The sequence below is a fragment of the Gobio gobio genome, assembly GCF_949357685.1.
Source record: "Gobio gobio genome assembly, chromosome: 1".
Taxonomy (NCBI): Eukaryota; Metazoa; Chordata; class Actinopteri; order Cypriniformes; family Gobionidae; genus Gobio; species Gobio gobio.
The window spans coordinates 61,131,976-61,204,064 of record NC_137097.1 but is presented as its reverse complement, the minus strand read 5'-3'; the positions used below and the strand labels follow the sequence as shown (position 1 = coordinate 61,204,064).

Sequence of the window (72,089 nt, the reverse complement as noted above, 5' to 3'; positions counted from 1 at the left end):
GGTTTTTTGTGTGTCCTAATGTCTAATAAAAAAAGATGATAACCTGGATTATTCCATGTAATCATTCTCATTAATATTAACGAGAAGTATTAGGGGTACTTGCTGTTTAGGAATATTTGTAATAATATTTTTATTCCAGTATTTAAATTTGTCTATTGTATTGCAGCTTGTTGAATAACGCAACATGCATAAGACCTATAAATAACATAAAAGTAAAAAAATAATAAATACATAAAAGAAAACGATATTGGAACCTGTGATACTTTTTTCAGGATTCATTGATGAATAAAAAGTTAAAAAGAACAGCATTTATTTAAAATAGAAATCTTAAGAAACAATATAATTCTATACTATCACTTTTTATCAATTTAACTTCCAAACACACCCCAAACTTTTGAACAGTAGTGTATATTGTTATTGTTACATCATTATTATAACATATATATCGTTAGATTTCAATTTAAAATAGAATAGAAAACCATTTTTTATTGTTGTAGTATATGTGTGTGTACTGTGTATAATTTTATATATATATTAGTGGTGGCCAAAATTATTACAGCACTTAATTTAAGAGGTTCCAGTTGTTGTTTTTTTATTTGGAATATCCATAAAAGGGATGAAATATTAACAAAGTCATGATTATGCTCTATAAACCATAGAATAGAGCCATAATGAGATATATATTAAATATTAAAGTTAAAAGTGGATAAAAACAGTACGAGTCACTTCATCTGATATTTGTTGTGCTCAGAGCAACCATCTGCATGTTTCATGAACATTATGAAATTAAATTATGGCAAAAAAAGGTCAATATTTTCAGATATGTCTGGTATTCTAATAATTTTGGCCATATATATATATATATATATATATATATATATATATATATATATATATATATATATATATATATATATATATATATATATATATATATATATATATTAGTGGTGGCCAAAATTATTACAGCACTTCATTTAAGAGGTTCCAGTTGTTGTTTATATATATATATATATATATATATATATATATATATATATATATATATATATATATATATATATATATATATATATATATATATATATATATATATATATATATATATATATATATATATATATATATATGAAATTTTGAGTAATGGCTGCTGAAAATTATGCTTTGCCATCACATAAATTACATGTAAAAAAAGATAACAGTTCCACAGTATTACAATTATTATTATTTTTTTTACTGTATTTTTGATCCATGAAAGCAGCATTGGTGAGCAAAAGAGACTTCTTTCAAAAACATCTTAATAATTCAAAACTTTTTGACCTGTAGTGTAACATTATATAAAACACCAATATTTTTTATTTTTTCCAATCTCATTAATTTCTTACTTTCATTAATAACATTTAACTTTATTAATGAATTCTCATATAATTTACATATTTATAACTATCGCCTGGTTTCACAGACAGGGCTTAGATTAAACCAGGATTAGGCCTTAGTTCAATTAGGATATTTAAGTGTCTTTTATAACCTTGCCTTAGAAAAAAAACATTACTGGTGTGCATCTTGAGACAAAACATATTTTAAGATATGTCAGTGCAAGTTGCTTTCAGTTAAAACAGCTCAAACATGCATTTTAGGCTTCAGCCTGATCTCAGCAGTGAATTCGGTATATTATTTTCTATAAAGCCGAAAAGGGCATTTGCATTTGCTCATACATGTGTATTAGAAATATAATTTCTCCCTCACTAAATACATCTGCATAAATGTATGTGTTATTCATCCAGTCCAGTGGGTTGTATCAGTGTTTAGAATCCGAGAGAAGAGCTACAATGGTTTTTGTTGTATTTGTCAAAAGGTTCTATGCTGGTAAATTGTATTTTTTCCCTGCTGAACTCACTGTATACTTTGCTACCTCTATGTCGGAATCCATAAATAAACCCTCATAGTTTGTATTTATGTTGCTGCTTCCTATGTGGTTGTCTGCACTGTGGTTCTTACACCTCTGCATGGAATTGTAGGGTAAAAAAAATGGTTTGAGTAGCACAGATGGTTTGGTCAGATGCACTCCTTATATCTCTCTGTCCTTTAATCTTCTCTTGTTTTGTGTGCGCTCTTTCATGGCAGGCCCGGGCTCCAATCTTACAGCCTGAGGGGAGGAATAAACAAGAGTCTCTGGGAGAGACAGCCAGAGGTGGGAGGGGGGAGAGCAGTACAAAGATGGGGGTGGGAATGCAAGAAGAGCTCATTTTTGTTGCTGAAACCTGAGCATGCTGAGCTCTTGACTGAGATTTCAGAGCGAATAGGAAAGGCACTGTACAGGCAAGGAGCATATTTTGAATAATGCTCTGTAAGTGATATATTTTCAAAGCGCTGTGTGATATCTGCCCATATGGATAATGTTTGTGCTGCTTTTGATGTATGCTAGTGTAGACAAAGATGAAAAAGGTATATAATGATATTCATAGTTCTTACATTTCACACAGTTCATAATTTAATATGCACGATGTCATGACACATGCATGACAGGACAATGGTGATGTTCTCATATATATATATATATATATATATATATATATATATATATATATATATATATATATATATATATATATATATATATATGTATATGTGTGTATAATTATGTATAAATACACATCCATGTATATATTTAAGAAAAATATGTTATATTTTTATTTAAAAATTATATTTATATATAAGATAAATTATACATACAGTATATACATGCAAATATTCCTTAAATGTATACATGCATGTGTGTGTGTTTATATAAACATAATAATTATACACAGTACACAGACATATACTATGAAAACACAAACTTTTAATTTGGATGTGATTAATCTCGATAAATTTTTCCCCTGCACTTATATACATTATATATGTGTGTGTGTGTGTGTGTGTGTGTATGAACATCACTATTGTCATGGTTAATTTTTGTATATATTTACATACACACACACATACAGTAGCGGCCAAAAGTTATGTCTAGCCTTGAAAAAAAAACCCTTTATTTAAATGTATTTTTTTAAATGTATTTTTTATTTAATTTATTTACATATTTTTTATTCCAGTTTATTTAGTTTATTATTTAAAATTTGTTTTAAAAAAATGTAAGTATACTGTGTTGTGCTTGGAGTCAATTGTTTTATTTATGATAACGCATTGAAACATGCCTTGTGTGTGTACAGTGTGTATATATATATATATATATATATATATATATATATATATATATATATATATATATATATATATATATAGTACATTTAGTCTAATTTTTCTTTGTAAAATGGTGAATGTAAAATGAATAAGTAACTGTGATAATAACGATTCATTATTGTCAATTGTAGCCTAATAGTTCTTAGTCATGGGGGCATCAAACTTCTAATACCATCGTTTAGAGATAATCACAAAAAAATAAATAATGATAAACTAAAGATTGCTAGTAGAAGGCTATCTACTTTGCACATTTTAATTGACTTTGGTTATTTGGTTTCTCAAATTCTGAATTGTTTTGTCAAAGTCATATTTATTTTGCGTGCTTATACTTCTAAAGCATGCAGATTTGCAAATCAGAAACTATTTCTTTGTCATTTATGAGGTGGGATTTGATTTGTCAAGCACATGTCTTATAGCTTAGCTTATGCCAGAAGTGAGTTTGAGTCATTAGGGGATGGCGCGATCTTTGAGGTGTTGGATTTGATTGTTATGCAGAATTGATTCAGTCTTCTGAACACCTTTGCTCTCCATTGATCTTCAAATCAATGCAGCACCGCAATCGTATATCCATCCCTGAGTCTCAGTATCCCTTAATGAGGCATTTTTATTCATGCAATAGTCGACTAAAAAGTCTGTTCACCGTCTTTGTGAGAACAGGGAATTCTGAGAATGTCTTCCAGCTGTGAATTATGTTAGGTGAAGCAGTTCACTGTTTGAGGTGAGAAAAGCCTTTCTCGGTAGCTCTTGTTTTCTGATAGATGATCCTGAGGATAAAATGACAGACTGTCTGCTGCACAAAGGAAAATAGATTTCAGCATGTGACTTGCAGTCCTCATGGAGGATAACAAAGAATCTATGATTCTATTGATTTATCATTAGCTGTTGTCAATTATATTGGAATTCAGTGTCCTTTTGTTGTTGTTGGAGTAGTTCAGTCGTGATTTGATTTGAAAATGTAGTGCCAGTGGGCATGCTAATGTTAGCTCTGTTTAAGAGGTGTAACATTAAAGTGATATGAAGTGTTAGCTGCCCTTATTTTGCCAGCAAGAAACTGGATACGCTTTTGACACACCTTCAAAGCCTCAGGATATTTCGCTCTGTTTTTGCTGACACTTTTAAGCCCCTCCCCCTGACATTTCCAGTCTGTTTTCAGCCCTTGAAATGGATACCTGCACTATTATTTGACACTTTTCTGTTCTTATCCGTTTCATCAGTCATCTTGGGCTAAAAATGTGCACTGGCAACAATGATGTGAATCTAAATCTTTACTTTCAAAGATTTTGTTAATCACATGTTTAATTCACAATCATTCTGCGTCCACAGTGGCTGTAAAAATGGTTGAATCTCTTGTATTATTCAGAAGAGAAACTGAATAATACATCAGTCGGCTCTATAATGACATATACATCTGACCTTAGCAACAGTATGGCTAGGTATTGTTTGTTTATGTAGTATTTTGACTCCCCCTTTGGTGCTTAGGTTTTTCATGCCGTATGCTCTGTATGTGGTGTGCAGTATTTTAATGTGTTGCACTAGTGTATTTCGGCGCCGAAGGGGAAAAGAGCGCTGTCTATATTTCATCTAGCAAAAGATATTTCCCACTGCACTTTGATGAGAACATTTCCTCTTTTTACTTAATAATCCCACTCATAATATTCATTTGAAGTTTGTTTGGTTTGTTTTTTACCCTCCACTACTTTATCTATAATAATAGAAATATATATATATATATATATATTTTTTTTTTGTTTTGTTTTTTTTTGCGAATGAAATGAAAAACCAATGTAGCTATTCTAGCAACACTGTTGCTTATGGGCTAAAATAGCTCTTAATTGACTAAAATATCATACTATCATAGTCCAGAAAGCAGGTTATGTGACATACCTGGGTATGTTTAAGCGGATAACCTCAAGTCTCGGTTCCAAAAAACTGAGGTAATTTTCTGGGTATGTAAGTAGCCATAGTAACTCACTCTCTGAACATAACCGGCTCTATTTTACTGTCATCTCACACATGGATCTGCATTCAATTAATTAGCATCAAACAAACAATATAATCCTTATTCTCAGTGAATAAAGATTACTTATTAAACGAAAAGATTGAAGAAATGATTGCACAACCACCAAATAGGTGGCTATGTGCGCTAAGTAGGTTATGTAAATCGCCATTAAACCAAAGAAGAAGGAAGTAGAATGGCGCGCTTTTTCTTTAGCGTCTGTTTCCATTGGTGAATCATCGATTCATTGCTCTTTTGAGAATGTCTTGTGTGTTAACCGGGAACACACTCTGAGTTGTCTGAACTTATGCTGCGTTCCAGTCAGGTTACGACTTCAAACCACGACTCACGACTTTGTAGCGTTCCAGGCAAAGTCATGCCAAACAGCCTGAGCGTGGTTGCTATTGTGGTAGCTAGATGTAAACAAAGCATGGCGGACCGTACAGGGCTTATGCTTATTTACAATCATTTCTATCACCAAAGGTGCTTACTCCTTGCTTATTTGAGGGAAACGGAGGAGAAAAAATTCCGCATACGGCAAGAGAAGCTGTTATACCTTTTATTTTACGTTATTTGTATATTTTGTTTCATAAACACCGCATCCGTAGGGGCTGCGCGGTTCACGGGCTATGTGACGTCAGAGCTCGTAACTGGGAGTACATCGATAGTCACGGGTTTGACTGCTGTTCCAGTGCACTTTCACGGGTAGAAGGTTGGAAAAACACGGGTTACGGGTTGCCTGGAACGTGGCATTACTCACAGATGCGTTTTTGGAACCAGCATACCTGGAGTAAGCAAGGTTTGGGTTAATCAACCGAGAGTACAAGGTATATGTGATGGTATGTTAACCTTGCTTTCTGGAATACCCCCCTGGATAATCCTGACAAAAACAAATGTTATCCTCTGAGCTTTGAGATTTATTCAGTGTGTAGCATACCAGATATGATCAAATTAATTGCAATTCTTAAAGTAGCATGATGAAAACATTATAGCATGCAGACACCTGAGGAGGAATCAATTTAAAGGTACAGTACCATTCAAAAGTTTGTGTCGGACAGAAATCCAAGGCAAAAATACTGTAAAAACATAACCTATTATGAACTGTTTTCTATTTGAATATATTTTAGAATGAGAGATTTCAGCATAGGCCTACTCCAGTCTTCAGTGTCACATGATCCTTCAGAAATCATAATCATGTGCTGATTTCATGCTCAAGAAACATTTCTTATTATTATCAATTCTGAAAAGAGTTGATCAATTTAATGCATCCTATAAATAAAAGCATTAACTTCAAACCTTTGAATTGTAAAAGAACCACAGGACTGGATTAAATGCACATGTTATTTTGATACCTCTTCTAAATACCTTTATTTTTGTTCCGTCTGTAAAAGAAATGCCTCTTTAAATATGCCAGACGTATAACTTACAGTGCTTCAGTGTTAGTACCCTCAGTGGTTTTTGTATTGATAAACAACGAACATGACTTATTAAATATAATGTATCTGCGATCTCCCTCCCTTAGTCAAGAACCCCCCCACCTGAGTCCCCCCCTCCAACACATGATCCTGTGCTGAGGGGCCACTGAGACTAATGGCCAGCTGCTATTTCGCAGTGACTTTCTTTTCTCACTGGTCACATCGTTGTTCTTGAGTGTGCGGAATCAAAAGTGTCTTTTCAATAAGAGTCCACGGCTAGCCGACGCAAGCCCAAAGACAGCATGATGTGAAGTCCTGAAAACAAGACAAAAGTGTGTGTGGTAAATTTGTTTGAGAGTGGTGGCGCCAATGCAAATGCAAGTGGCAGGCAATACCAAGGATCCTCGCCAGGATGGAAAATCGGTCATTGTGGGAAGGGTTTGCTGGGTCTGACCCTGGCTGCTACTAGACAAGCAAGTGTGAAATCCGTATGAAAGGTAAGCAGCTGATAACATTGCCCAACAAAGGCAATATCATCTTTCGCCTTCTCTACGTTTTCCTTTCCAGCACTCTCATCTGCCTACACCGATTTTGTTCATCTCGTCTCGCTACGTATATTTGTGGATGTTTCTCATTGTCGGTCTGTTGTTGTTTCCTTGCGATGAATGAAATGCTCCCAAACATCAAACAGCATTGGCGTTAAGCGCTGAAAACTGTGCATAGCTGTTTGAAAAGGACCGCTACTCTGTGGTCTTTGTGCTTCCCTTTTCATCCTGCTTAGAATGGGCAGCATATCGGACAGCACACGGCTTTGTTTTTTTCTTTCAAAGCTTATTTCATTTTTGTAATCGTCACCCAGAGCTTCGTCACACCTTGTGATAATATCCAGTTCTATTTCTGATGTTTACTTTGCAATTAGGAGCAAATCACTCATGCCTGTGGGGTCTGTTGCCATAGTTACAATAGGGTTCCGAGGTCTATCATCTGGTCCTTGCGTCCACCAATCAGGTGGCAGAGCTGAAGCTGCAACATAAAGTAAAGATGCACATCTTTCAGCAACACAGTAGTAAGAAACAGAAAGAGATTCATGAGTATAAGAAAGTACTCTGGGGTTGGCAAGTAGGCGACTGCGCCCAGTCATGGCGGACCGCAGAAATCACAGCGGAGGAGACACCCAGCAGGAGAGGCAGGTGAGAGCATCAACCATTTTGAGACTTAACTCACATTATTGTTCTTGGAGTCGACTCCGTGAAATGTGTCAGAGATGGTGGTCAACGAGATTAGCATTAGCAGTCCAAATAAACGCTGGTCGTCCTGGAGCTCGGAAGAAGAAGAATAACGGTCTGGACGGTGAACGCTGGGCAAATGAAAGCGAGAAAAAGCGTAGTTTTCAATATGATTGTTGAAGCCTCTTCAGATCAATTTTTTCCCAAAGCGCGATCAAAGAACTCCAGCTGGGCTGTTGTTCGCTTTTCTTATATGTTTTTCCGTTAATTTGCAGATGGGAGGAATCGTCGCGCAAACTTAATTCGATCGGTCCAAGTATGCATATGTCCATGTCTTTTGTGTTTTCATCTGTGTGTGTGTGTGTGTATGAAATTGGCCTAGATTAATCATAGCACTCTAAATCTCATTACTTGGAACATCTGAGGGAACGCTGTCTTTAAAGGGCTCTTTGGAGGGGGCTTTCAAATCTGGCCTTCATCAGATCAAAGGCCTCAGATCTGGGATGAATATTTGTCCTCAGCGGATATGTTTCGAGATAATCAAGCATGGTCAGAGGATCCATCACTGGGTGAAGCACAGCAGCAAGAGCTCCATGTTCTCGCTGATTCCCGACCGAGCCGTCCGTGAACCTGTCGATACCACGATATGATGTCAAAAGAAGACCCCTCATAACAAACCGAGAGGGGGGCTGGGTGGAAAACAAGAAGATAAAGAAAGATGGAGGGGAGGACCATCGCCAACTAAAGCCAGTTGTGCTTAAAGATGGCGGCCGGGGATGCCGCAGACTGCGTAGCACGAGACCCGATCTGTTGAGACAATCAGGATAGTCTACACTGAAGAACAGCTCAAAAGTTGTTCTCGCTCACACACTGAGGTAACCGTGAAGATGGCATGTGCATAAATTGTGTACCGTTGATAATGGCGGCAGTTTCTTCTTCCTCCACGTAGCGTTGTTTGTCGCTCTTTTTCCACTGTCTTTATTATTTACGTCTCGTAGGCTCTCGTCTCTCTCTCTCGGCCCTCTCGCTTTCAAAGACGACCGCTTCAATTGTTGCGACCGCTTGCTGTGCATTTCTTGCTCGTAGTGTTGGTGCTAGTAACAAGCTTTTAAGCTTCTCTGACTGCGCATTTGTTAGCATTCACGATCTGGATCTTTCGCCCGTTTGTAGCTGTCATTAGCGGCACATTGTTTGCCAACGAAGTAAGCTAAAGCGCCCGAATGTAGCATTTCGTGCATGTTTTCTTATGGACACATTTTAATCAGTAGTTCGGCATTAGACAAACCTCAAGCAACAACCTGTTTAATCCTCTGTGGCTAATCCACTCTTGGCCTTGTTAGTCACGATTTATTCAGCTATGACAAAAGATATCAGCAGGACTCCAGAGAGCATTCTGACAGTCTTTAGATACCACCTTTCTCCCAAGACTTGCGAGCGCTAAAAAGAGCAGCTTATCAATACACCAAAGACATTTTCCCTTTCTGATGTCCCAATCATTCAAATATAAATCAGCTTTTCTCGACCAGACCCTCGTCGTCTTTGTTTCGTAGTGCTCCAAGCCCTACCATTTCAGGCATGTGCTTCTTTGTCTATTGTCGGTTGTATCTCGAAAATCTCAGTTTTTCCCCCTCATAACTCAAAGCCTTATTATTCCACGTTTTACAGAAGTGCTAAAAGGAGCCTTGAAGTAACTTATTTGAAGGAATAATTATCTTTTGTAGAAATGAGAAGAGCAGCACTCAGCTTTAACATCTAAATGGGCTATTGTCAACTGATCAGGCCCCTCAAAAGATAAGCCTATTTCAAGCACAGCCTACGAGGAGGGGTAAATTTGCACTGGCAGCTGTAACAAAAACCAACACAGAGGAATGCTGGCCAGAAATGGGGTTTCTTTCTCCTGTCAAGAGGACTTATATCATGACATCAGAATAATCATTCATTTTTTTGGCTCACGATGTTTCATGTTTGTTTCACTATGTTTCCAATGCAGAATGATGAGGTTAAAAGTGATCATTTACACAAATCAAACATCTGTCTGATTTCAAAAAAGGGCAAATTATAGCATTATATGGCATTAAGTTTGAGTTTCTTAATATTAACAGTGAAATTTAACATTGCTTCAAAGTCATTAAAAGTTCAGACTTGCTGATTTTTCATCACACAACTAAAGACTTAGATTTAAAAAAGTGGATTTACAATTTGAACTGAGAAATTGCTAGTAAATTTGTCAAATAATTACAATGAAACGGCAAGTAACACATTTAATTACATTTTAACATTTTAAGTAGAAAAACAAAAATTGTATTTTCCGAATAGGCACGGTAAATGTTTTGTGCTTTTGTATTTGATGATCAATGAATATACAGTAGCTGGAATCAAAAAATGGTTCATAGCTAAAGGAACACCTGCTGAACTCACTCCTTTTCTTCAAATCTTCATTCACCTAGCATGGCTGTCATCACCTTTTTATTGAAGGCTTGAGTCGCACATTAGTCTGTGACAGCCACTGAAATGGTTACGCCGAGGCGGCGCACACAAGACCTGGTGACATGCAGCTGAGAGACTGGAATGTCTATTGTGCAGTTTATAGGCTAGTTGTTGCATTACAGTCATCAGTGTCACTGTTCATTAATCAGGAGCAATGAAATCAATGCTAATGAATACTGTATTTATTTATTTGCATGTTTGTGAGTATAATGGGATAATGTTTTAAAGATCTAAAAATGTTTTAGTAAGTTATAAACAATTAGTTATGCAGATATGGAGATATCCTCCATGCAACAAGCAACTGACTGTGAAGATTACTTTAAACGGTTAGTTCCCCCAAAAATTAAAAAATCCTGTCAATTTTGTCAAAATTCTGTCATGAATTACTTAAAGGGATAGTTCACCCAAAAATGAAAATTAGCCCATGATTTACTCACCCTCAAGTCATCCTAGGTGTATATGATATTCTTCTTTCAGACGAATAAAATATTATATAATAAATATAATAAAAGAGTTATATTATAAAAGTCCAGGCTAATCCAAGCATTAGAATTTGATTCATAGTTGCTCTGTTTTTGAAGTCCATAAAAAGTGCATCTGTCCGTCAAATAACGTGCTTCACGTGGCTCCGGGGTTTTAATAAAGGCCTTCTGAAGCGAATCGATGTGTTTGTGTACGAAAAATATTCATATTTAAAACTTTATCAAGTAAACTATCGGCCGACCGCCTTCCGTGGAAAACCTAACCTGGTCGCGTTAGTCTTTCGATCGGCAGGGGAACTTTCAACAATTTTTCCATAAATTGAACAGGGAAGGTGGTCGGCCGAAAGATTACTTGATAAAGTTTTAAATATGGATATTTTTCTTACACAAGCGCATCGATTCACTCGAGAAGGCCTTTATTAACCCCCCAGAGCCGCGTGGAGCATGTCATTTGATGGGCAAATGCACTTTTTATGGACTTCAAAAACAGAGCAACTATGAATCAAATTCTAATGCTTGGATTAGCCTGGACTTTTGTAATATAACTCAGATTTCATTCGTCTGAAAGAAGAATGTCATATACACCTAGGATGACTTGAGGGTGAGTAAATTATGGGCTAATTTTCATTTTTGGGTGAACTATCCCTTTAAGTAATCTTTGGAACACAAATGGAGATGTGAAGTTTTGAGCTTTCTGTCCCTCCATTGACAGCTACGCAACTACCACTCTCAAGCCCCAGAAAGCCTACTAAAGACATCATTAAAGTCGCCATGAAATCAAAATGGAAGTTTTTTGGCTTTTAGTATGAATATGTTAGCCGTACTGTTATCTATAAGATGTGCTCCAAAACATTGACAAAATTCATATTTAGTAGAATAAGCATTCAAAATGTACAGTCTTTCACTTCCGCCAATATGGATCGATGGTTTTTATGACATCACTCTTCGCTTCAGATTTTCTGTCCAATCAAATGCTCTCTAGGATCTGAAGCATCCCGCCCCCCAAATAGACTCTGAAGCTGCGGCTGAAATCAGTCACTTTTTCACACATTTACTGTTTTTACTTGGTGAATGGTACATATTGCACTTTATGGGCTAGGGAACAATTCAGACAGTGTAAATACGCTTTCCATTGGGACGGATGAAGTCTGGTTTCACGTTAGTGTCAGGTGAACCGCCGCAGCGCACACAGTCTACTTCGGTCCAGAGACACGATAGCACAGAGCGGATCATGTGCACAGAGTCGGCGCAGACCAGAAAACGTATCAAACCCATTTGTATTCTGCACAGAATGCTATATTTTAAAGCGATAATGGAGGAGATTAGGAGGAGAAATGGTTAAAGATTGGGAGGAAACTGCAGTTTACTAAACTCAATGGCTCTGGGCGAGCTATGATATAAACTAAACGCTATTGGCTATTTAAAAAAAGGGGAGGAGCTGTTCGATATGTCTCACCCTGTCTTCCTGTTTCAGTGGAAATTACATCAACACAATCTGCGCGTTTCAAGACACTTCAGTGGGCCTTTAAAGTAATTCATGTGACTCCAGGGGTTTAATCTCAATTTTATGAAGCGACGTGAGTGCTTTGTTTGCGCAAAAAACACTAAGTAGTAAAAAAAACACATTTACTACTTTACGCACTTTCACGCAACAACGTCTGCTCTTGCATCATAACAACACGCATGCGTCGTGATGCTCTCCTGAACGTGCGGTTGAGATTAATATATTGTAAATAAAGAGGTAAATTATGTTTTTTTTACGCAAACAAAGCATGTCATAAAATTGAGGTTAAAGCCATGGAGTCAATGAATTACTTTAAATATGTCTTTACTACCTTTCTGGGGCTTGAAAGTGGTAGTTGTGTAGCTGTCAATGGAGGGATAGAAATCTCTCAGATTTCATCAAAAAGATCTTCATTTGTTTTTTGAAGATGAACGAAAGTCTTAAGGGTTTGGACATGAGGGTGAGTAATTAATGACAGAATTTTCATTTTTTGGTGAACTCTCCCTTTAAATATGTGTTATTCAAAAGATGAATGAGAGAAAAGGTCATTTGATAAGTGAAACGCCTGTGAAACTTCTGTGATGCTACAGCGGGGGTCCCTGCAGATGCCCACTCATCTGACCCTGCGCCTCATATGCCGAATCCGAGCAGATGGGGTGGTCACAAACAATAGGTTCATGGAAGAGCGCCGTGGGCTTGACTTAGCTTATCCTGCTTAGCCTGCCAGATGTGAGATGCCGCAAAGGGATGGGAGCCACCCCGTGTTTTAGTCAGAGGTGATTTGAAAATGAAAATGAATGACCTCGGGCCAAGAACATATCTTTTTTCCTGCCACATTTACTGTCATGCTTTATTTTCATGTTTGGTATACCTACCCCGCCACCCTCCTCCTTTATGAGGGGTTTAACACTGCTGTAAATGTATGTCATGAAATAGACTGTGCTTTCTCTGCAAGAGTTGTGCTTTTGCAATCTAATCTGTGTTTATTGACAGTCAAAGGTGAGGTCTTAACTTGTGTCTTTGCCCATTTGGAAAAAAAAATCCAAACGTTTTGCAGTGTTAATGGAAAAGTTTCCTCAGTCATATGTTTGCTGTTAACATTTGCACAAAAAAAGGCTTTAACATTGTGCAACACTTTGAATAGAATACAGATTTTTATATATATATATATATATATATATATATATATATATATATATATATATATATATATATATATATATATATAATAACTGCTGTGAAATTTTATATAATATTTAATAATATTTACTCTCTTATCTGTAACATATTTAGCCCTCAGTGTGCACATGATTTTTTTTTTATGGTATAACGGTTCCTAAATATTTTAGTGATATTGTTTATTGCAATATCTTTGGTCAAAGTCACAAATCAATGTGGTTTATCTCAGAAATGCTGTAAAACAAAAAAGGATGTAAACATAAAGCTGTTTTATGTATTTTAGAGCCCAGAGAGAGAAGTGTGATTCATCAGATTATAATAAGTCACATATTGATGTAACAAACACATGAACGTTTGTGATGTCATTGGTAATGCTAAACAAATCATAGGTAATCACTTTTATGGGCCTGCTATCATGCCGAATGTCACGTACCACAAAGTTTCAGAGTTGCGTTTATGGTGTGGGACGTCCTTGAAGCTGGAAATGACTCTCGTTGATATAGACAAGGTGACACATAATCCCATAAATCAGACCTGAAAACCTTTGGAATCTATGATTATCAGTGTTCAGCTGAAAGCAAATCTAACTAATTTTTTTGCATATAGTTTCCTCATCTCATAATCTTACCAATACACCATACCAACAGGTTTTTGCAAACTAAAGAAATAATGTACTTTCAAAAAATGCAATATCATGCTGTATAATACTATATAATGCAGAGTTTTTCTTTAGCTTTTGCTCATTTATTCAGAAATTGCTCAGCCTTTGACATCAATGTGTCAATTAAATGTATAACTTTAACAAGTTACATAAGCCAAACTGCAGTACAAAAAGAGCTGATGTTAGATTAGTCAAATTATAAAGCTATGGATATGGAAAATACATTGATAATACATTGATACATATTTTAAATACAAGTTGTGGTAATACATGTTTTAAATATATTTTCAAGGAAATTTTTTTTTTTTTTATCACATATATTTTAAACCCAAAAGAGATACTTTTTAACAACTGAAATTTAATTGCTGTTTAAAACCTACCCTATAGCCACACTTTGTTATGGCAAATATATGCCTGGTAACCACCATTAGCAAACCCCATGTGCCAATTCCGGTAATTTTACAGTGTCCTTGTTACAAGTACTTACTATAGTAATAACAGTGAATTAAGCATAACGACATGCAACTAACCCTAAACCAAATCCGGTAACACTTTATTTTACAGTGTCCTTGTTACATATGTACTTACCATAGTAATAACAGTAAATTATGCATAATTATATGCAAATAAATCTCAACCGATACCTTACCCTATGTACAACAATATTACTCAGTAATAATTACACTGTAACAATGACACCTTAAAATAAAGGGTAACCCCAAATCCATGTTAATTAATATTACTCAGTACATAAATGTATAATGACATTGTGAAAATGCCTTAAAATAAAGTGTAATTTTACAATTACATAAGACTTACAAAAACATTTTTACTTCAAATTTGATTTACTAAAAGTAAAAAAATCAGTCTGCCTGTGTAATTATGGAAGGAAGTGAATTGAATTGTTTGTGCAAATACCTGACAAGGTTACTGAGAGTGCATTGTGAATTAAGTTTTATCTCTATTTTTAACATGCCTGCATCAACTTCATCTTGCAAAACAAAAAGAAAAAAAAAGCATGTGCTTCGTTCTGTCCTTGCAGCTGTAACTGTGTGTTTATTTGACTTTAATTCAAAAGATAATGGGCTTATTCAATAGCTATACAAACAATCCGTGTTTTTTACACCGGGGAGAGGAGAACTGGAAAACACGAGCTAGCGTATAGAGTAATTGCTGTTGTTTTCTTTGTCTTGTGCAACCTACCAGCAATCCCACCAGCTGCTTTGTAGAGGAGCAGGTACTTCAGCTGAACGTGCACCTGTCATGTCATTTGTCTAAGAGTTCCAAGGCCACTCAACAGGTAGCAGAATGGCAGCTACAGCTGCCAGTCACAACCTCCATCAAAACTCACGCAGGAAGCTCGGCGAACACAGCTGTCAAATGATTCTAATAGTTTCCTCTGGGACCGTGACTTTCACTATATGTAGAAGAACGACCATAGAACAATCTGACATTCACCCCCATGTGACTCTGACCTCTGGTTACAGTTTCCCAAATGGCTTTATGTGGCATGGATTCCTGCTCGCCTCCGACTGTAACGCCCTTTGTGAAAGTTCCAAAGGCAAGAATAATCTGGCTTTGAGCAATTACTAAATACTCCCCTAATCTGTACGATCTCTCCAAACCGTTTCCAAACACCTCTATTTCATGCTATTTACCTCTTGATTGTTTCCAAGTGGTTGCTCAGAGGTTGTGCGCGGAGCTGGTATGCGCTCATGGCCATGTGTTGGCTCGTGGTGGGGGGCCCAGTAATCAAAGCCAGGCCTCAGGAAGGGCAAGGATAGATCTGAGTTTGCAGCTGCTGATGCCATCTGATTTGAGCACTGGCCCAGTATTCACTAGCCCATATGTATAGGCAAATATGTCCTTTGACTGGAAAACATTATTTGAAAAATATACAAATTTACAAAACAAATCACTATTTATACACTATTTATGGCCAAACAGTTTGGAATCGTATGTTTTTGAAAGACCAAGGCTGCATTTATTTGATCAAAAATGCAGTACAAACAGTAATATTGTGCAATATTATTAGAATTTAAAATAGCAGGTTTCTATTTGAATATATTTCAAAAATGTCATTTATTCCTGTGATGTCAAAGCTGAATTTTCAGCATCATTACTCAGTGTCACATGATCCTTCAGAAATCATTTTAATATGATGATTTGCTGCTCAAGAAACAACTAATATTATTAGCAATGATGAAAACAGCTTTTGGAGCTTAATATTCAGAAGGAGTATTTATTTGAATAAGAAATCTTTTAGCTAAATGTGTCAAAATAAAGGTTCTTAAAAGGTTCTTTGGCGGGGTTTATGTTTCCATGAAGAACCTTTAATATCCAAAGAACCTTTCCATTACACAAAAGCTTCTTTGTAGCGCAGAAAGGTTCTTTAGACTATAAAACAGTTCGAGAAAAATAGTTTTTTAAAGAACCTTTCACAAAACGGTTCTTCGGGGAAACAAAAATGTTTCCTCTGTGGCATCACCATGAAAACCCTTTTTGGTTCTTCCATGGCAACTTTATTTTTTAAGGGTGTTGTTGAATAAAAGTATTGATTTCAATTTTTTTTAATCTTACATATCGTTAATCTTTAGGTAGTGTATCAGCGTTTCCACAAAAAATATTAAGCAGTGATGTTTTCAACATTGACAATAGTAAGAAATGTTTATTGAGCATTAAATCATCATATTAGAATGATTTCTGAAGGATCATGTGACACTGAAGACTGGAGTAATGATGGCTGCTGAAAATTCACCTATACATTTTAAGTTGTAATAATATTTTTTTAAAATTCCAATGTTTTACTGTATTTTTCATCAAATAAATTCAGCTTTGGTGAGCGTAAAATACTTCAATCTAAATGAGTCCAAAATCTTGACTTTTTGACCACATTAAATGTAAAGGCTATGTTTGGAGCTAGGTTGCTTTAATAAAATAATAATTTTAAAAATACATTGTTGAACCTTTCTAATGATTTGATATTAAAGATTGTACATACCTGTGTTTCAGATTCGAATGGACACAGTCAGTAGCCTGGAATGGACCGATTTTTTGTGGACAATCACCTTGGATTTTCTGAAAAAGAGGAGGATGCAGTTTTTACTGGAACTTGAAATAGTCAATGGTATTGAAATGGAATCTTCTTTCAATGGAGGGAGAGTTGGGGGATGCCAGAAAACGCAAGACAGAAATATACGATTACCTCAGGTAATGCATTTACCTTATCATTCATATTAACTGACGTATGAGTGCACATATCCATGGCTAGATCCATACAGAATACATTTCAACAACTCAGCAAGAGCCTTGCTAATTAATTAATTAATTTATATTTTAAATATACACATACACACATTCATGTTTTGGGTCAGTACGATTTCTTTTTAAAGACTTTTATTTAGCAAAATTAAATTGACAGTACACTCTCAGAAAAAAAGGTACAGTGGAGGTACAATTTTGTTCAATGGGGAACAAAACGTATAACTGTACCTATAAAGGTACACAATTGGTCCTTAGGGTACAACTATACCATTGTTTTCCTCTACTTAGAGCAGGGGTAGGCAAGTTCAGTCCTAGTGAGTCGCTGTCCTGCAGAGTTTGGCTCCAACCCTGAAAGATGTCTATATAAGCTCTTATTGAGAATTAACAGAGGTTTAGATGTTGATGATTTTATTTAAATGTTTGGTCGCCATTATGGTGATCAGTGTTTCTTTATTTGGCCAGTTTGATTCTTGGCTTTTTATGTGAGTTTGTGGTTTTTGTTACAGTTTTAATAAAACACATAATCTGTTAAAATAAAAAAAAGCTATAAACAAAAATGATCATGAAGAAAAATGTTTGAGTAAACGCATCACTGACTAAAAAAGTTAATAAATAATATTCACCAACAATAATTTCTTGCCACAGATCAGACATTCTGAATTCAGATTCATTCTAAAAACGTTTAAACGCACACAGATATCAAGAATCAGCATATGAATCTCAACAATGGTGACATTCTTAATGCTGCAATGCATGCTGGGAGCCATGAGTTTTATACTGTGGTGGCTTAGTAGGGTTGGAGCTAAACTCTGCAGGACATCAGCTCTCTAGGACCGAACTTGCCTACCCTTGACTTAGAGGTACAAAAATTTACCCTTAAGGGTACCACCCCAGTGACGGCCACTTGTACCTTAAAAGGTACAATTTTGCACTCTTTTTTTTTTTTGAGAGTGTAAGATTTAAGAAAGACATTAAAAAAAGATTTATTTTTCAAATAAATGCTGTTCTTTTGAACTTCATACATAAAAGACTGTTTTCAACATTGCTATTAATAATAAATGTTACTTGAGCAGCAAATCATCATATTAGAATGATTTCTGAAGGATCATGTGACACTGAAGACTGGAGTAATGATGCTGAAAATCACAGGAATAAATGATATTTTAAAATATATCAACATAGAAAACATGTATTTTAAATTGTAATAATATTTCACTATATATATATATATATATATATATATATATATATATATATATATATATATATATATATATATATATATATATATATATAGAGTATAGTATAGTACCGTTAAAAAGTTTGGGTTTGGTAAGTTGTTTAATTATGCTGACCAAGACTTCATATATTTGATCAGAAATACAGTAAAACAAATATATATAACAAACCCAAACTTTTTAACGGTACTATACTGTATATTGTAAAGAAACCGAAAAGAAAATGAAGGGAACATTTGGCACGGTCAGCTTTTTGGAGACCTAGTCTTGGCAAACCTTGACAAATGTACCTTTAATGTTCTTTTGTGAACATTAAGGTGTGTCAGATTCCGAGATGAATGCCTAACTACACCCAGTCTTGATTTCCCATGAGCAATTTGTAATATGTCATTAAATTCATGGTTCCACACAAACTGCTCTTTCATTTTCAGATGAGCTAATCAAATAAAGTCATAAAAAGGAGGAACGGGACTTCACATTCCAAAGGCCTTTGATCTTTTTGCAATGAATCCATGAGATTACATGCCTGATTATATCCAGGTGTTGAGTCATAACATCAGAGGTTCAGAGCATACAAAGTAATATTCGTCTTTAAGGCCTGCTAATTTTTTTTCAAAGTCATAAGACATGAATTCCTTCACTGAACTAACTCACACATCCCATTTTCCCTTCTTCATATACATCGCATGTAGTGTATATCTGTCTGTGTCCAGTCATTCTTATAGTCTTCGGTAGGCTAAAAATGGGAGCGCGGATACTTGTATTTCCAGTCATTTATCTGTACGGTTTATAAGATTTTAAAAACGTAGATAAAAAGTATTACAAAGAGACATACCTTGCCGCATACTTTTTCAAGACTGAAAGAAAAGAGTTTAAATCTCCTGCATTCTTTCTTTCCCCTACATTGCTTTCATCTTTTGTCAGATGGAGAGATATAATCCGAAATGTACTTTGATTTTAATCTCTTTTCACATTGAAAGAGTAGTGGAGGCTTTTTCCTTCTCTAGTTCCTCGTGTTTTTGAGTGCTAAGCTCAGACCGGGGATTTGATTTGAGGTATGTTTCTGGCATGTTTCATTAAAATTTCAACAAGAAGATGAAGATAAAGCTTCATCTTATATTCCACAACAATATATATTGCATGCAGACAGTACTTACTTACAAGGAAGGGCATTATTCGCACCTGGCAAACGTCTGAAAAACTTGATTACAGCACCTTGATAGCTGGGAAGAATTAAAACAGATATCATGCTGTCACGGAAGAGCCATGAAATGTATGTCAATGACACTGCAGATGAAAAACATAGATAATTTATTCAAGGTTATAGTCCACTAAGACTGTACATCCTCTGTACAAAACTCTTCTGATAAAGCCTATTAATAAAAAATGAATAGATAATAGAGTTGCACTCTATTTAGTGTGGTATTGGGCTTTATACTGACCAGTCAGTTTGGCTGCATGAAGTTTGTTTGATTATATTTTTTGTTGCGTACCTGTTTTCTGTCTCATGCTATACACACATTCATACATTCAGTCTCAAGAACTTTTTGCATGTTGTTGGTGGTTCACACTAGGTGGTTCTGCCACGACCTCTCTCTCTCTACAGCGGCTGTGTGTTAGACGGAGGCATTTTGCAGTGTGGCAGCTGTGACTGTTGTGTGTTTGCGCTCTGTGCTTGATATCCTGCTGTTTATCCTTGGTCTGTATGTATGGGAACCGCAGGTCATTGCGTATGTTTCATCACTATAGCAGGGAATGGCTTCTTTTTTTGATATATGGATTGCACACGTTGATCACTCATGCTGTTGACTCAGGCTCCATTTTAATACTGTGTCTGTATAGATATGCCATTTATTCTAAGACAAATCTGTAATGTATGTAGGACCCAATAGTCAGGGTAGACGCCATTTTGAATTCTGTGCAGATGAGGCTGTGAGGGACAGACTTACAATCTTTCACAACTTTCAAAACTGTTTTATGTAGTTTTTGTCAACTGCAAGTTTTGTTTCATCAGCTGAATAATAAGTATTTTGTTAAAGGGTTAGTTCACCCAAAAATGAAAATTATGTCATTAATTACTTACCCTCATGTCGTTCGACACCCGTAAGACCTCCGTTCATCTTCGGAACACAAATGAAGATATTTTAGTTTAAATCTGATGGCTCAGAAAGGTCTCCCTTGGCACAATGCACGGTTCACTCTTAAGACCCTTAAAAGGTACTAAAGACGTCGTTACAAAGTCCATCTCATTACAGTGGTTCTACAATAACTTTATAAAGTGACGAGAATAGTTTTTTTGCGCAAAAAAACCCTAAATAACGACTTATTTAGTGATGACGATTTCAAAACAAGGCATCATGAAGCTTCGAAGCGTTATGAATCAGTGAGTCGATTCAGCGGTTTGAATCGCCAAAGTCACGTAATTTCAGCAGTTTGGCGGTTTGACACGCGATCCGAATCATGATTCGACTCGCTGATTCATAACGCTTTGAAGCTTCATGATGCAGTGTTTTGAAATCGGTCATCACTATATAAGTCGTTATTTAGGTTTTTTTTTGCGCACAAAAGCTATTCTTGTCGCTTTATAAAGTTATTGTAGAACCACTGTAGTGAGATGGACTTTGTAACAACTTTGAGGTCTTACGGGTGTCGAACGACATGAGGGTAAGTAATTAATGATAGAATTTTCATTTTTGGGTGAACTAACCCTTTAACAGTGTGTACTTCTGTCCCTCACAGCCTCAATTTCTGTAAAAAATTAAATAGGTTATATAGCATTAAGGTATAGGGTGAATTCAGGTTGAATGGGACACTTTTTTCCAGTCATCTCAATGGCAAAAAGTGTCCCAATCAACCTGAATTCATCCTACTGTCTTAATTTTCCAGGTGTAGGGTGATTTCAGGGTGATTGGGACACTTTTTTGCCATTGAGATGACTTGGAAAAAGTGTCCCAATCACCCTGAATACACCCTATTTTGAAATTATGCATTGCATCCTGTTGTGTTTTAGGGTTAAACTTATCCTGGGGGGAAAAATGAGCCTACCTTTCCCGTTTTTCAAAACAAAAATTAGTTTTTTATATTATTTGACATGCTTGTTTTGTTTAAATCAGCACTGATAGCAAGTGACAAGTAAACTATATAGTACCCCCTAGTAAATGGTCAAACGAATGACACGGCTGGTCATGTGATGTCAACATGGCGGCGTCCATGAGGGGGCGACCTGCTCATTGTAGATTAAACAGCCTTTTCTAGAAGCCTGCCATGTTATCTCATCATGTATATATCGTTCTACTTATGTTTCTCAAAGAGCCGTTCACCTCTAAACAGTTTAATTAGCAAACATTCCTGGGAGCGCCTTTAAAGTGCAATGGAAGTGTGTTGAATGCGCTCTCTTCACACTCCAGGGTTTCCTCGCCTTGTTTTTTTTCTCTTCTCCAGGCGGCAGTGTGATTTCTGGCCGTGCGCGGCGCTCACATCTCCTGCTCCTCTCTCACTCACTCACTCGCTCTCTCACTCGCACACGGGCACAGGAGTGTGAGAGACAGCCATGGAGAGGTGGAGAAGCGACTGTTTTCTTTGTTATTTTTAAACTCCGAGATCCGCATCGATGACACGATTCATATCTCGCCGCATACAACGCTATTCCCGATGCGCTCGAAAACGGAAAGTAGGTTCTCACAGGTACAGTACGGAGCACTTTTTTCCTCCTCCTGGCTTGGGTGTAATGGGGGTTTGCGGTAGCGGAGGGAGAGAGAGAGAGAGAGAGATAGAGATGAAATGCACCGTCGCTTTTTTCTCTGCTCGCGTTCAAATCCTCTGCGAGGTCGAGCGCGCGCTTATAAAGCTCTCGCGCTCGGTTTATCGGCGCGCGATGCGCGTGTTGGAGTGCGAAAATCAGTGTTGCAAAGTTGCACACTAGTCCCTGGGCTGCGGAAGGGCCTGGCTATGTGTGTGTATGGAGTTTGTTTCTTACTTTCCCCTCCCCCATCCGCTCCTGCTGCTGCTGAGGCCGAGACATGAATGCGATGAATGTGGGGCTCACTTCAAAGCAGATCGCGAGGGCAGCGAAAGGGGTGTTGTAATGTCGTCAGCGAAGGAAAAACGCAGCGCGAGCGAACGCGATCCCTTTGTAGATGGCCGTTTTTCCCCGTGCATAAGTGGGATGATCGGATACATTGGCGTTTGTAGTGGTTAAAGATGGCTAGCGTGCTGTGACAACGTGTTCTCACACTAGTTGAGTCAGAACCGTTGAGCGGATCAGCAGAACAAGCTCACTAGAAATGTCGGCTCGTGCACTCAAAGATGGTGAAAGTGTTTTTCACCACCGTCTATGCTCACTTGTTCGGGAAGGTCTCGCGCCGCACGTACTTCCTCTCCTCGCGCATTACGTTCTTTGATGCGGGTGATGTTTGCCGTATTAATGTTATAAGTTATCACAGCTTGTGTTGTTTTGCAGCTAGTTAGTAGCCTCCTTCAGTGCACACTCGTGGCGTTTGGCGGGGGCATTGTTTCCAAATAACAGCATTTGTGTGCGTAAAATGTTTCTAAATTCGAGTCTTGCGCTGGGTTAGCCTGCTAGCTCATCGCCATTGAAGTTCGCGCTGTTAAAGTTATTGACCAGGAAAGCTCAAGGTGTCTTTCCTCCTCAGCTGACTTCACCAAGAACATCAGACAGAAATCTAGTTGGCAGGCAGTCACAGGTTTTAAGGTCGGAACTTGAAAGTGTTGGATTTATGGTTGGTGTCGTAAAGCGTGTCACAGGTGAGTTCAGGAGTGGTTTGTGCCATGATGGCTGCCCTTTTGCACCGTCTTTGCTTTTAAGATAGATGCCCGAGGCCACTGCAAGTTTGATGGGGGTTGTAGAGCACTGCAGTGTTTAATTAAACTTAGATGGTACAGGTTTTAAATCGCCCAAAAGGTGTAAGTTACTGTGTGTGTGTGTGTGTGTGTGTGTGTGTGTGTGTGTGTGTGTGTGTGTGTGTGTGTGTGTTTGAGAGAGCCATTATTACAGTGTAATTGACATGTAACTCTTAACGTTAGAAATGTTCAGGTCTTGTAGGGTAACGCTTTATTTTAGTGTCCTTGTTACATGCACTGCTATAGTAATAACAGTAAAGTATGCATTATTACATGCAACCAACTCTATAGTAATTATTATTACCAGTACTGATTGTTTACACTGTGACAAGGACACCTTGAAAATAAAGTGTAACCCCCTTTGCTTTCCCAATATTTTAATGCTTTATGCAATGCACAGAATTTATGTTGGCTTTGCTTGTGTTTTAATGTACTTGATACATCAGTGACAGTAGGTCATAGTGTTATACAACTTTACATAAAATCCAGTATACTGAGAAACACACTATGGTAGGAGTCAATTTGAGTTGTTGATGACACTTTGGTCTCCTTAGTGATATTCTCTTTTTATTATTGATATTTGATTAATGGACCCTTTTCACAGTCTGTGATGACGTGTTTTAACATGTCGTTTAAAATACATTTCAAATGTATGTATGTGTATAACACTATACTTTGTATTTGCATCAAATTACAAAAAAACTAGTTAGCGCTGCTGTAAGGGTGTTCCTAATGACTGCTGTTATATAATTGATTTACTCGTTATGAAAGTTGCGAAAACACTATTGTGGAGTTTTATATTTATAAAAATATATTTAATGTAGTCTGACCTTCACCGCTATAGAAGTTTACCCTACTACGACGACCGCTTCTGAGTAACCCAGAAATGTGAAAAGGGTCTGTTGTTGATATAAAATACCCAACTTCAGGTCAATTATTAGATTTTTGAAGCAAGCAGCACTATTTTACGCAGGGTTTTACACTGTGCTCTGCATCAAGCTGTATTATTACTGTGCTGAACTGACCATGTCGAGCCTCATTGAATGTTTTTCCATGCCTCTCTCTCTTTACTTCTCTTATAGGAGGAATTCTTTCGCAGTGGCATTAATAGAAGTCTGGATATAAACTTTCTGCCTTTTGGGCTGTACTGGGACAGGGTGCAGGGACACTGTGAGCATGAGTGTAAACCAGCAGGCGTGTTATCTGGCAGACCCGGGCGGCAGCTTCACTGAGGATGCCCCCAGACCCCCGGTCCCCGGGGAGGAGGGCGATCTGGTGTCCAGCGATGGACGGCAGTACAGCCACAGTTTTTACTCCTCCAAGAGCGAGGGCCTCAAGAACGAGGCCTCCATAGCTACACCCAGAAGACCCGACCTGGATCTGGGCTACGAGCCAGAGGGTAGCGCTTCCCCGACGCCGCCCTACCTGAAGTGGGCTGAGTCCTTGCACTCGCTTTTGGACGATCAAGACGGCATCCACTTGTTCAGGACTTTCCTCAAACAGGAGGAGTGCGCCGACATGCTGGACTTCTGGTTCGCCTGCAGCGGCTTCCGCAAGCAGGAGAACAGCGAAGGCAACGAGAAGATGCTGAAACTCGCGAAAGCCATTTACAAAAAGTACATCCTGGATAACAACGGAATCGTGTCGAGGCAGATCAAACCGGCCACCAAGAGCTTCATCAAAGACTGCGTGATGAAGCTTCACATCGATCCCGCCATGTTCGACCAGGCTCAAACGGAAATTCAGACTATGATGGAGGAAAACACCTACCCTTTGTTTTTGAAGTCCGACATTTACTTGGAATACACTAGGACGGGCGGAGAGAGTCCCAAACTGTTCAGTGACCAGAGCTCGGTGTCAGGGAATGGCAAAGTCCTGCCGGGCTACTTGCCAACTGTGAAAGAGGACGAGGAATGGAGGTGCGACCAGGAACAGGAGCAGAACGCCGACAACGACCCCACTCCCAGCAACAGGCTGACCCAGCAGCTGCTTCTGGAAACCGTGCCTCAGCGGGTGGCCAGCAGTAAAAGATATCAGGACAACCGTGAGTACAGGTAAATCCCTGCAGCTTTGAAAAGCCTGTCTCTCTTCTTCCATCCCCCTTCCCCCTTGCGGTGCAATCGCAGTCAGAAGAAAAAGATAAAAAGGGAATCTGAGTTAAGCACAGCCTTCCACAGGAGATGAGAGGAATGCAGTATAGGCAGAAACCTCTAAGTAGCTGCGACTGAGGTAGCAAGACAGATACTGGGTCGCAGCGTTGTCTTTGCCTACTGCGAGTTGGTGCAAGTGGGTGCTCTTTGTGTTCTCCATGCAGGTGTCTCTTGAATGGCAGGCTTTGCAGCAGAATAAAGGTTTCTTCAGGAGAACCACAACATGTATTCTCTTTAGAATGTGGACAAAGGAAGAAACTGCATTGAATATTTTGCAAGACAGAAAGAATGTGCGCGCACTAAAGTTGAGGTATAGATTTAACCGATCCGCTCAGGGACGATTTATGTATCTGATCTAATGAACTTTGAAGTCCATCGCTGGGTATGGATTTGGTGCGTTTCTGAATGTTTAGTAGATCTCTATCGTTCATACCACCCATAGTTTGCCCGGCGAGCGAGCGTATTGGAATGTATGCTTCAGGTATTGTGCTTTGTAATGATTTTTTTTTTGTTGTGCTCAGACATTCCCGAGGCATTCCTCCCCATCAGTTGTGATGGCCCATTGTGCTCTTTTATCTTTCTCGTTCATATCGTGCATTGCACAGCATCGTTTAATCTGGAGGACGTGGGGTTTTTTTTTAAGCCGTGCTGTGAAATTTACAGCAAATCACTTGATGCATCAGAGCCTCGAGTCCCTCCATATGAGCAAAATGGGATTTAGAGATGTGACTGCTAAATACTTTAATCCTTGTCCTGCTGGAATAGAAAGCGATGCATGTGGGCCTTTGAACAGCCTCTGCTGAAGATTACAAAGCTTTCCGCCCTAGATTTAAAAGCAAATATCGACAGGTGCTTTCACAATGAGATATCAAAGCAACAAGGCACTCCAGGTATGGGGTGTTTTTAGGCTTTTACCGTGGTAAAAAGGCTTTTTACGTTTACATGCACCGTTATAGTCAAACTACAGCAGGTTTTTGTGCAGTCTTTATCTGTCCAGCTATACATATGATGCATTGCATAATCAAACATTTGATGGATTAAATGCATGTTGCCACATGACCTCTATCTTTCAGAGCATACACACAATGCCAAATGCCATGCTGGACAAAGCTGAGGTAAAATACAGTATTGTTGAACGTTGCATGACCAAACCGGAACCCATTGCACTCCGCTTGTCAGAGAAAGTGTTAGCAGTGTGAACTGTCGTCGATATGGACTTTTAAAGTAATAAGCTAACCTTCCTAGTTCACTTTATTGGCGTTTTATTCTATTTAAATATCTAAATGTTAGTGTGAAGAAGAAACCTTAAAAAACTATTAGATATCAATCTGCATATGCGAGCGAAAGCGGTTATGTGATTCAGCTCGTAATCCAAATTAAAGGGGAATCTGTCATTTGGTCACCCTCATTTAAAACCTGTATGACTTTATTCTCTGGAACACTTCTCGTGTTTTTTTTTGTCGTCCTTACAATAGAAGCCAATGTTACCCAAAACTGTTTGGTTACCAGTATTCTTCAGAATATAGTCACACAGGGTCATGTCAGAATTTTCATTTTTGGGCGAACTATCCCTTTAAAAAACTCAATTGGTGCGATTTCAGCCAGGATGCAGTGCTTTAAAAAGACATTATTTTAGTCCAACTGTTTTCTCAACCTTTATGACTCCAAGGCTCCTATTGTGACTCCAAGGCTCCTATCTTCCCTGTGATTTAAAATTGAACTCTGCATTTTTTACTTGATAAAATTATTTTGCAGCTTTGCATAACTAGGAAAAAATGTGTATCCAGTTATAAAAATACCCATGGATGACTTGTACAAGTCTTGAAATCCCACTTTTAAATACACAGCGTAAATTGTAAATTGAGAGCATGGATTTTGAGCAGCTTACTGCTTTTATAAAACGGAGATGCAGTAAAACAGCAAAACGATACAAGACTCACACTTCTCAATGGACAATATTAATAAAATCAATCAGAATAAATAGATTGACCGTTTGCAGTTGTGGTACAACTTAGTAACTTGCTGCATTAATTTCTACAATGCCTTTGTATGCATCCCTTCCAATCAGGAACTCAGCCTGAACTATCTTTTTTTTTTTTTTTTTTTGAATTTTTGAATTTGTACAACATGTTTTTATTTTTTTTTCTCTCTCGGAGCTAAAGCTTAAATTCTAAGCAGGCATGGAGGAGCAGGAGGAGGATTTACACAGCCTGATTTAGCCTCTGTAAAATGCTCAAGCATACATTGTGCTCCGCTGCTCTGATGTGCTCAACTGCACTGTGTTCACTGCTGGCACTCCTCCCGCAAAGAGATTGAAAATTGCGGAAATCTACCCCTAGAAGTTGACCCAGTTTTCTCTCAACTGTCTGAGACAAACCTTGACATCTGTTGATGGTGCAGTAACCCTGTTCTGTCCAAAACCTCAGAGCTTTAGATGTTCAGGTGAGGTATAAAGATGAGAAACATCCCCAGGAGTGTTCTGAAAGGAAATGCGCACCTCTTTGAGATTGTTTTGCAGCATCTTCTTCCTTTCCTCCTTTTGACTCGCATCTTCTCCCGACAGTTTATGTTTGGCATTCGGAGGGCTTTGTGTAGCATTTTAATTTTTGGATGTTGTTAAAGGGTACCTTTTTTTTTAAAAACAAGATTTAGCATGACAAAACGAAAGGCTCGATGACAGATTGATATTGTTAAACCGCAGAAACTCCCTCTACCCAGCTCGACGTATGTTCCATTGCCTCTGGACCTGATGTGTTTTTAATTAGCGGGAGCAATGTATTTATGAGGCTGTGTTCAAATGATTTTTTCATTAGGCCTACATGAAGTATTTGGCTGGAATTACAGAAAGACATCAGGTTTATTTTTTAAATAGCCTTTTAGGTAAATGCTTTAGGGTTTCATGCATATCAATTTTACATGAGTCATATGTCTTTTATTTGCTGGCAAAAACAAGGAAGTGAGGGAATTCAGAAGTTTCTTTGGTAACTAGTTTGGTAATAAGGCCACAGCGATTGTCTGTAATGTGCATTAAGAAATTAGAAATAATTCCTCGGCTTTACCAAGATCAGTAGTAAAATATAAATCTAAATCAAGAGAAATTTGGTCAGCAGGACACATTTTTTTCCCTTCTGTTTTTGATCCCTTGCACTGATGTAGGAATACATGATTTACTTATATTAAACGAGCAATAAATCCTTAAAACAAGTTACTGCTTCACATCAACGGATTTATTCATTGCATTTCATAGCTGAATTTCAATAAAATATAGTGATTTTAACAGTGTATTAACCATATTTCATCAATTAACAAAATACATGTATATGCATTTGAAGAGTTAAAGTAATTGCAGTAGAAATTAGTAACTATCAGACAATATAACCAGTGATTGCATATCGTCAGATCTCTTAAAACATTTAGAACCATATGCTGTAAAAGGTCTCCATAACGATTGACTCTATCTGCCCGTCTCACGATGACAACGGCGTTCTGCTAAAGCCACTGCGTGGGGAAAACGCTAGTTATCGTCGCAAATAACATTCGATTAAAACTTAGGTGATTTTTAAGATAAGTGTAAACGTGTTTTAATGTCTACTTGCCAATATAATATGCTCCTAGGTTAGGGCTGTAGCGATACACTAATCTCACGATATGATACGATACTCGATATTCAGCTCATGATACGATATATATCACGATATTCAGCCAACGATACGATTCGATACGATTCGATATAATTCGATACACTTACATCATTTTCTGAAAGATTTAAAGGGGACAGAGTGAATTTGGTGATATCTTGTGATTGTTTCATTTACTTGGATTGAATTAACTGAACTGAAAACTAAAATCATCAATTACACAATATATGTCTCTGACGGGACAGAGAGTCTACAGCTTGCAAATGCTGGACAAAATGAATCTAAGATGTGTTGAGAAAATTAGTTCCATTTATTGAAACAGTGCAAACTGTAGCTTACAAGCCTTTGAAAAGTAAATAAAGTGCAGTATTGCAATTAACAATGGAGTTTTAAAAAATTGCACCAAGTGGCCTGTTCTGAACAGTTTCTTTGACAGCTTTTTTTAGCTTGACACTGACATTTGGTAGTATTTCCAGAGTATTTCACGTTTGTGTCACACAGCTTGCAAACCAACCGCGATGCTTTGTCAAAGTCAAGGGTCTCCAACCTTTTTTCATTTGAGAGCTACTTTTTAAAAAAGAAAGTCAAAGAGAGCTACTCATGTTATATAATACTTAAAACTCTTAAATAATGCATCATAATTCTCATATTAACAACTATCCAAACTGTTTTACAACTGAAAGAGTATAGTAGTAGTTCCAGTAGTCGGTACAATACCACTATTTTTTTTTTTTACATAAATGTTTTATTATATATGATGATAATCATAAGTAAATAATACATAAACATGTAAAGGCTGTATGCTGTTTAAAAGTAAACATTGTTTATAAATGAAAGATCAAGTGAAAAATAAGCAACCATTAATAATTATATAATTAATATTATTTATTTCATAATTATTATTATTAGTAGAGACGTATTATTATTACATAGAGACGTAGCTAAATTTACTGTAGGCTACAATCTGTAGTCAATCTCTTCACGTTAAACCAAACTTTTATTTTGACGGGTTGCCGTGATTACCAGTGTCTGTGTTCATGATGATATGACAGTGGGTGTGCGTCTTTCTCATTCAGCTCCCTAGTTCAGTCAGGGCTCAGCCCATTGACTTGTGTCCTGATCAGTGCCCTGACTACTGAACCAGTAGCAGATTGAGACGCACCCAGTTTTCTCAAATGAAACGGTAAATTCTCATGAAGTGACGGTTTATGCCTTCATGTCGGCAGAGACTACAAGAGCGAGTGCGCGCGCGGCGCTCGTCATCCACACAGACGCAGAACATGCAGGAGTAATATTGAAATAGTATTTTGCAGTTTATTATTTACAGACACTAGTATATATTCGGCTTCAGTCTGGAGCCCTGCGCTTAAATTAACACGGAAGCGACTGAACGCAGCTGCTATGGTGAGCTATTTTTTAGAACAGACCCGCGGGCAACTCATGTGGTCCTTGTGGGCGACTCATGTTGTTGACCCCTGAGTCTAAGTCGTCGCTTTCCTTCTTCTTTTTAAACCCAAAGTGCTCCCACACATCTGCTTTTAAGCATGAAGGCGCTGGATTTATATTCGCCGCCATTTTTTTTAATCTCCTCGCTCTGACTCCGTAAACAAGAAGAGGTAGACGTCGGCGTCTGTGTAAAGTTAGTAGTACGGGTAACTTGCTCTACAGCGGTACTAGCGGCTGGCTGACCAAATCGCTCTTCCTTCAACGCAAATGTGGGTAAACACGGGGATTTGAATGGGACTTATGTATCGATACTCGTGGCTTAAAAATCGATACTTTCTTGGGAGAAAAAATATCGATTTATATCGCAGAATCGATAAAATTGCCCAGCCCTATCCTTGGTAGAGGTATAACCGGTAGAGATTTTGGACTGTCGTCTGTTGATGTGGTACAGGGCTATTTCGGCTGCGGTGAGTCACGTGACAATCATGATTCGTCTCCATGAAAAAATAATAATAAGGTGAAGCCTTCTAAAATAACGGTTGCCTTAAACTCACTCTGGGGCTTTTAAACTTGCACGTGAAAGGGTTAAAAGAATTATGACATTTCAGTGGTATCGAAAATGTTGATATCATAACCTTATTTAAAGCAAAAATAACTATATTGTGATTTTATATATCGTTATCGTGAAATAAAATGACTCGTTCCGTGATATAAGCCCACCCCTGCTCCTTGTCTTCACGATGTGTCTACCCGCTGGTCTGCCAGAGCCGCTGTGTGAGGAAAACGCTATTAAAGGCCCCCTGAAGTTTTTAAACTTTTAGTATTACTATGTTAGCCTTAAGGTTAGAAATAAGATGGTGTGTTCCAAAACAATGACAAAATTCGCATTTAGGAGATATAAGCATTCAAAACTTAGTCTCTCACTTCCGTCAAAATGAATCACAGATTTTTATGACATTATCGCATCACCTTCTCATCACATCTTCTGTCCAATCAAATGCTCTTTAGAATCTTTAGAGTCAGTGCAGACAACAAACATATCGGACCCATTTAAATTCTGCACAGAATGCTGTATTTCAAAGCGATAGGGAGGAGATTATGATGATAAACGGTTAGAGATTAGGAGGAAACTCTGGCTTAACCAAACAGAAACGCTGCATCCCAATTCGCATACTATCCGTACTAAATATTATTCAAAAATATAATGTGTGTCCCAAATCGTAGTATGTTGAAAAGAGTATTCCAAAGATACCCGGATCGTCTACTATTTCCGGTCAGAATTCGAAGTGCCGATCGACACGCACTCTTGATATTGCCCACAACCCATTGCGAGTTGGACGAGGATTTGATTAAAACTACAAATGCGGATAAAAAGTGTTAAACTACAAACATGATGGATGTGCGAGTCCGATGGTTAATTAGAGAGGTTTAGATAAAGGGGTTTGAGTGATCAATTATCAGTATTTAACCTGACGAAAAGATATTTATTCAATGTTGTACACATTATATTTCACTTGCAGCAGCATTGTGAACTTTTGTACTGATACGGCCATTAACTTTTAAATGCATCATTATATTTAAACTGCAAACACATGAGGAGCCTCTGCATTAAAGACCCACAGATGGCAGATCAACGTGTTACTACATTTCTCTCCGATATGGTAGGAAATTAAACTGAATGTGGAGGATTTTAACTGTGACGACGATTGACAGGGCAGTTTAAACAATGACGGGATGCACGCAACTAAGTGACAGAGTCCAGTCCGTTATAGATGAAGAAGTAGTATGTCCCAAAACTTGCATACTCTTCTGCTACACACTCAAAAGTATGTACTTTTTCCTCACAAAAAGAGTACATACTTTTAGGTCGTAGTATAAGTAGGCAAATTGGGACTCAGCAAAAGGCTCTGGTCAAACTGATATTAACGAAACACTATTGGCTGTTTTAAAAAAAGGGGAGGAGCTGCTTACAGCTGGAGCCGTTTCAGGGGAAATTACGTCAACACATTGAATAATGCTGCGCGTTTCAAGGGACTTCAGTGGGCCTCACTGGATGTTTCAGTTTGTCAGAAGCACTGCTTAATGGAAATTCTCAAAGACCAAATATTTACCACCTTCTGTTACTACCGATCAGCCCTTCTGTCAGGCAGAATGTCAAGCTTGACCAGTCAGATTAAACAGAGAAACAGTGAATCATTTAAATAAATCATATTTTTGAGTCCTGAACACTTAAATTTATAATACGAAAGATTTTGCTGTTAAATAAGTTAAACCTGCCTGTTTGACTTTTAAATGGGCTGTATGTTTTTTTGTTTTGTTGTTGTTGTTGTTTTTACTGTATAAAGCATAAAATACCATAGCATTTAGTTTCCTATTTAGTTTCCTAAATTTCTGCAAAACATACTAAGTACAAATACTTGTTTATCCGAAAAACAATGCTGGAGCCAGTTATTCTACTTTTAAATGTGTGTTGGAATGTCTGTTTTTGTTTTGATCTGTGTGATCCCGCCCACTGCCAATTTACCCAATAGTATTTTGACCCCCCCGGGTTGCCAGTCGGTGGAAACAGCGTTTTGCTGCCTACGAACTGGGTCAGCGATTGCAGATTCTACCCAACCTAAAAAGCCTCTTCAATAATAACATTGCAAGTGTATACATTAGCTGATCAACTTGCAGTGTAAGGCTCGTCGCTTTCCATTGTCAATTGTGCTCTTTCCTTTTGCGTTTCGTCCTTTTGCGTGTGGCAACCCGTGTGAGCATTGATACCCCTTTTCCACCGAGGCAGTGCTGGTGCTGGTTCGGAGCCAGAGCCCAGTTTCAAATGGGTTCTTTGTCTTTCCACTCCCAAAGCAGCAGCTCCGAACCAGGAAAAGTTGTTCTTAAGTAGCACCAAAACATTGCTGGTCTAGAAGTAAGAACCGCTTGCGTCAGGGGCTGGGGCGGGGTTACCGTGACCAACAAGTCCAACACAAACTTGTGACCGCCACTTTTGAAAAAGAAGCTAATCGAGCTAATAGCTGCTCGATTGTAATCTCCGTCTATACAATATACGGCGAGCTGCATGAATGCGTTGGATTCGCTGTGTTTTGATGCCAATGTAGGATCGCAAAGCCATGAGCATCAATAGAAACGCAATATTTGCCATTTTGATGGAAGGCTTGTTCGAGATCGTATCTGCGCAGACCGATCGCCGTATGACAACGAGTACAACGAGAGCATACGACTCCTTATGCTTTTGAATCGCTCATGCAGTATTTTGATATCATCCGCTGATCGTCTGCGCAGCGCCAATGCATCTCGATCAAGCCTGGTGTGTTTGTGTTTCCCGCTGCCTCGCTAGCGTTGCTGAGAAAGATGAGACGTCATTTTTCTTGTATTTAGGAATTATATGGTCATCTGATTTCACCCTGTGTACATCTAATGTCAAGATGTCTCCATATGTTAGTGTTTTCAGGTCGTTTTACGAAGATTTTTTTTTATATTAAGAGGGAAATTGCAATGTCCAGGTTAGTGCCTGTCTCAAAAAAGCTCAGTGATTTCTCTTTGATTTGTGTGATTACACGGCTCTCTAAGAGGTAAAGTGTATTCTGAATCTCAGCCTTTCTCTTTTACCTGTGCTCTTGAGTGCAGAGCTGCCTTTGAGGGTTTAATCTGTAGGAATCTGGAGTCTGTGTGATCACATGTGAAATGGGATGACAAAGAGCTCATAATTATTCTGAATGTGGGGAGGTGCACAAATCTTGGGCACAGCAATGTAACCTGTACCCAGCTAATGGCTCCTTTCAAATGCGCATCATGCTTTTGTCCCAGTGGAGTTGCTTTGGATGCAAGGATTTTTAAGTGGTAATGGGCTGCAAGGGGAGCCAGTTAAATCCTAATGCGCCTGTGCTTTTTTATTTTTTTTAGAGAGCTTGCTTTTTCTTTTTTCTCTTTTTATTATAGGAGATGTCACAGTAATTAATGTGTTCGCTCGGTTTGATGTTGGCATGTGTATGTTATTGAGGGGAAGAGAAAGCAGATCGATTCGTTTTGAAACGCAGTAATGATACAGAGATTCCAAATGCCCCCTGCCTGTTTTAGAGGTCTTTGTTTTGTGGAGAATCAAATGGAATGGGGAATGCTGGGCATGCGGAGAGAGCTGCTGAAGGCTCGGGATCGTCTCTGAAGGCTTCTGGGTATCTCTTATACGGTGAATATTGACATTGCTGCTGCTTGAATCATTAGAAGACCGTGGATGGGTTGAGAGCGAGGGATAATCACTGGAGACTGCAGAGAGCCTTGGTCTCTCTCTCTCTCTCTCTCTCTCTCTCTCTCTTTCTTTTTCTCTCTTCTCCCCCTCCCCTCTCATATACTCCATTTTTCCTGTTCTATCTGCCTCTGTCTGTTTCTTTCTGTCCCTCTGCTTGGGCTGGCCATAAAGAGATGTTTCTGTCTCGTTTTGTGAGAGGTTCAAGCAGTGCCTAGCTGTTCCCAAGTGCCACACAATAAACAAGCCTTGTATCGCTCTTATAAACACTGTGAGAATACCATATTCTGAAATAATACTGTCTGGTACAATGCAATACACTTCCTGCTCCTTTTGTGGTTGCTTTAAAAGTGCATCCATCCAGTGATGAATAATTAGAGAAGCATATTAATTTCTATCATACCTGTTCTTCTAAGAAGGAATCCATATTGCAGGGTAGACTACCTTTTTACATTGCTCTCATTTTCATCATCTCTGTGTCATGCTCATATTGGCCATCCTGGGTTCTGTTACATGCCTCAGTTGGCATGATGCATGTTAGCTGGGTAAATTCAGTATGAGCAGAGAATACTGTTTGTGATATTAAAATTATATAAGGGAAGTAAAATGTTGTATTCTTTCATATGACATTTTCAGTACCACAGCTTTTGGAATCACTCGTTTATTTTAAAAGTTAAATTAAAATGATATTCATTAACACTGCAAAACAATTTTTTTATGCCCAACGTCTTTGCGGAGACACTGCAACCCTACAGCAATGACTGCAAGAAACTATGGATGTGTTTTTAGTTAATTTCTTTCCTTCACATTACAACAATACAGTCTACTGTTGCTAAATTGCAGGACGTGCTAGATAATAAAATGTAAAACACACTGCGTAGTCTTCACTGTATGAAATCTAGATTAATCCTACTAAATCTACTGAAGAGCTGAGTAGTTTTTCTCTTTGACTTTTCTTGTTTTTGATTAACATTAAAGTGCCCCTATTATGCTGTTTTAAAAAAATGTGGAGGTCTCCAAAATATCATATATTCATTCTCATAATATACATTGCACATCACCACATTGTTCAATGATTCTCAAACGACACTCTGGATGAATCAGTCTCCTAAATCCCTCCTTTCCATGAGCCTACTCTGCTCTGATTGGTCAGATATGCTGCGTGCACCGCATATTTCGGAAACAAACAGCCATTACCATAACTGAACTCCAGCACTGATCAGGACATAAGTCAATGGGCTGACTCCCTGATCAGTGCCCTGACTACTGAACTAGGGAGCTGATTGAGACTCACCCGAAGTATCAGCAGCAGTGATGGCGGTAGATAGTGGCTTTTTCTGCTGCTTGAGTTGTTATATCCAATACAAATTAAGCATCTCTAGTAGGGCTGGGCGATATGGAGCAAAAAATATATCTCGATATATTTTGCTATATCTCGATATACGATATATATCTCGATATCTTTACAGGAAAAATAACCCCCCAAAAACTACTGCAAAAACAAATATGCCAAATACCACAAAGTGTTTTTTTTTATTGAAGTGCAAAGAGGTAGGCAGTTCATGTAGGAACAAAGTAGGTATGCAACAATACAGTAAGTCCACAGTTCAATACATATCTCGTTTTTTTTACCACGGTTTTCGGTTCGGTTCGGTTCTGATGGCTAGTTGCATCAGATTTTTTCTATTCTATTCTTAGCCGAACAGCAAGAGCTTAAGGAGGAAAAAATACGATTTTTTTTATTGCAATACTCTTTCTTTATTTTACTTAAAAGACTTGAAAAACCTTACTTAAACTTAAAACTTTACTTTTAAAAAACCTTGTACACATTCCTAGTGTACTGTATAATATAAAATAAATATATATTTATAAAGATTTACACTGGCAGCTCAGAGCAGTACAGCAGCATTTAAGTATGAAATTGAATTAATAAATGTAAAAATAAAACACTACATAGACTTCCCTATAAAATATACATTGATTCTTATTAAAGCTACTGTATTAGTTTTTCAGTCAAGAGACGTGAGTGATTTTGTCTTTTCCTTTAGTGGTTAATAAAATAACAAAAGACATAGTTCACTCAAAAATGAAAATTCTGTCATTGATTACTCGCGCTCAAGTTGTTTTAAACCTGAATAAAGTTCTTTCTTCTGTTGGACATAACATATATTTTGAAGAATATTGGAAACCAAACAGTTGCTGGTCCCCATTGTAGGAAATAATAATATGAATGCCAATCGCTACCATCAGCTGTCTGTGTTCAATAGAAGAAATTAATACAGGTTTGGAACAACATTAAGGCCCGGGTATACTTCACTTACCGCGCCCGGACGCGTCACGCGCGCAGCCCTGTCCGCGCGTCTTTCAAAGTATACTACACAACGGATGCGCGCGGAGGATCGCGTTCGACACATGCGCAGTAAAAAAGTGTCTATGCTCCACCAGACATCGGAGGGCAGCACTGAGTCCTGTCATCAACGGGACATTCGCTGGGCATGATCGGAGAAGAACTGTAGTGCATCCACCATTGCTACATAGTTTGGAAGAAACACTGAAGAATCAACAATTCTCTCTTTTTTTCCCAAGCGTGTTGTTTTTAAACCGGTCTTTGCACCCTCTTCTTCGACGGCTGAACACTGTGCTCAATACTGTGTTTATTGCCACCTAGTGGACTCTTCTGTACTGCTGGCGCATGCGCTGTTGCACGCGGACCGTCCGCGCGGTCACAAAATTTGGGCTGCGTGCGGACAGGGTGTGCGGCCGGCCGCGAGCCCTCAGAGTGACGAAAATTACGTCATGCGGGCGGTGCACGAACGCGGACGGCCGAAGTATACCCGGGCCTTTAGAGTGAGTAAATAATGACATCATTTTAGAGTGAACTGTCCCTTTAAGGACAAGCGGCAGCGTGTTCACTCGGCTGCCCTGCTGTCAATTTAAGACTTTCACGCATCTAATATACAGACACACGCCGATTTTACTTTCATTTTAGACATAACCGACTGTGTTTATGTTAACCAGTAATTAAGATTTAGTCCAGTAATCACTTGTTTGACAGGCTTTTAGTGCGCGCGCTCGGGAAAGCACATGGTGCCCTACGCGCAAGGCTTTAAAACGCATGCAAATAATGAATTTTCATTCAAAAATAAAACAACTCAAATCAAGGGCATAGTAAGTAACCTTCTCCAGCAAGCAAGCCGCTCTCTCGCCGTAGTGTACAGTCGCGGGAGTTCTTGTCTCGCAAAGTAATGCTGCCTTGGTAAACTGTATCTTGGATCAAGTGTTTGAGAACCAACTGTCGGCATTCATGGCAGTAGACATATGTCTGCTGTTCGTCTGACGCCTTAAAACCGAAGTATCTCCATATAATGGAGCCAGTTGTTTTTAAGACGAGTTCTGTAGCCTCCGTGCTGGTTGCGGACGCCGCCATGACAACACGCGAGGGGAGGGGGAACAAAAGCAAGGAGGCGGGGGGCGAGCGAGCGGGCGCGAGCACAGCCCAGAGAAGGCAAACAAGCAAAGTGGCGGATTCAGAATTAAATATAAACAATATATCGATATATACGATATGTCAAAATCCATATCGTGTTTAAAAAATATCTCGATATATTTTAAATATCGAGATAACGCCCACCCCTAAGTGAAAGCAATGGGATCATCTTTACTCTTAATCAGTTGTCGTATAGTTGTTAAGTTCTAATTAATGATCTGATGGTATGTGCGTTCTTTAAAATCTTTAATACAAAGGTGTTCAGATTCTGCACGTGTTTTACTGCTATTACACATACAATATAAATGCTTGCACGCCCCTTCAGTCATGAAATGCGTCGGAATAATGAATCTTTTAAGATTAATGTTGGGAAACTTAAGAAGATTAGGAAAGGTTACTTTTGTTGAATAGATCACGAAAATGCCGTGCTTTGTGTACTGCCATTGATAGAGGCTAAAGTGAACGTTTTTTTTAAGCTACGAAGCCATTTGAAGTTCCTGCCTTTCAAGCGCCACAGACCTAATTCAAAGATTTTGCGGGGAACAGAAATCTGATCTGTTATCCAGATATAGTCCATACTCCGTTTGAGTTACATTGTGAGATGTTTCAACTGTAATTCCTCACAGAACTCCACTTTGGGGAACGGTGTCTCTTTCGCGGCTTAAAGTAGTTTTTAATTAATTCCTTTTTTCATTATCGAGCACTAGGGATGGGTATCATTTACATTTTATCGATTCAAATAATGCTTATCGATTCCAGGTACTTGTTGATACTGCTCTCTATAATATGGTGCAAAAAGACATGCTGTGAAAAGGTGTTGAAAATGTCAAGTTATTTTATTACTGCTGAACTTTAGTACTGCAGTTTACAAATACCAGTGTTAGTTTTCCTACATCTTGAAATTTTTAGTATTACAAATGGACAATCTTTAAAGTATAATAAAATAACGTTTTTGGTCATCATAAAAAAATACATTTAAATGTAATAATATTTAGAGCTTTGAAGTGCTGAAAAAAGTGTGACACTTGAAAGACCCTGCATTTTACTCTCGAAAGGCTGTACGAGCCCTGAAATGAATAATGTAAAAAACATTTGACTATTTCTGCCATAATACCATAGTTACAGTTAGCGTTACGACATTAAATCCATGGTGAATGTTGGTGATTTTGTGGATTGATAAACCTCCTATAATTTGTTCATTTATTGGCACAATCCTTCTCCTGGTTTCCACGTCAGCGCTGTTTGATCTTATATCTGTGGTTTATAACAGAATCCAGCGCTGCTCCTCACTAGATCTCGCTGTGATTTTATTAATACTGCAGCGAATTTAATCGCTTTCTCATATGGATCTCCCAGCACTTTGTTTCGAGATTGTCCCATGAGTAAACCTGTTCTGAGCTTTCACTGCGATGTCTATCGTTGAGCTGATAAACGGTCCGAGCTAGTGCTGGGCGGTATGACCAAAAATGTATATCACAGTATTTTTCTAAATTATATCGGTTTCACGGTATATGACGGTATTTTTTCCCCTATGCATGACCGGGTGTTAATCACATTTTCTACTGATTAAGAGAGGAAATACTGCAGGAGATTGAATACCCTGTTTTACTGTCATGAGTGAATATTGTAGAAAAATTCCACACTAGAGTTAATACAGGTTTACAAAGCCTCACAAAATGATGCTGTGGAGAGACAACAACCAATAAAACACAGACCTGCAACATGCTCAGAGTCATACTTACAGACACCTGAATATTAAAAGTTGAGTTGAGGGCACCTTAAGCATTTTAAAAATCTAACCCTATATTACAACAAACTGCCAAAACGAGGAGAAACGCGGATATTTGCTATACATTTAAGAGCACTCTCTGAACGAATGACACACATCAGTTTAACACAGAAAGAATAAAGCAGTTACGTTTTTGCCCATTCTTCTTTGAATTGTCAGTTTATTTATTAATTTACATCATTGTCTTTTGTGTAGCAGAATAATCCATCGTGTCAGCGCGTTCGTGATCAGACATACGGTTGTATCAGTGTAATCAGTGCATACATTTCATTTTAATAAGACGTGATGAAATAAGTGTGCATACACGCTCCTGGTTCATGTCTAGAGCACTAGATTTTTTGAAATATGTCCATAAAAAACTTAAACGCGCTCGCTCCGGTCTATATCAGTGCTAGATGATCCATGAAACTGCTCTCTCTCTCGCGCGCCGCGTGTAGTTTGAATTCTCCACTGTAATTAAGGGCTGACTCCGAAATCGCCCCCATAACCTCAAATATAGCATTATTTGGAGGGGACAGCGCTTTGTAGTGGTGTCCGAAACCCTAGTGGACGTTATTGAGTGCACTCATTCTATCCCATTGCACCGCAATTACGAGTGTACAGTAGGGCTGGGCGATATGACGATATTATGGCATATCGACGATGTCTCGCAAATATCTCGATGTCGATAACAGTCAGTGTTATCAGACGATAATTCACAGTATCATAAAAATGACGACTGATAAACTCACAGGACATTGCGTTGCCAAATACATTATAAATAGCTTAGTAGTTACCATACACTTACCTTTTTAGTGTTTTTGATGCATAGCTACAGTAGCCTATATGTGTTAAAGCAAAACATTGAAGTATATGGATAAGATGTTGGTTGTGGTTGTGCGCAAAGAGAAGCACGTTACAAATTAACGAGACATAGGTTGGCTTGACTAAATGTTTTAAACAGCTCTAAAAATATTATTGGCTATTAAATTATAAATAGAATAGCCTATTAATAATACAAATATTAATCAAACATGTAAACCTGGAACATTTAACCTGGAACATTTAAAATACTAACGCTAAAAATAAAACGAGAGAGCGAAACCTTTGAAAAAAAAAAAATATTCAGGACACAATGCGAACGATATTCAATCATTTAGACAAATTGCTTTTATCAGTAACATATTCAAAACGTTTAAAAAAAAAATCAAAATATGGGTAAACAAACATCACCTTAAAATAACTTTATGCAGGTGATCTGTAAAACACCGTAAATGTGGTTTACCCAGCATGTCTTAACAGTTGCATATGAAAATCATAAATGCATTTTTTATCAGTAAAATCTTCAAAAAACTAAATCATCATTCAAAATTAAAACAATTGATTTTTTTTAATTAGACACCTTAATAATAAAATATAATCCAAACACAACGTTATTTAATTGTCTTAGCAGTTGCCATGCATTTTAAAAAAAAATCATTAAAATCATCAAAAATCTAAATTATCATTCAAAATTAAAACAAATATGTTTTCATTTTTCAAAAATACATTAGGCTAGTTCTCAGAAATAAAATATAATATAAACACCACGTTATTTAATTGAACCTATGCATTTATAAAACATTAACGCAACAATCTAATGCAGGTTTCTAGACACAAAATTTTGCATGATTTTGCTTAGAAAGCCCTTCTTTAATGTGAATTTCGTTTTGTATAAATTGTATCTTAATTTTAATCAACGTTTAATCAGATAATTGCCTGGATTTAATAAATAAGAAGCAAATAGTCTATAGCAGACAATAATTGCGGGAGCGATCACATGCTTTGCGCATGAACTTGAGCGTGTCTCAAATAAACCCAAACTCAGCAGCTACTTGTCTCACAAACATGAGAAATATGTTTATATAAAGCTTGAAATGTCCACTTTTAAACGTAACGAAAATAGTCCAGCAATGCGCAGTGTTCAATAGTGGCAACGATATGCGTCCGTTCATTCACTCTTGTCAAAGACGCATCCGTTTACAAACCAATCAATGTCCCACATAGATGAAGACGAGAGGACGCAAGTGTGTCATGTTAAGTTCTTCGCTCGAATAATTGCAATGTGAAACCAAACCAAAACTAACCGAATGTATAAAATGTATCAAAACATGAACTTCGGTTCGGACCTTGGTGCGGACTTTCAGGTGTGAAAACGCCCTACACTCTTCAAGAGACTATCTGCCAAATAATCTGCTGTGTGGCTCTCAGGCACATAAATCGTTCCGAGGCAGTTTGATTGTAGTACCCAGTTTTTGTCTATGTAATGAGCAGTAATTGACATGTAAGGTGTCATCGTATTGCTGCTCGACCACATATCCGTCGTAAGAGCGACGTAATCCGCGCTACTGATGTTAGTCATAAACTCAGTTTTCTCTGTATTATACAGCTCTGGAATAGCTGTTCTTGAGAAATAATTCCGACTGGGTACTTCATACTGCCGGTCAAAAGTTTGAAGCATGGACCGGAATTCTGCCTGGTCCACAAGACTAAGAGGCATCATATCTTTAACCAGAAAACGAGTCACAGCTAGAGTGCACTGTCTCCATTTTAAACTGGATTTATCGTACTTCTTTCCACAAGCGAACGCAGAAGCAATCTGAGTTAAACTAGAACTTTTCCCGCTTTGAGAAGCGGCTGCAGAGCGGGGCTCAAATGAGGCCGCTACTGCTGGATGGTGTAGCCTATGTGGATATGGCAGCGGAGATTAGTGGGCTGCGCATCTTTAACCTACTTTTTTTTTTGCACAGCCTGCAGATAGCCTCTGTTGGATCCGCTGGTTCTCCATTTGCATTTGGTTTTAAATCCATAATACTGCCAAATTACCGGTGTGCATCTTTTCTTTGATATTAAGCCGTTGTCCTCCATTTTATGCCTGGAAAATTTTGACACAGACATGAGCAATGGCGCGCGTGGGCGAGGTCAGTGCGGAGTAGACGATATTATCAGATATCGCGATATTTTTGAAGGCGATTATCCCCCCAAAAAAATTCACATATCGCCCAGCCCTAGTGTACAGCCGATGTACACACATTGCCTGTCCGACTCCACGCACGTTTTCATTCACTCCTTCAAATAAAGTGATAACGTAGGGAATAGTGAATGAGAGTATAGGATTCAGCCATAGGCTGTGCTGTAATGCAATCTCAACTGTGCTTTGACTGCTCTTACTACAGTGCATCAATGAAATTGGTCCCCTCTCAAACAATGGCGCGCTGTGCCGCGTTCCGAATGTTGTTTAAGTGACATATACCGGTATTGCGGTATCGTCAAAAAAAAGGTATTCGGTATGAACCGGTATACCGCCCAGCACTAGTCTGAGCTGTTTAGGAGAACATATTGCACATTTCCAAGAGAATGCTAGCTACAGGGTTCTTAAGCAGTTTGGATAAGTATGGAAAAGAAATTGTTACTATTGCCCCTATTCATTATTTCATGGTATGAGTTAGGGCTGTGCAATTAATCGGATTTCGATTTCGATTTTGCCTCCCAACGATCACCAAAATAGTACAATCGAGAAAAAACGATTATATTGCCATGTTCAGTTTTGCAAGAACACTCATTTTGTCTTGCGTTCTGAATGAAACGCGCACATCCGCCCCTCCCGAAGCCACAATCTCTCTCAGTTCGTGAGTCTCGTGACTCGTGTGCATATCATCCGCTGGAATTTAAAAACTCGGCGCGAGTAAAGATGGCAGAAGGAGGGCAGTTACAGCAGCGTTTGGTGAGCAAAAAAGGCAAAACCAACTCCGTTGTCTGGGAACAGTTTGGCTTCGAGGAATCAGATGACGAGCAGAAACATGCTACGTGCAAGATTTGCTACATGGTAGTGGCTGCAACGCAAGGGAACACCGCGAATTTGTTTAACCACTTGAAAATTAAACACCGAGTGATCTATGACAATCTAATAAAGAAACAAAAACTGACGAGAGCAGGGGTGCCGTGTAAACGTCCTTTTTTTCCTTCATATTTTTCAAATAATTCTCTCTTTGTAAACTTTCTTCAAATCATGCGAGTGCTGCCATATGTTCGAATATGACCAGTCGTTTTCGCCGTCATCACCCGGGTTTGTGCCAGAAGACGCGAATGAGAAGTAGCGCGCGCTGTGAGAAAATTTGTCTCTGTGCGCTCATCCGAGAGCGCGCACACGTCTCTCAGCGCGCAAATATTGAGTTCTCTTTCAAGTCTTGCTCTTGAACGGACAAACTCACACAAAGCGTATGTCAACATGTCCATCTTGATGAGTATCCTAGCAGACATAGTCTGTATATGCCTTGAGTAAACTTTATACAGTCGAGAAAGACGACGCATATCCGAGCATTATAGGTCTTAAAGGGGCAGTAGCCTTTACTGCTGTCTGTTTAATGTCAAACAACAAAAGACAAGGACATCACTCACTGCTCTTGATTGAATAGCTTTTGTAAGTTTAATAGGATTAATCTTTAATTTATGCACTCAAATATGCAATGTTATTTTACATTTGATACATTTCTGTACCTGAAAACTAATGTTAGGCATACCTGAAAAGCATATCTAGCCGAACCATATTGTTGATCTTATTTATTTGTGGTTATCATTTTTACATGAATACTTTAATACTTTGATTTGAATATATGTTATATTATTTATTTTAATAGTTCAAAAAGTACAACAAATGTTACAATTTCAATTGAATTGTTGAAAGGTGTATTTTTAATAAATGCAACACATTCCCAAAGTCATGTGAAATAATCGTGTTACATAATCGTGATTTCAATATTGACCAAAATAATCGTGATTATGATTTTTTCCATAATCGAGCAGCCCTAGTATGAGTTTAGAGATCATATAGTGATTGTTTGGATGAATTCAAGGTGCACGTTTTCATTATGCAAAACTTTTAGTCTTTACTGTCTTTTTTGAACTTCACTAAAAGGATGTTCACTCAATTGCCATTTAAACCTGCAACAGATAAAAGGAGCAAATGATCATTTAATTCAGACTGTACTTTGTTGTTTGGTGATCGTGCAACATCAAACCACATTTACAGTATCAGGTTTATTCTGATGTTATTGCATGCTATCAAGCGCGTTATCACTTTGAGAAAACAAATGAAAAACCATATATTTACAGATGACTATATACCAAATAAATATAATATAATGCTGAAAATGTTGTATGAGCCATTTATGCTAAATACGGTCTGAAAAATCTACAGAGAGGTTTAGAAAATGAGACTGGAAAAGTATGACATTTTGAAAAGGAAAACGTGTTGGAACCCTGTAGCTATAGGAGAACAGGCCTTGACCAGGTTCTATTTTAAAAGCACTTAAACAGTGTTACACTTACTCATGCTGCAGTTTTTGCGTGACGTATGTTGTTGTTCTTTGTCAGCTTTAACTAATTGCAAGATAATTTGGTTTTCTGAGAATTTGATTGTCTGCATGATGCCTCCACCCAGCCGAAACCTAATTTTGGAAATGTTTAAGGTTAATTAGATGATGAAACTGTTGATTAGTTGTTTATCATTAATAGAAGGCAGCTCCTTTTGTTATAGGATTTTATCTTCAAGAATAAGTCAGATTGGGTAGGGCAAGGTGCTGTCTTTATGAACTTTTTGTCTAAGACATTTTTTGTATGTAATTGTAATTGTATGACGTAAGGATGCTCCAATTAGGTATTTACAGCTGATACATTTGTTTTGTGTAGTCCGATACCAAACCTTATTTGTTTTTGTTTGTAATTTTCAGGAGCACCATCATGACGTTATTTGTAAGCTCTCTGCTTAAAGATAATAATAAAAAAAAGGGACTAAAGCTGAAGTTTAGATTGTTAAAACATACTGTTTGTTGTTAAACAAGCTCACAAATTTTAAAATGTATATATGTATTTTAACTGGTCTAAAAAGAACGAAACCCTACACAAAATATCCACATTAGTGTACATGGGCCAATGAGGAAATTAATAAATTGATATTCAATATAACTCATTGGCATAACAACTTTTAATGTGAGCTTTCTGTATTTATTTATTATTCATTGTGTTCATGATTGACAGTAATTCTTGAATCATTGTCATTTAGTTATTCATTCATTACGTTTATTATATGTTGAATTTACGTTCCCTGCCGTTTTGTTGATCTTGGTAATATTTGTACCGCTGTTATTTGTTGCCCTTGGAAGGTGATGCTGAAGTCTGTCTACAATAATGGTGTCTGTTGCATTATTAAAATGTGATCTTACTGGTCAGATTGAGAAACCCAACAGTCAAGCCATAGAACGGGATCATCCACTGATTACAATCAGCTGAGCATCCCTCATTTACCATTATGTCTGATACTTCGAAACAAATGAATGTAATGTGTTGTTTCACTGAAGTGACCAGTATTGTTTTGTTTATCACGTGTCTAACGGGAATCTCCTCTGTCCCATTTCTCATCAACAGACACGCGGCATGGAGGGAGCCCGTCAATCCGTACTACGTGAACTCCGGCTACGCGCTGGCTCCCGCCACCAGTGCCAACGACAGCGAGCAGCAGAGCATGTCCAGTGATGCAGACACTCTCTCCCTGACCGACAGCAGTGTGTACGTACACAACTACAGACACACAAATACACACACAGATCCATTCTCACCACCGCAAGCCGGCGGAACATTCCATCCGAGAGCTTAGAGCGATTCAATTTCACCACACCGTCCCGAGTCAATTTAGTAGGATTTTCCTCCAAGAAACGCGCAGCCAGTTCTGCAGAAGCCCAGATATTTCAGCAATCGAAAGAAAGATGCTCAGACAAAGCTCAATATAACGTCATTGGCAGCTGTTAGTGGAGGCTGGTCTCAGAGCAGTGTCCCGTGCACGCAGAATTAGTGCCATTTCCCCCCAGCTCTGCTCTGGGAACAGAAACAAATCTGCTCTCCTCTGAGGAGGACCATCTGCTCATTATCCACACCAATGAAAGCTTCTAAATGTCATTACTTATGCTAATTATAGAGCTTCAAATTGGGAGGTATGAGGCACTGCAGGCTGTAATTTGAAGGCATTGACTTGTTTTCCTTCAAATTAACTTTCCCTGAAAACAAAGGAAATGGCCTTCACGTTGTACTCTACACAAGCAGGTTACAGAAGGGAACAGGAAATGAAATATTGAAAACAAACAAGGCCTGAAAATAAGAGCTTATAAAAGAATAAACAGTGCTTTGGCCTTAGGTGTAATCAAATTTGTCTTCTCATTTCATGGCTACCAAAATATTTTTGGCTTCATGCAATTAAATGGCTGACATGAAGATGTGGTTGGCTGGAGGAAATATTTTGACATGATTTTCCCTCCATTTTCGTGGAAGTGGTAATAAATGTAAAGCTCTTAATGTGTTTAAAATGTGTACTTTTAAACTGCAGCCAACTCTCATTCCATGTTAAGGTGCATTTCACATTAGTGAAATTTTAGCGAAATTTGTACAAAGCACAGCTCATACTAGCCTGGTCCTACCAGACTCTCGTACATTTCATTTGTACAGAGAGTCTGGCCACTCTCCGTTGACAAGCATTTACTTCCTTGAAGGTGGGTACTCTGTTGAAGTTTAAAACTATTGAATCTACCCAGAGCCACTCTGGAGCTGCCATAACCAATCGCTAACATTTGGTCGTGACGTATGTAGTCTCAAACTGATGTCTCACAACTTTTAATCACAAATCACTGCTCAGGAAATTAGCAAGAATTGCACAAATACTGTAGACAAAGTAACTTATCATGGAATAGCCTTCCCCTAACAGTTTAATCTGTGTCGGTAAACTTGCAGACAACGTTTTACAGGAACAAGAGACAGTGTTGTTCCAATCAATGTTGATGGCTTCAATAATCCATGAGTAGTTGAAAAATGTCTCCCAAGTTTTCCTGAGTTTAATATGAGACCAAATATCCACTATAGTGTTCAAATCCGGGCTCTGACTAGACCAAAACATGAGTCTGATGGACTTTTTCTCTAGCCACTTCTTGGTTGTCTTTGCAATTTGGGCAGGAGCATTATCTTGAAATATAGCATCTGATCATTCCTCTTTAGATACGTTTTCATTAGTGGGAAGCAAGCCTTTCTGCAATGTTCTCCTGAACTCCAAAGTAGGGCCACAATCGCTATTTGGCTTATGTGCTATTATGAAAGCGTAAAGCAATTTTAATTAAATAAATATGTGAAGAGTGGCTCTGTGATCAGTAGTAAATGCTGCTCCGTCTGAAAGCACTGCGAGTTTGAGTTGCTTATAACGTGCGTTTGAAAAAACAAAAAAAGACAACGTTTAACAACGTTTTAACTCCCTTCATATCGTCAGTCGAGTGTTTGATATTCCCTTTTTGAGCCGATGTGGCTTCTTATCACAGAATGAGGCAGACGATTGTGATACAATGATGAAGTCTGTCGATTAGCACTGCATTATAATATACTTTATTATTATGAAAATACCCAAGAAGGCTCGAAGAACTCAAATACATCAAATATTGTCGCAGTCTTGATGTTTAATCAAGGCGTTTCTATCTTTTTATTTAGCTACACAGCTACACGAAACGTCATTATATTACTTCTCTCCGAGGCAAATGTGTGTTCTGCTCGAGGGCGCCCTCTGGCCTCCAGTATGAATGAAACATGAGTGTTTAGCACCTTGCAGTGCTCACTCCTGGGTATTTTGGGTAAAAAAAAAATAGCAAAAATAATTATTCTCTAAATAAATGTAAGTGACAATCCATACGTTTTTCTCCAGTGTACAGGAGTTTTTCCCCACAGTGGATGCATAAGAGGCTCATTTTTCATATTAAAGACTGTGTCCAAAATTACGTACTATACACTATGCACTTATACACTATGTACTAATGAACTATGTACTCAACCATTAAAACTTTATAGAATAGTGCATAAGTATGCGAATACGGACGCACCTATAGACTTGTTCTTGATTTTGCATACATCCTGACAAAAATTAAGAAATGGATACAGATTTTTATAATAATAATAATATAATATACTGTTTTATAATAAATCCATAGACATTTCTAATGATTTTTAGTGCCTACATGTTAACAGGTAACTCTGCAGTTTTTTGTAAAATATGTTTTCTTTAAAATAAATATTATTATATTGTTATATTTATTCTTAAATACTCTATTTTTTATTTTTAATAATGAGAATTGTATTGTAATAGTATTTCTTATTTTGTTAAATATTATTTTATATATTATTAGCAATAATAATAATAATAATTATTCGCAATTTGGTATTTTCCCCAAATCGTGCAGCCCTACTCCAAAGCATTGAATGACTTTTCACAGTGAGGTATCTCACTAATACCAGCAGCTAAAAAGGCTCCCCACACAATGACACCGTCTCTTCTTCTCCCTTCACTGTGGTAGAGATGCATTTTTATATATATATATATATATATATATATATATATATATATATATATATATATATATATATATATATATATATATATATATATATTTTATATTTCTCAGCAGATTTTCGAAGACACAACTCATGTTTCAACTTCCCATATTCTGCCAAAAACTTCATTCTTTTCCATTTTTCCATCCATTTTTGGTTTTGCCCAGGAGTGTATATTCAAATTTCATTTTATGTCTTTTAGTTTATCAAGAGAATTACAGCGGCGTTAGGAAGAGTGTGACTGCGCAAACTTGCTCTAGTACGGCATGAAACTCTGGTGCGACGTAAGAGGAAACCCGCGATTTGAATAAAACGAATGGAAATAAAGCAACAAAGTACTATATTAGTCAAGCAGCAAGTTACATCATTGTTTGGGAAACGCAACTTGAACCCATTGCGAAATCTGCATGGGAAACTATTTTGCCCTCACATGAAATTCCCAGGATTTTTACCCTCGAACAACGTTAAATGTGACCGCATCTTCAGACTATCGTTTAAGAGAAACGTACACTTTTGTTCTGGATGTTCATTTCGGTTTTGACTGGAGAGGAGTTTTAGCTAGAGAGGCAGCAACAGGGAGTGTGCCGACTTCAGAGATGGCATCAGCGATCAGTGTTTTACAAAAAAACACATTAAAGGCACATCAGGGCAAAAACATGTGTCTGAAGTGGGCTAGATTAGAGGCTATTATCAGCTGTTTGCCAGGCAGAGATGCAGGGGGGTCCACAGCAGGACCCCAGGGGATTAAACACTCCCTGTGTGTGTGTCAATGAAGGACCCCAAACATGCTCTCCTCTGAAGCGGTTGCTGCCACTGCCCCAGGGATTCAGTCAGACGGGGGGAGGACGCTTTCGCATTTTCAGTCCCACAACAAAAACGTAAACACCTGCAATCACTTTAGCTTCCCAGTCTGAGTTCTGTTCTCGCACAAGGACTGTCTTGTATGCACATATTCGTTGTTACGAAGCAACAGCGCCATTTTGTTTCCTGTAGAACTGACGTTTCTTTATAAGTCACACATTCTAGTGAGGTAACATTTTACATTTAGTAAGCTCAGGCAAAACCACTGACGTGCAGCTCCCGTTTTTCATCACAAGTTTGCTTACCATCACAAAATACACAATGGGGTCTTTTGGAGGAACCTTTTCATAGTTCATAAAACTAGTGACGGAAGTACCCACTTTTTTTGGTGTTTTCACGTTGCAGGAACTTTAGTTATAGGAACGCCTTTTGGGGAAACTAAATTAGCTCATACTACAGCGTAGAGTCTAACCCAGCGCTATAAGAATAACCAGTGATGTAAGTGTACGCTGATTGGCCGAACGCGCGAAACACCAGCACCCACCATTTTTTAAAATGCTGTGTGTATACAGATATTATAGCCTAAATATTTACTCCACAAAGTAACTCTATGAACATGGAAAACCGTGATCGATGGACCTATCAACCTTTACGTTAAGGAGAAAATCCAATGCGACTTGGAGGTGAACAACCGAAACATGATTATGTATTTCTGCTCTGTTAGTAGGGATGCACGGTACCAAAATTCCAGAAGTCGGTAACAATACCATTTAAAATTGTATGGTTCTAGGTACCAATTTTGGTACCACAGCAAAATCTGTTGGATCTATTTTACCTTTTGAACTATTTAAAAATATATTAAATTCAATTCAATAAGTTGAATCCACCTGTCACTCAAAGCGGCCACGCCCTTAATTATGCAGAACTTTAAGGCTTTATATAATGTAATGAGTTATAAAAAAATTCACCCCCCTCACAGTTGTCATGAAGGGCAAAATTAGCCGTATAGACCAAAACCACAATTTGTACCAGGCTGTAAACATGTGTTTTTCTGCTGTAAAGTTGGGCATTTTAACATGGGGCTCAATGAGATTCTGCTCCCTTCTGGAGCCTGTCCCTAGCGGCCAGTTGATGAATTGAAGTTCAAGTCACTTCTGTATTAGCTTCAGGAGAAACTGGGGGTGGTTGCCACTTGGTTTCAGCGCAGCGCCACCTACTATTTTTTGCTTATAACTTCTGAGCGGTTTACCCAAAAATCATAAAAGTGGAGACTTTTTGTCTCGTTAGATTCGGGGCCGAGTCAAATGATATCCAATTTTTCCATATTGCCGTTGTTTGCTCACCCTCTTGTCATTCCAGACCCATATGACCTTCTGTGTTATATGGAACTGAGATGTTTAGCTGAATGACTGAGCTGCTCTCTTTCATACAATGAAAGTGAATGGGGACCAGAGACTGTCACACCTCCAAACGGGCAAAAAAAGTGTCTTAGCATCATCCATTAATCCATAATGCTTCTGAAGTCATATCTTCTAAAGCTGCATGATAGCTTTAAACCGACTGAAATATTCAATGAAAATGTAGCTTTACAACCATGGTCCCCATCACTGTATAGAATAGAGCAGCTTAGACCAGTGTTATTTTAGTATTTATATACTATTATAGTATTTAATATTTTTAATTAGCGTTTCATTTTATATTTTAATTTCAACCTTTGTAATTTGTCATTTTTATTAGTTTATGTGGTAACACTTTACAATAAGATTCTATTTGTTTAGTTAACAATGAAAAATACTTTTAAAGCATTTATTATTCTAAGCTGATGTTAATTTCAGCATTAACTAATACATTATTAAGATCAAAAGTTATATTTAATGGGCCTGAGCTAACCATGAAGTAAATTTTTTTTTTTTTTTTTTTTTTTTATCTAACATGAACTAATATCAATAAAAAACTGACATGTATATTGCACATTGATAGCTAATATTAGCTAATTGTACAAAATGGGACCTTATTGTAAAGTGTTTTTTTAAATACATTTGTTATTTGCTTCTATTTTAGTCAGTTTGTACTTCAACTTAAACTTTTAAAGAAAATGTTCCTTGACTGCTAACTGTAACAAGTTAAAGTTTTTCCTCTAATATATTTATTTAATTTGAGCTTTATTTAAATGACTGTAAATAATATGTAATAGTTTTAAGCTTGGATAACATTAACAACACTGGCTTAGACATTCTGCTAAACATGTTTTCCATGGATGGAAGTCATACAGGTGAGAAAATGACAACTGACATTGTTTTTGTTTTCTTGAGTGAACTATTTCTTTACTCCATCCACCATTGGGCCATCAAAAAGTGTTATGGAGAAGATTCTGAACAATGATTGTATATTGACACCGATTAAGTATTAAAACCCTGTTATGTTTTTCCCTACAGAGATGGAGTCCCACCTTATAGGTATCGTAAACCGCATCGACGTGAGATACACGAAAGTGCCAAAGTTAATGGGCGAGTGCCACTACCTCATATCCCTGTAAGTATGCTTTGGATTTCCAGAACACCTTGTTGACTTAACAACACTTTGTGTGTATGTGTGTGTGCCTCTCTACCTTTTATTCCATCTTTCTCCCTTTCTCTATCTCTCCCTCTCTCACCCCCACTCCTTCTTTTTATTTTATTCTCTGTGCCTTGTCTCCGTCCATCATCTTCTGGTCTTTCCCTGTCATTCTTACTTTCTCTTTTCTTCCCCCTGCCTTGTCTCTCCCATCGCCCCTAAAATGAATGTGCATTCTTAAGATGCACAGTGGTGGCTGGGGAGCTTTGATCATGTGCCGGCGAATAGCTGATGGAGAGTGAGAGAGCGCGAGTGTGCTGTCTAAAGCGTTCCTGATGCTCTCGTCAGCTCTGCCCCAGCAGATGTGAAGCCTCCCCCTCTGATGGCTCGGCTTTCCCACTGTACCGGCTCCAGCATAATTGGAGCCTCTGAGATGGAGCCCAATTTAACAGAGCAAACATACACTTCCCCTCACCGGGGCCTTTCACTCATCCTATAGAGACTGAAAGCTGTGGAGGCAGCGAAGACACTTCAGCTCATCCATGCATGACGTACTGGAAACTCTGTACTGATTTTTCCGCATGCTCACCGATATCTGATTATCGAACGATGTACGAGTTGCAGATGTGCAAACTTTCTTAAAGAGAGTTCACCTGAAAATGTTCTGTCACCGTTTATTCACCCTCATGTCGTTCCAAACCTATATGACTGACTTACTTTATTGCATTGAACACAAAATAGTATTGCTGCGTCCCAATTCGCCTACTTATACTACGTCCTAAAAGGATGTACTCTTTTTGGGAAGAAAAAGTACATACTTTTGAGTGTGTAGCAGAAGAGTATGCAAGCTTTGGGACATACTACTTCGTCATCTTTAACGGACTCTGTTGCGTGCGTCCCGTCACCGTTTAAACTGCCCTGTCAATCGTCGTCACAGTTCAAATCCCCCACTTTCAATTTAATTTCCTACCGTATCGGAGAGAAATGTAGTCGCTCGTTGATCTGCCTTTCGTGGGTCTTTACTGCAGAGACTCCTCTCATGTGTTTGCAAAGTTAATGGCCAAACGTATCATTACAAAAGTTCTCAATGCTGCTGAAGGAGAAATATAATGTGGATAATATTGAATAAATATCTTTTCGTCAGGTTAAATACTGATAATTGCTCACTCAAACCACTTTATCTAATCCTCTCCACTTGACGGTTACGCGAGTCTGACGGTTATGTTTGTAGTTTTTTAACACTTTTTATCCGCGTTTGTAGTTCTAATCGAATCCTCGTCCATCTCGCAATGGGTTGTGGGCAATATCAGCCGTTAGAGTGCGCATCGATCTGCACTTCGGATTCTGACCGGAAATAGTAAACCATCTGGGAATCTTTGGAATACTCTTTTCAACATACTACGATTTGGGACACACTAATTCTTGTTTCGAATACTATTTAGTACGGATAGTATGCGAATTGGGACGCAGCATCTGTTTAACAGGATGCTTGTAAAATTATGGCTCCTGCCATTGATGCTCTCTGTGAGAAATGCTGCCAGTATAGATCCAGCAGCAAGCGGATGTTTTCTACTAATATCTCATGGCTTGAAAATGCTCTCAGCCAATCAGATTTGAGAACCAGAATGTGCCCGACGTTAGAACTATGTTCGGAAAGCAAATGACGCATTCTACAGAGCCCCTAAATGGACATAAAAATAAAGTAAAAATGAGATGGGAGAAAAAAAAAATATTTCTATGATTTTGTATTCTCTCTCAATTACATAGTTGGGGAATAATAATAATGTATATTTAATTTGCGGGAATCAGTGAGCCCCTATCAATATGAGGGTTATTGAAATCGCTTTTCTCTAATCTCTATCCCCGTCGAAAAATCAGTTAAAATTTGCAGTGTGGGAATACTTTTGATATAGAAAAATGGACGTATGGTTGTTCTCGAGAAACAAACAAATGGTTTTAAGTTTGTTATAATAAAGAATTTGTCCAAGCTATTAATTTTAACTGATGATGATAAGAATTCGATTTTTTTTTTAAATGCCTTATACCGTGATATTTCCATGATAGACGGTTGTCAAATCTCATACCGTTACAACCCTACTCTCTTCACGTGATAAGTGAAATCCGATGTACTGTAATGTAACCAACGACCGCAGCAAGCCTAACCATGTCCCTTTAGGGTCTCCGTAGAATGTGTTATGTCATTGAGTAATGACAAATTTTGGCCTGTTCCTCAATTAAGATTCATTGTATGAAAAAGAGCAGAGTGAACGACTTAGCTAACATCTGCTTTTTTTTGTTCAACGTGATAAAGAACATTTATATGGATTTAGAACAACATGAAGCAAGTAAATGATTATAAAATTTTCATTTTTAGCTGAACCGTTGACCTTTCAATTCTTATTGCTACATCTTTCTCAAGTTTTCTTCTGCTGTACATTACATTCACATTGTTTATGGTTCTAAACCTTTAACACTCTCTCACTTGGACACCACCCCCCCACCCCGGTTCTATTTTCCTATTCTGTCTCTGTTAAGTTTAAAAGGCTCTCTTATATTCTGTAAGCGTGGTCTGCGGCAGGGAGGCAGTGTTAGTAACCAAAACGCCTTGTCAAGACTTGACAGATTCTGCAGTTCCACTGGGCATGTAACCGTGTGGGCTGCGGAGGAGACTGATGAATCTTAAGCAAACAGAAGGCCAGAACAAAGAAAGCTGAAACAGACTTTAGATCAGATTTGGCCCTGTAATCAAAATTTTAACGGCTCCTGTAAGGGTTTTATTGGACCTTGTCCAGGCATTGCCTGCAACTATATTTCTTCATGTGTCTCTCCTCCTCCTCCTTTTTCTCCTTCCAGACTTCTGGAATAATACATTTCCTGCATGTCTGTTGTTTGGAGTTTCATTGGTTTTAGAAGAGAAAATGGTACAATAAAGATCTATGTGCATTTTTCCCCTGTGCCACATAATCTGCTCCGATAAAGAGACATTATCTGATAGTCAGCTCCTTGTTAGAAGTTTTGGGTTCATGTCGTCCAGTTGTATGTTTTCTGACTGCGTCCTCTACCATGGGGTTTCATTTTCATTTAATTTTTTTTCATCATATTTTCAGTTTGAAAGTTTCCAAATGAATCCAAAGCATGTATAGACTATGATGAATGTACATTACCTTTAAAAGTAAACTAAACTTTAAAAAAAAAAGTTTAATTATTAATTTTATTATTTATATTTATTTTATAAGAATGCATTTGCATAAGAATGCATATGCTGTTCTTTTTAACTTTCTATTCATCTAAGAATCCTGAAAAATGTATTAATGTGCCACAAAAAAGCAGCACATCTGTTTTCAAAATGATTTCTAAGGAACTGAAGGGTGAAGTAATGGCTGCTGAAAATTCATCTTTGCCGTCACTGGAATAATATTTCTCAATTTTACTGCTTTTATTGTAATTTTCAAATCCAATAAATGCAATCTTGGTAAGCATAACAGCAGTTTCACCCCACACTTTTTAACTTTAGTGTATTAAAAATTAAAAAGAGAGCCCCCCCCCCCCCCCCTTTATCTATAGTACTGAATTAATTGTGGCCTTTCTGCTGTATTATCTGTTTTTTTTTGTGTGTGTGTTTGTTACATTTAGCCTAGTTTGGTCACAAGATGCAGTATGTTAAGGTTACCCAAGTACTTCACAAAAAGATTTTCAGTACAGAGGTGCCAAATTGAAACTTTTAGGCAGAAACCAAAATGAATTAATTTCATGAATTTGAACTAAACACCAACATTTTACATTTCGGTAAAATGAAAATAAACTTTATTTAAATCACACTGGTTTGATTTTGCACATTAATCGGTTAATATTGACTACTTTCTCTGCAACAACCACATTTAAATGTAGGAGTAATCCCTGTTATTCTGTGTGTACCAAATACACTTATCAAAACATGATTTTTTTTTCTTCTTCTTCTTTATTACTAAATAAACCACATTATGTTTTAAATACATTAATTTCATACACAAATATAATATGCATTTGGGAGCTCAACATGTATCAGTTGTCTTCCCATCTTCCAAACTCTTCCTTATCTTTTGTCTTCAGCTGATCACATGCCTGCAACAGTTTAACCTGTTTGGTGGATCGATTTTCCTTTTAACAACTATTTTGCCTTTTGTTCATGTCCTTTTAAGCTGATGCTTTTACACTGGAACTGTAGTGTGTGTGTGTGTGTGTGTGTGTGTGTGTGGACAGAATCAGTGCATTAATTCTCAAATGGCACATTATCCAAAAACGTGTAGCCTGTATTAATGTCCTCCTGCTTTCAAAATTGTATTTTACACTGTCATGTATTTTCTCTTCACATACCTATTTAATCAGCAAAGCATTGCATTAGATGTAAATGGTGACCTTGAGTACTGACTCGCATTGTCTTTCCATCAGCGCACAAACCGGATGCCAAAGGATATTCACGTTGAGCCGGAGAAGTTTGCGGCGGAGCTGATCAGCAGGCTGGAGGGGGTGCTGAGGGAACGTGAGGCGCAAGAAAAACTGGAGGAGCGGCTCAAGAGGGTTCGACTGGTGAGTAGAGCATCCAAACATGCCGGGGAATCGTCACGTCACTACTGTATTTCAAGCTGTAGCAGATAGATCAAACACTGAGGCCTGTGCCTCTTCTCATCACGAGTGACACAGTCGGATGTGTTCTAAAGACTCGATGTCTTATCAAGGGGACTCTGCTCATTTCTGTCGTCTTTCTTTTCAGTGTCAGGTGATTCACCTGCCGAGATTGAGCTACTTGCTAGTCTGCCTCAGTGTAATGACTTTGTTTGAAGTCAGTCGGGGCGTGAAGAAATGCTTGCGCACACCGCAAATGGGAATCTTTTTCCCGACTCAAAGCCAGGTGTTAAGTCTCAAGGCAGATTATTTATGTAGTTTGGCCTCCTGTAAGAGGAACTTCCGTCACAGAACAGTGACTTTGAGTTATTAAGAGCCGAAGGAGGAATGTCATTCGTCTCTTAATTGATATTCTCACCGGTGTCTCAGCTTTCAGCAAACTTGTTTTAGGTTTTCTTTATCTATCAGCTGAGCGGCTGTCTTCTATAATGCAGCACTTTCTCTATTTGGTCCACTGAGCAGGACTGACTCTGACAGTTAAACATGTTTTTGCCAGCAACTGAGCCTTGACAATTTTGAATAAACCCTGAAATCATAATTCTGGGGTGTTATGCAGTCATTTTCAGATTGTTCCGTTTTTAGAGGTTGAATCGGTGCAGTGGAAATTGGAATGATCTCCGCATTGCGGTTGCATTTGTGTTGTCTCCTTTTTTTTGGCATGATCTGTCAAAGATCATCCAGAGCGCTGACCTGCACAGCTGTTTAGTAAAAAAAAAGAAATGCGCACAAGCCAAATCCTCAGAATTCCTTATCTCCTTGGACTTCACTACCTGGAGAGAGAATCAAAGCATTGCTATGGCTTTGGTTTTATTGACCTTCTCCATTATGAAAATGAGGAGACAACCAAATGAAAAGGCGCATTTGATGGAGAAGGAAATTTGTTGGAAATAAACATAAAATGTACTTAACAAATAAAGATTAAAATAATACTTAAGCTACCATTCAAAACTAAGTAAGATTTAAAAAACGTTGTATAATTATGCTCACCAAGGCTGCATTTATTTAAAATCACTATTTAATACAGTGAAACAGTGAAAATTCAGTAATATTGTGAACTTTTCTATTTAACATTATATTACAACATTATAAATGCTGCTTAATGTTTTTATGGAAACAGTGATGCAATTTTATTTTTTTCAGGATCATTTGATGAGTAGAAATTTCAAAGGAACAGCATGTATTTGAAAAATAAATCTTGTAACCATTATAAATGTCTTTACTGGCAATTTTGCTAAATACAATGCATCCTTGATAGATAAATTAATTTAAATAAAACAAAACATATCTGTAACCCAAACATACCCCCTTTACCCCTGAACAGTGTCAAGTGAAATATTGTAATGTGGACTGATTATCCATTCATAAAATAAGTTTTGATTAGTAAGTAGCAGAAAAGATACTTCATGAAGAAAACTGTGCATAGTTTAGCCCACTTGAACAAAGTTCATCAATGGCAATGCTACATTATAACTATCAAAATGTAAAACTTGAAATTATTATTAAATTAGTATTGCTTAAAACAGTTGCACAAACAAAATGATTCATTTTATGGGGGAAAACCTGAAGCTACAATAGTTCGATACTATTCAGATAAAATATTTATATTTAGTAATTAGCCTGTAACACTGCAGAGTTTGTATGGAAACACAATTGCAGTTTAATTACATTTCGGTTGTGACTGTTTTCATAGACAAAGCTACACATTTTCATTGTTTAAAAGTAACAATACAGAATGTGTCTCAAATGTAATTTAGTCACCAGACTATGATTGAAATTGAATTAGTCGAATAGGATTCAGTGTTATTTGCCAGTAAATTCTAAATCAGAGAAAGCCAGTAAAATATTCTGTTATTTAATCTTAAGAAAAGAGACATGTCAAATAATGTATAATCTAAGGTCTGTGCTTGTCCAGAAATATATTAAAGTCATGTTTTGAGCAATAAGAGTATTATCTCATAGCTCTGTTTCAAGTCATTGTGTGGTTTGAATGTGTCCATAGCAAATGCCTATCAATAGAAGCTTGAAAGGGCGACATCTGCTGGTTCAAACATGTTACTGCACAGTGATCCTACAGCCTATTGTTTTCCGCAATACACTTGCTCACCTGGCCGATTTCCTTGTCTATATATATAATTAATTTATACATTTTTTCAGATCCAGTTCATACTAAACGTCTGAGATCTTGTCATTATTGAATAATCTCTGTGTCCTGTAGGAAGAAGAAGGTGACGATGCAGACATCTCTACCGCCCCCTCCCTGGCCAGTCACAGAATTCCTCCTGCGGTCCACATGCAGCATTATGGCGGTCGCTACTCTGAAATGAGCTACAACGGGCTGCAGCTACGGGATGCACATGAGGAAAACCCCGAAAGCATCCTGGATGAGCATGTGCAGCGTGTCATGAAAACCCCTGGCTGTCAATCTCCAGGCACAGGCCGCCACTCACCAAAGTCCCGTTCCCCAGACGGGCTGCCCGCGGGCAAGATTCCCGGGATCACGATGCCGCCGTCTGTTAGCCAAGGCAAGCACCAGGCTCGACTGGCCCCGAAGGGTGAGGCGGCGCACCTGCACCATCACAAACACATTCACCACACACACTATGGTGGGAAGCCCAAAGAACAGGTGGAGGCGGAAGCCATGAAGATGCATGGGGGCTCACCCTGGAACATGGAGCAACACCACTATGGATCCAAGTCACGCAACTATGCAGATGGAATGAGCGTCGGTCCCAACGGCATGGACCCCATGGGTTATGGGTATGTGTCTCAATGGCTTTTGTTAGATATATACACACACACTACCATTCAAAAGTTTGGTGTTGGTTAAGACTTTTTTAATGTTTCTGAACAGTCTCTTCTGCTCACCAAGGCTGCATTTACTTGATCAAAAATACACTCAAAAACAGCAATATTATTATATTGCTTGTATATTAAAATACAATAATTGTAAATTACAATTTAAAATAACTGTTTTCTATTTGAATATATTTTAAAATGTAATTTAGTCCTGTGATTGCAAAGCTTAATTTTTAGCATCATTATTTCAGTGTCACATGATCCTTTAGAAATCATTCTAATATGATGATTTAATGATCAAGAAATATTTTTGATTATTATTAATGTTGAAAACAGGTGTGCTTTTCTTAGAAACCATGATACTTTTTTTCAGGATTCTTTGATGAATAGGAAGTTCAGAATAACTTTTTTTTTTTAATATAAATATTTTGTAACATTATAAATGTCTTTACTTTTATTCAGCAAGGATTAATTTATTTCCACCCAAAAAACCCTCCAAACTTTTGAACTATGGTGTATATTGGAAATGTTTAGTGAAGCCATTTATCTCAACAGCTTCAGTGATTTTGAAGTTCTTGTGTTTTACTGTAGCAGTAAAGGCAGCACGCTGTCAAAACGGCCGGTCAGAAAAGGAGAAGAGGGTCGAAACTTTGAGACGCGAGAACCCTTGCCCCTTGATGATATGGAGAGGAACCAGAAGATACTGCAGTGGATGATGGAGGGTGAGAAGGAAGCTGGACGGTATAAGAGGAGCCCTTACGGGTGAGAAGCCTTTCTTATTGTAATAATCTAGAGGATGCAAGACGTTAATCAATAATGAAGACGTCTGGCCAGATATTCAAATAGTTCAAAATGAATCTTGTAAAGGCTCTTTTGGTCTTGCTTATTCTTTAGAAGCATCTCCGGCTCCAAGAAAGCTCAGAGTCACGAGGTGTCGAGGCCCAGTTCGGTGGAGCGGCCGGGGGCTGTGCACCCTTGGGTGACCGCTCAGCTCCGCAACAATGTGCAGCCCTCGCATCCCTTCATCCAGGACCCAACCATGCCCCCCAACCCAGCCCCCAACCCCCTCACACAGCTGGAAGAGGCACGCAGGCGGCTTGAGGAAGAGAGGAGGAAGTCTGGAACGCTGCAGGCCAAGCAGAGGTGAGAGGACGTGCCCGCAGAAAGTGGCCTGATTTGTTATTACATGATGATAATCACATGCAATTTGCCTTCGTCTCAGTGATCCTCAGTCTGTGGTCTGAATAATTTATTCAAAAATCACTTAAAACTTTGAGATTTCTGAATTTAAATACATTTTTGGGGCGGAGCATAACATCAAAAAATATCAGGGTTGAAACTTTCCTAATATCATAATGTAGGGTAAAAACATCTTAAGAGAATGAACTTCTAGAAAAGAAAAGCCTTAAAGGATTAGTTCACTTTTAAATAAACTTTTGCTGATCATTTACTCACCCCCGTGTCATCCAAGATGTCCATGTCTTTCTTTCTTCAGTCGAAGAGAAATTAAGGTTTTGGATGAAATCATTCCAGGATTTTTCTACATATAATGGACTTCAATGGGCTCCAAACGGTTCAAGGTCCAAATGACAGTTTCAGTACAGCTTCAAAGGGCTTTAAATGATACCAGACGATGAATAAGGGTCTTTATCTAGCGAAACGATCAGTTTCTGCGAGAAACCGAGCAGTATTTATGCTATTATTTTACCTCTTATCAGACAAACGTGATCATCTCTGAGCTCCGCCATAACTTCCGCTAAGTGAGGTCAAAATACGAGCGTGGTCATAGATATATCGATCGTAGATGCCTCATTCGACAGGCGCTAATGAGGCATCTACTTATACATCTATGACCACGCACGTATTTTGACCTCACTTAGCGGAAGTTATGGCGGAGCTCAGAGATGATCACGTTCATCTGATAAGAGGTAAAATAATAGCATAAATACTGCTCGGTTTCTCGCAGAAACTGATCGTTTCGCTAGATAAGACCCTGATTCATTGTTAGGTATCGTTTGGTATCGTTTAAAGCCCTTTGAAGCTGTACTGAAACTGTCATTTGGACCTTGAACCGTTTGGAGCCCATTGCAGTCCATTATATCGAGAAATATCCTGGAATGTTTTCATCAAAAACCTTAATTTCTTTTCGACTGCAGAAAGAAAGACGTGGACATCTTGGATGACATGGGGGTGAGTAAATTATCAGCAAAAGTTTATTTAAAAGTGAACTAATCCTTTAAGTAGTTTGGCAAGGTCTTTGTTATTATTGTTATTTTTAGTAGTAGAAGGTAGTAATGGTTGTATAATTAATAATAGTATTTAGAATTTGTTCAGTTTAAATAATTTTCGATCTATTCAAATATTATAAAAATTTGAACAAGAAATCAAACTTGCAGTTAGACCAATGTGCTGAAACGAGCAGGGGAAAACAAGAAAGGACCCATTTAGATCCCATTGACTGTGTCCAGGTCTACAAGTCTCTTAAAATGTCAAATAATTTGACCTTTTTATGACAAGGCAAGTTTCGCCCAGTCCGGTCATGTGATGTAACTCCTTGCGTACTTTCTACTTTTCTAACGTTTTATTGAAAATAATGATTAAGCAAGACTTGCGTGTATTGGAGGTGTAAAGAAAATGTTGCTGGTTCCACCATTTAACATTTTGTCATTAAATTAACTTAAATTTTTTTAAATCCATATGAAACCAAAGATTATTTTTAAGCACATTGCTTAATTTTTCTTTCTATTGGATGTTTGTTGGTGACCCATCTATTACCCATAATGCTCAATGCAAGGCTGCGTCCTCTTCCCCACCCTCCTTCTAGTCAACATGTTCCCACACACATTGTGGCTGGCTGAGGTGCATGCGTGTAATGAGGCTATGTGAGCCTGCGAACGCAGCCGGTGTGTCTAACTCGGGGTTGTTCCTCAGGTATGTGATGGAGGTGATCCAGAGGGGTCGCACCGCTGTCAGGCCCGCTCTGTTTCCCACGCTCAGTGTGGTGCCCGCCGTCTCCGACACGGAACTCTCCGAGTCCGAGTATGTTCCCAATACTTCTTCATAGAGCGTAGCACTTCCTTTCACCATCCCATGCTACCGAAACATGCATTTGCATGTGTTTGTCAGGGCTGTGCCTTCATGTAAATCACTAATGCTTCTGTGTGTAGCTTTTAAGAGTATAATTTAGACTGACCGGTCTTAGCATGTAGTTCCTCACAGATCTGGTTGCAGTGTGTTCTGGTGTATTAACCACTGATCAGCTGGAGGAGAGCTAATGCAGATATGCAGTTTAGTGACATCAAAGCTTTGGTGTGGATGAGATGAAAGCGGCACAACAGTGCCAAAGCTTTTTTTTTCGTCTTCTGAGGAACATTTGTCAGACATCTGGAATTCATTTTACTTGGCAACAGTAAACCAAGCCTCTGCTGCCCACCAGCACTCGTGTCCACTTCAAACCCAGTGCAAGGGCTTTCAAATACGGCTCTGCTCCAGACATCCTTTCGGGACATCATAATTCTCATTTTGCTTGCTAGAAAAGCAAAGCGCACCATTATATGCCATCTTATTCTGGAATGAATGCTTTGGTTTGTTTTTCAAGTGCCTTTCGGTTCATTTGCAGGCATAAGAATATGAAGAAGCAGCCCTGTGAGAACATCACCGTGGCCTATTACTTCTGTGGAGAGCCCATCCCGTACAGGACGTCCGTCAAAGGGAGGATCGTCACACTGGGGCAGTTCAAGGAGCTGCTTACCAAGAAAGGGAGCTACAGGTAAACCTTCTGCACCTTTTGTTCTTAGCATCAGTAGTTTTTTGGGGACCATCTGTAGTGTTTAGTTTAGATGATCAAGAGTTCACCCAAAAATGAAGATTCTGTCATTTACTCACTCTCATGTCATTCCAAACTTACTTGCGTCTGTGAAATACAAAAATAGACATTTGTAAGACTGCTGGTCACTCATGGAACTGAAGCTTTCAAGCTTTCAAAAAGGATGCAATATCAGTATAAAAGTGTCATATAACCGTTTCATACATCCTGCATATTGTTTTTTTAGTTTTTTAAAGAAATTAATAATGAAATTAATACGTTTATTCAGCAGTAATGCATCACATTATTTAAAAGTGACCGTAAAGACATTTCTAATATTACAAAAGATTTTTCAAATAAATGCTGTTCTTTTGAACTTTTTATTGTCATGTTCACAATTTTCTACATAAATATTAAGCAGCACAACCGTCTTAACATTGATGACTATAATAATAATGTTTCTTAAGCAGCACATCTGCATATTAGAATGATTTATATCATTTTAAAGCATATTTTAAGGATCATGTGACACTGAAGACTGGAGTAATGAGGCTGGAAATTCAGCTTTTAATCACAGGAATAAATTACATTTTAAAATATTTTCAAATAGAAAACTGGATGAGGGTGAGTAAGTCATGACAGGTTTTTAATTTTTGACTGAAGTATTTCTTTAAACTTATTACAAGTATCAATTGGTTATACAGTAGTGGCCAGAAAAAGTGATGTCACTAGAAAAAAATGACATTTTCACCATTTATACAAAGTATTATTAAATGGATAGTTCACCCTGAAATGAAAATAGTCATCTTTTACTCACCCTGCTGTTGTTCCAATGCCCTATGTCCTTCTATCTTTTCGGACCTTAAAAGGAGACATTTTGAAAAACGTCCTACACACGCTACTTCCTATAATGGCAGTGGATAGCAACCAGGCTAAAACATTGCCAAAAATTATACAAAAGTATCACACAATGATACAGTGAGATGCGTGCCATATATGGAAAGTGTTCAGGAGGCACACTGTAAGGTTTTGTGAGAAAGAAACCGTATTATTCAGCCAAAATACTGAACTCGGCCTTTACCCTGTGTGCGTTCCTGTGAGTGCATGAGCCGTCAGCAGCCGCTCACTCTTACTCGCAATGTTGTCATGACAACCGAAACACAACCTACACTTCAGGACGTTTACCTTATTATTAGTATTATTTCTTATAATTTAACTTCTTGAATAGACAAGTCACGTTTGTTTCTATTGAGCCTGATTTCTCAAAATGGTGTGCGTGTGTTTATCCTGGTACCATGACAACAGTATGAGTTATAGTAAGAGTGAACGGCTGCTGACGGCTCACGCACTCACAGGAACGTGCATAGAGTAACGGCCAAGCTCAGTATTTTGACTGAATAATACGGTTTCTTTTCTCGCAAAACCTTACAGACTGCCTCATGAACACTTTCCATATATGGCGCTGTATCATTGCGTGATACTTCTGTATCCTTTTTGTAAAGTTTAAGCCTGGTCGCTCTTCACTGCCATTATATGGAGGAGCGTGTACAGGACGTTTTTCAAAATTTCTTCTTTTGAGGTCCGAGAAAGATAGAATGACTTAGGGCATTGGAACAACAGCAGGGTGAGTAAAAGATGACTATTTTCATTTCAGGGTGAACTATCCCTTTAAAACTGTGTTGTTGTGCTTTGAGTCAATTGTTTTATTTTTGAGAACGCAATGAAACATGGCAAATTGTGCAGACATAATTTGTGGACAGGCTGTCATGCAAAGAAATTATGAACGCAAGCAAAAACCAGATAACCAACAAAATATTAATAACAGATTATGTTGTAGTCAATGTTGGCTTTTCCTGTGAGCTTTTTGTTTTTCTATGCATTTTTTCAGCCCGTTTTTTTGGAAATCCCAGGATGTCCTTCGATAAAGAGTAGGGGTGTAACCCCGGCATCCTGGCCAAATTAGCCAATTGGCCTCTGTCCATCATGGCCTAATCCCCAGATATAATGATTGGCTTCATAACTCTCTCCTCTCCACCAATAAGCTGGTGTGTGGTGAGTGTTCTGGCACAATATGGCTGCCGTCGCATCATGGCAAATTTGACCCTACTCTTTATCGAAGGACATCCTGGGATTTCCGAAAAAATGCATAGAAAAACAAAAAGCTCACAGGAAAAGCCTACATTGACTACAACATAATCTGTTTTTAATATTTTGTTGGTTATCAGGTGGATGCTGTCCATTGGTGGTGGTTGAGGAGATTCCCCCCCTTCTATGAAAAGCGCTATATAAATGTAACAAATGATTATTTAAAAAAAAAAAATTGTATAGTAAAATAAAACCTGTAGCTGTAGTTTGCCTTTTTGTCTTTTTTTTTTTTGCTAGATAATTTTCAGATAAATACTGTAACAAAGTTTAGTGTTTTGTTCTTCCTCTTATATAAAATATTTTCCTAATTTTGATGGTTTAATCGAACTTGTAGGGCCATAAACCATATCTCCTCTGGATATCACTTTAGGCTGCTACTGTATAATGCTATTTAATTATTTAAAAAAAAGAAAAAATTCATACTTTGTCAATTAAACATAATTACTTGACTGACATATATGGTCTTCACGATCCCTCTCCCTCATCACACCTCAGGTATTATTTCAAGAAAGTGAGCGACGAGTTCGACTGCGGAGTGGTGTTTGAGGAGGTACGGGAAGACGACGCCATCCTGCCCATCTTCGAGGAGAAGATCATCGGGAAAGTCGAGAAGATCGACTGAGACCAGGAGGAAAGGAGACGGGAAGAGAGGGAATCGGGCTGCATAGGAGCGGCAGCATGTGGAGAACTAGAGGGAGCAGCGAGCAGGTGCTGAGATTGGTACAGCGTACGTGGACGTGCGGGAGAGCGAGAGGTGCAGAACAGGGAAGGTTGCTGTGGAAAGTACACTATTTACTCCGAGGCTTCTACCTCTGCACAACGGCTTTTAAAGTCGAGTCAAACAGCTGCTCAGTGCTCAAGATCACTGCATTGTGCACGGAGAGCCCTCGGACTCACAGAGACGGAAGCGCGAGGCAGCGTTCTCTCACTTTTGCTATATTTCTAACTCTGAAAAATGTAATGTAGCAATGTAAAGTTAGCCTAGAAAAAAGTACTATGAGAATATGTTTACTAAAGCTGCATATTTTTGATATGACGTATCAGAAGGAACATATCCTTTCTAATTTAACAACTCTTGTAATTTTATATGTACTGGTACCAGATATGTACAGACTGTCTGTTTAAAAGGAAAAAGAGAAAGTTTTATATCTATTTAAATATTTAAAAAAAGGAAAAAAAAGAGAAATCGGTTTAACCCATATCAACCTGACCCGAAACGATGATGGTAGTTTTCACGAAGCTGCGGTTACGGAGGCTGTTCGAGGAGCGGGAATCATAACCCACGCTTTACCCCAAGTGCTTTTAACTCATAAAATCGGTTTGTAATCAGTCCACATCGGAGAGGGAGCCGTCAGCCGGGCGCTGCACTTTTCACTGCATTATGCGTTGATGTCAAAGGAGAATCGCTTCGAGCGAAAGTCCCATACGACGATGCCTTCGCGTTGCTCCGTGTCTTTCGGTGATGTCATGACACGCATAATGCTTAATCTCTCCCCTCTTCACACACACACAGCAAGATATGAGGGCAAAGGATGAATGTCCCGACATTACAAAACAATTATCTCAAGATTTGTGAGTTGATATCCAAAATCCACAGCGGATCTGACGCCTGTTTATGAGCAGGAGAATGTGAGACTTGTGGAAGAGGGCACGAAGTTCTGGTTGTCCTGGGGTCCATCGTCTACCGAGTGCCATTGGACAACATAATAATCATGTTTACACTTACCTTAATGTATTACAGAACAAGAAACAAATAAAGAATTGTAGCCTTTTCAGTTTAACACGGCTAAATGTGGTGCCTAGCGAGAATTAGTTTTAGCCCAACGTGGTCTGCCTTGTCGAGATCACGAAACACCAAAGAGAACAATCTATCACGGGAGCCGGTTAAAATCCGTTTGCGTTGTTTTTTTTCAGCAACAAAAATAAAGCTCCTCCATAGAGTTTTCAGGCTGTAACGAAACGCTGAGAAGTGTACTAACCGCTAGGGAAGGCCTGGCGAAACAGAGCCAGGCGTGGTGCTGTAACGTTAGAATGCTCTTTGTTGTTCTGGCATCCCATCTTAATGCGAGTTTTTAAATTTGAAATTCCCAGTGTAGTTTGATTTAAGTTGTCAATGTTTTATCATGTTTTTTGCCTTCATTCGATTAGAATTATTTCGGTCCTCCATCAACTTGAACAATATGGGTACTTGATTCAAAATATGGAACATTTCTCATGTTTGTTTTGACTCATTTTAATTACGGTGTAATTATCAACTGGGATGTAAAGAGTTAACTACTGTGAATAGCCTGGATGTGAGCTCCTCTCACTGAATGATGGATGACCTGTACATAGACATCACAGAGTGCCTTTCTGACCATTCTCATCTCCCACTGTCTGCTCTCCTCACTCCATGTGTCCAGTACCAGGGACTTGCATTATGTTTTTAAGTTTCTTAAGAACTTTGTTTTTTTTGTTCGTTTCCTATGCGAAGAGCATCAACACACTTTAAGTCTTTCTATGTAAATATGTACATTTTTTTTTTTTTTAATGTGTCTTCAACTACAACCAGCAACCCAATTTGGATATTTAGTGCCCTGGTTCTGCTTAAGTGTGCCGAGTTGTACAGTTATCATTTTATGGTACTTTGGACAATAAAGATACGTAATAAAAGAAATGTGTAGTTCTCTTTTGTATGAATTTATATATAAATTATTAATATGTGTTTTGTTGTTTCATTTGGGTTGTTTTCTCCATGCTTATTTTGACACTTTCTCCAATAATTTGAAGTTTAAACAGATGATGGCGCTCTTGTTTCCTAGCAACAGTTTCATGAGCTTTGCCAATATCTCAGGCAGCCGATGGCGAAGGTGCCACATAAACACTGAATTATGACATCATATAAAAGAAACTATTAAAAACATAAATCTGGAAAACAGAATTTTTTGGGATGAAAATAAAATTGACCAAGTGAATGAATAAAATAAGTGTTCAAGACTCTTACCCCCGATTCACCGGCATGCATATAACGGTCTGATTTTGCCAAACTGAGGAAAAAAAGCCATGTGTTGTGTGTGTCAGTTCTGACTGCAAAATCGGTCTGATTTTCAGAGATGGTGACAACTCTGAGACTTGATTTAAAACCGACCCAGAGATGGCGTTATAGGCTACCCTCACAGAAAATGATAGCCTGTTAACACGCGCTAAAGAGCGAAGCGGAAGCCAGAAAATATTCTGTCTGGCAGTTTTGCTCAAAAAATTGACATGAAGGGCGTAAGCATCCGTGCGTAAAGTTCTTGTGGCTTTATGGCCTTTCTAGTTAATGAATATGCAAAACACCATTGCCTCAAAGAAATCATGTTTAAAAATTATTAAAATAAAACGTCAATGCCCAGGGCACCAAGTCAAGACACTGTATAATCACACATTTTACACAAGTTTGTCATTGAGCTTGCCGGTCTATCATTACTAAAAAGACAAGTAGCCTATTAATATGTAGGCCACTTGGACATCACAAGTTTCAGTGGAAGTTTAAACTTCTGAATGTTCTAATGTTTGAAAGGAATGGCGAAATATTAAAGCGCAGACTTTTGCAAACGATGTTTGAGTTCTTAACTCTTTCCCTTCCAGCGTGTTTGAAAAAAGTTGCCATCCACCGCCAGCATTTTTAAAAAATCATTTGTGCAAAATGTTCATGGCCCCCAGAATATTTTCTTGTATGAATATCTGAACATGATATATTAAAAGAAAGAACAGTCTCTGCTTTAAAAAACAAAAAAACAAAAACAAGTTTATTCTAGCTTAATGCATTCTTTAAACTTGAAGAATGAGAAAATGGTCCAAACATAGATGGAGTAGATCGAGTCCATCAAGATTGCACAGTCCTTTCGTCCTGGGTCGACATTTCATTCAGTAACATTAGGCATCTTTCATTTACATACGGTTTAAAGGGCATATTGCAGGTTAAAATAAACATCAAAATGAATATATAACCTTGTATGAAAATATATGAAAAGGTAATGCAGGATTTAAAATGTTTTAAAAAGACACATTTTCACAAATTAAGTAGATAAACTGGCCGTTTGTAAAAAGCAATTTTTTTGTTTTGTTTATTAACATCGCGTCATATTACGTCATGAGATGGAGTTGTTTGTCAGGCTCTAGTTCCTACATTAAAATCTAGTTCCTACATTATTTTTCTTTACATTGACTGCAATATGCCCTTTAATGTTGATGATTGCGTTATTCTATATGCATCTGCTTACATATGATATCGCTTGTTTCTGCTTTTCCCTGCCCCCTAATATATAAATGCTGAAAAATGTCCCCTTAATTTCAGGGAACAAGTTAACAGGAAATATCTGTATGTGGATATTAGCCTACTGAAGGTCACCCCCAGCAACTGCATAGCAACAGCCTTGCAACCACAGCCAGAATATCTCAGCAACCACATGGCAACGGATTAGCAACACTTTAGGGAAAACCCAGAACATCTATCTGTTCTGACCTAACTTCTTCAGTCAAGACCACCTGAACCAAGACAGGGCGAGACGGAGTCAAGACCAGACCAGCTCCCCGCAAATTCATCAGAAAAAAATCCACATTTAATGCATATTAAACATTTAAAGACAATTTATAGAAATACGTGTTTTAATGTTAACTTTGTGTACTTTAAATTCAGTTCGAAATGGAAGTTCTGATAGTCTTTTCTTCCCTATTGTGACGTATATACGTAAAAATGTAGGGCGGGACTTGATTTTGTCCACCGGAAATTGATTGGATGGCTGTGGTTTGCTATTGGTCGATTTCATGTGAGAGACAGGTTGTCCCGCCCTCGCGCCAGTAAACATCATCAGAGCAGAGAAGAGACGTGATGTGACTGCAAGAGGGAGGGGACGTTTTGATAAAAGATGAATTACACAAATGATGTGCATGGACAAACAAAAAAACAGAATTGTCCATTTTGATTTCATGGTGACTTTAAACAAAACCACCCTTTCTGCCTTTGTAATACGATGTATGTGAATAAAGCAGTAGGAACAGGATCTTTGTGGACATCCAGTAGGACCAGGCGCCGTAGGGGCTCTGAGTGCTTTGGTAGGAGGTTTTCTTTTGTAGACGGCACTTCTGAGACCTAATGGGTTTTTAAAGAGGTCCCTGGGGAAAAAGCCACAAAACGGCACAAAATGGACTCTTTAACTTGAGCATGTTAGATATAGCATAAGAAAAATGATTTGATTGGTTGCTGCTTCTGTCGAAGAGGAACAAAGGCACATGTCTTGGAAATGATTGAGCCTGTTCCCTGACATATGTTCAGGTCTTTGCTTCTTGGAGAGGCTGATCAGTTTCATGTTTTTTTCCGTACCTTGAGGATGCCGGTTGATTAAGGTCACTCTCCAGTATTGGACTTGCAATTAACTCTGGAACATTGCGCTGAGCTCAGGTTACGAAAACTGAGCTACTTAATTGAAAAGGAAAGATCATTAGGGTGTTCTGCCGCAGAGTCTAACCCAAGCCTAATGACCAAATAAAAACAAAAAGACTTTCATTAGCAGATGGTACATCTCCAGGATACATATGCAGTGTTTTTCTCAACTGGCCCCTGTGCCCT

At 38.2% G+C, this 72,089-nt stretch overlaps 1 protein-coding gene across 3 annotated transcripts; it reads left to right on the top strand.

Moving 5' to 3' along the window:
• The first annotated feature begins 22,187 nt into the window (after positions 1-22,187).
• On the top strand, positions 22,188-69,144 carry axin1 (axin 1). 3 transcript variants are annotated; one of them, XM_079824411.1, is made up of 11 exons: positions 22,188-22,376; positions 24,635-25,606; positions 46,750-46,890; positions 52,974-53,070; positions 57,520-57,657; positions 59,969-60,510; positions 61,141-61,311; positions 61,444-61,692; positions 63,481-63,588; positions 64,169-64,318; positions 66,995-69,144. In XM_079824411.1, the coding sequence occupies exons 2-11, from the start codon at positions 24,729-24,731 to the stop codon at positions 67,119-67,121; spliced, it is 2,601 nt and encodes an 866-aa protein (XP_079680537.1). In that variant the 5' UTR covers positions 22,188-22,376; positions 24,635-24,728; the 3' UTR covers positions 67,122-69,144. The 3 variants fall into 3 exon arrangements, with proteins under 3 accessions (XP_079680537.1, XP_079680538.1, XP_079680539.1); XM_079824412.1 differs by lacking the exon at positions 63,481-63,588 and having other exon boundaries at positions 22,208-22,376; XM_079824413.1 differs by lacking the exons at positions 22,188-22,376; positions 63,481-63,588 and adding an exon at positions 22,698-23,456.
• The last annotated feature ends 2,945 nt before the right edge of the window (positions 69,145-72,089 follow it).

Bases quoted from the DNA above. Each gene is read 5' to 3' on its own strand.
- axin1 (XM_079824411.1), top strand. From the start codon at position 24,729: ATGAGTGTAAACCAGCAGGCGTGTTATCTGGCAGACCCGGGCGGCAGC. The intron at 60,511-61,140 runs GTATGTGTCTCA...GTTTTACTGTAG, and splicing joins ATGGACCCCATGGGTTATGG to CAGTAAAGGCAGCACGCTGT. The intron at 61,312-61,443 runs GTGAGAAGCCTT...CTTATTCTTTAG, and splicing joins TATAAGAGGAGCCCTTACGG to AAGCATCTCCGGCTCCAAGA.